At 42.7% G+C, this 70,106-nt stretch overlaps 5 protein-coding genes and 1 pseudogene across 5 annotated transcripts; 3 read left to right on the top strand and 3 right to left on the bottom strand.

Annotated features, from left to right (window-relative positions):
- The first annotated feature begins 4,518 nt into the window (after nucleotides 1–4,518).
- On the top strand, nucleotides 4,519–12,515 carry LOC115642739 (olfactory receptor 10A7-like). The gene is made up of 3 exons (XM_030546454.1): nucleotides 4,519–4,640; nucleotides 5,831–5,948; nucleotides 11,559–12,515. Exons 1-3 carry the CDS (start codon nucleotides 4,519–4,521, stop codon nucleotides 12,513–12,515), a joined length of 1,197 nt encoding a protein of 398 aa, XP_030402314.1.
- A 10,686-nt stretch (nucleotides 12,516–23,201) lies between these two features.
- LOC115642740 (olfactory receptor 11A1-like) lies at nucleotides 23,202–24,818 on the bottom strand. Its single transcript, XM_030546455.1, has 2 exons — nucleotides 24,784–24,818; nucleotides 23,202–24,114 (listed from the first exon to the last, which is right to left on the bottom strand). The coding sequence occupies exons 1-2, from the start codon at nucleotides 24,816–24,818 to the stop codon at nucleotides 23,202–23,204; spliced, it is 948 nt and encodes a 315-aa protein (XP_030402315.1).
- Nucleotides 24,819–36,261: 11,443 nt separating this feature from the next.
- LOC115642741 (olfactory receptor 10A2-like) lies at nucleotides 36,262–37,257 on the top strand. The gene has a single exon (XM_030546457.1). The coding sequence runs from the start codon at nucleotides 36,262–36,264 to the stop codon at nucleotides 37,255–37,257; it is 996 nt and encodes a 331-aa protein (XP_030402317.1).
- A 5,997-nt stretch (nucleotides 37,258–43,254) lies between these two features.
- LOC115642742 (olfactory receptor 10A7-like) lies at nucleotides 43,255–44,298 on the top strand. The gene has a single exon (XM_030546458.1). It carries the CDS (start codon nucleotides 43,255–43,257, stop codon nucleotides 44,296–44,298), a length of 1,044 nt encoding a protein of 347 aa, XP_030402318.1.
- Nucleotides 44,299–48,721: 4,423 nt separating this feature from the next.
- LOC115642743 lies at nucleotides 48,722–49,321 on the bottom strand (annotated as a pseudogene).
- Nucleotides 49,322–63,197: 13,876 nt separating this feature from the next.
- LOC115642744 (olfactory receptor 6F1-like) lies at nucleotides 63,198–64,169 on the bottom strand. The gene has a single exon (XM_030546459.1). The coding sequence runs from the start codon at nucleotides 64,167–64,169 to the stop codon at nucleotides 63,198–63,200; it is 972 nt and encodes a 323-aa protein (XP_030402319.1).
- Between the last annotated feature and the right edge of the window lie 5,937 nt (nucleotides 64,170–70,106).

The raw sequence follows: 70,106 nt of genomic DNA on the forward strand, positions 1-70,106 counted from the left end.
CTTCAACAGCCAGTGAAAGCTCTTGGTAACCATGGACCTGGTTCTGCTGCTGCTTCTTCTCTAGAAGTTACACAGCTGGCACGCAGCAGTTTCTCACCAAGACCTCTTGCAGTTTAGAATTCAGGCTCTCCAAACCCTGTCAGCAGTCTTTCTGAACCTTATAGTTTCTGGCTCAGAAGAGATGACCTTTGCTTTTAGCACATTGCTAACTATCTAAGACAATCATTTTTATAGTAGGTTTCCCTCAAAAGGAAGGAGCAACTAGTGGTAACCATTTGTTCTGATGTCATCACGTCACAATGTTTACAGATATGTATTTCCCAGAAACACAGCAAGAAGGCACTCAAGCGGGCCCCAAAGCAGTAGTGACGGAGGCAGCAATGCAGAACAAGTATGCCTGTGTTCTCAAACCCACATCACCTATTGAAGACTATGAAGGCAGCCAGTAACTCCACACTTGCTAAGCCTGCTCGAGAAGAAAGGAAGTCAGATGGACAACCAGCTAGTCTTCAGAACTCTACCTTCAGCTCCTATCCTTCTGTTAAGGTTGATAACTCCCAACCAGATCTGAGGAAGAAATCATTCCAGAAATCCGACAGACTCCATGCAAGGCAGCTAAAGAGGGCAATACACGCTGAAATTGATGTGGAAACACCTGACTCCATCTTAGTGAACCCAGATTTGCTGGCACTGATCAACAAGCATGCGTTCTCTGTCCTATCCACAGACTATCAGCAGCAGCTGCTACTGCTACTCCCCGAGGTGGATAGGCAAGTCGGGGCAGACAGTTTGATGAGGATAAGTGACTCAGCACTCAACAATGATTTCTTCACTTCAGCTGCCCAAGGCTGGAAAAAGAGGTTGTCAAAAGGTGAGTTCATTCCAGAAATGCAACTAAGAATACGGCAAGAGACTAAAAAGGAGAAGAAAGTGAAGCTATGGAAGAAATGATTCTTTAAGAGTAACTATGGTCAAAGTTCTGGAATGAGTCCTGAAAAGTCCAAGAAACTAACAACATACACCAGCATTCGTGACACACAGGTTGGAAATCCACCAGCTGAACAGATGAAATGCATGCTACTCTCCAAGACATCACCCAGTAAAGAAAAGAGAACTCCTCTGTCAAAATCTAAAGTACAGGATGACTCTAGGTATTGCCACTCTCCCTACTCTGTTTTTGTGCTCTTCCCCAGGGTAGGTTAGGATAGGTTAGGATTCAGGCCTTTTGAAATTTTGTTGGGACTACCATGGCTTATGAATGGAACTCTGGTACTGGCAAGGGAATAGATATTGGAAATAATTTGTTGTCTCAGTATATGTGCTCATTGTCTGCTGTTCTCTTTTCTCTTCACAGGTACATTAAAGACTTGCAGTCTCTTCCGCTGGATTCCCCTGTCCACTCCTTGCAGCCAGGTGACTCGGTCCTCGTTCGCGCCTGGAAGGACGAGCCCCTGCAGGAATGATGGAAGGGATCACAAACAGTCCTGCTGGTATCCCACACAGCAGCCAAGGCCAAGGAACATAAGAACTGGATACCCCACTCCTGACTTAAGGCAGTAAGGAGACCTCCATTATTAGGTCAATGGACTGTCCAGCCTATTGGAAACCCAGACGACAAGAACTTTGGACTACAGTTACTGTTCAAAAGACTTTGAGGTTTAAAAGGGAAACAGGTTACTTATCTTAAGTGTGTTGGGTTATATAAGTCTCTGTTTATTGTGGTTTTGGACCCTGGGTGTACAGTGTTTTGTTCCTTACTCCTCACCTCAGGGAAACATGATGAATCTCAGTATGCTTTGTTAACATTTTCTTTTGGTAAAGAACTTTTCATGCCCTTAGTTATGGTTTCCCTAATTACAGCCCAACTGTATGCTGGTTGAGGTTCCAATCCTCCCAATTTAATGATTAGTACATATAAGGTCCTAAAGATTGCTTTTGCCAGCAAATTTAATCTCTTAAACTGCTGGATATGCTCCCAAATCCCCTATCATACAGCAAAGCTGCCCTAAAGAGTAATTCTCTGAAACTGATCTAATCATTGCCAATAATGATTTGCTATTAAGGGAAAACAAGTCTTGTTATGCTGTAGGTCATAACTCCCGGTGTCCTTCTGGTTTTACCTCCCTTCAACAAAAAGCAACAGCCAATTACATCTGGTCTGCTAATGAGAGCACCTGCCAGTTCTATGTATTCCCCACTATCTTTAATAACTTAGGTCAGAACACAGAAAAGGGCTTGTGTACTTGTCTGCTAACAATTCTCTCATGAGTTAGAAGGAGGTAATGGAATGGTGGCAATTGACAATTTCTTTTGTATCTGAGGTAAATTTGTTTATAAGTGGCTGCCCCACAGATGGCATGGAAACTACTCTCTAATATTCCTTGTACCTTCTCTTTGTGTCACAGCCCAATTCCCACTAGCTCAAGCCCAGGCAGTGCAGGTATCTGCAAGCCACCTCAGAGCCCATTGGTAAGAAAGATAGACTGAGTATAATCCACCTCCATTTCTATAGGGCAAAACAGATAACCTAACTCCAATGTAGGCTCTTGGTGTTCATTACTACATGTGCCAATAAAAGGAGCCTCAGCTCTTAGCTCTACCAGCTTTGGCTCAGGGCTCTGCAAATTAAATAGACACTAAACTATATCCTACCCTCTCAAAGTAGGGTCTGTGTTCTCAGTTGTAATAAATGTTGTACATAAACAAGCCCTTAACCAGTGAAAAACTCAGAAACAGGTGATTTCCCTTTTTGACTCTCTTTAGTTGGTTACCTAACCTTGGTGAAATAGGTTCAAAATTAATTTGCTTTTTGGTAATAGGGGTAGTGTTATGTTTGCTTGTTCTACTGTTACTTACCTGTTGTAAGGTTATCATGGGGAAAGGTTTGTTCTACAACCTCTGTCACACTTATGCTGATGGCTGGCCACCTTCAGCATTCCCCAGACTCAGATTTAAACCAAGTGCTGTCATCATATTATGAGAAGACTCAAGCAGGAGATTTTTGAGTATTCTCAAAGGAGGGATTGTTGGGGACGCACTTGGCATAACCCAGGTAATTCGGGAGAATGGAAGGCCATGAGAGCCAATGAAGTTCTCTTGTTCTGAGCCATAGTGTACCAGCTCCCCCATTTTGAGTTTTACTCCTGCATGTTTGACCTCAGGTTGCTCTTGTTGGGAGGGGCTACTCCTACTCCTCTGTTGCTGGGTAGATTTAACCTTTAAGCTGGAAACTGAACTGTTACTAGGCAGACTTGGCCTTGGGTGGGGACTGTGTGAGTGATAGATCATGTTATAATGTGTATCAGTTTTGGTTCCAGTATAAATAGTTAGGTAAGCTGTTTGTTTGGCGCGCTTGATCTGAGTCCTGTGTGGCTCCAGGCATCTTATTTGAGCTCAAATAAAGTTGGTTACTTCTCCACCCTGGTGTGTTTAATTCGTTGCGAAGCACACCGGGCAATGGACCCAACCGTTGCCACCCTCGGGCACTTTGTGCCGGCAACAAGCCTAGGACCCCAGAGCTGTACTGCCCTGCCCTGGTTGAAACTCCAATCAGTATAAATTTATTATCTGGAAAGCAATATGCAACAAACTTGTGTTAAACAAGCTGAGATTTTTCCCCAGACACTTCACTTAAAGGCACACTGGTTTAGATGAAAACATAAAACAAGTTTATTAACTACAAAAAGATAGATTTTAAGTGATTATAAGGGATAGCAAACATATCAAAGCAGATTACCTAGTAAATAAACAAAAATGCAAACTGAGCGTTAGATACTAGAAAGCCTGGATATGAATTAGCTAGTTCTCACCCTGACTGATGATACAAGCAGACTTGCACGTTGTCAAGGCACAAGCTGCACTTGCTTTGCAGCTTGGGCTCCCCACCCCTATTCCAAGTCCTTTTCTTCTAGAGCTTCTCTCAGGTGCTGAGTTGTGGGGGAGTGAAGAACAGTCGATGAGATCACTCCCTGTCTTATATAGATTTTCCATGTAGCAGAAACCATTTGTTTCAAACTTCGGTCTCAGACCACTTTGTGGAAAAATACAGGTACCCAAAATGGAGGTTAGAGTCATCTGCCCTGGTCACATACCCTTGCAGAATGATAGCAGCCATTACTTATGGGCTGTCTGGAGCATTCTCAGAAAGGCTCACCAGATGGGAAATAAGCTTCTCCTAAGGCCTGTCGTTTTTCCTAATGACCCATTACCCTGAATAGGCCCTTCCCCACCAGCTACCTAGACTGGAAGCATCTTCCCGAGTGTTCTTCACTCCCCAGGTGTAACTACATTTGAAATACAGATACATAGTCAATAGTCATAAGTTTACACACAAAAATGATACGTGCAGTACCTACATGTAAGTACTTAACACCATATTGAGTGTTAAGTGATTATGTGAGCACTAGAGGGCAAAACACTTCCACTTCTGAAGGTAGGTTTTGCGAGTGGAGTCATTTCTACTGTGCAGGAGGACGTATCGGACTTGCTTGGAATGGTCTAGTTCATGGGTTCGGAAACATGAAGGAACCAGGCTGTCAGGTGGAGCTTTTGGAACTGGGGGTGAAGAATCCATCCGTTGGCCTGGGGAAGGAGATCTGGCCTGTTGGGGAGAGCCCATGGATGACGGGAGGACATGCTGAGTAGGTAAGGATACCACATCTGTCTTGGCCAAGCTGGGGCAATAAGGATGACCAGGGCCTTGTCCTCTATGATCTTCCAAAGAACCCTGTGTAACAGAGGGATTGGTATGCATGTTCCTTTTTGCTGAGAGGATTTTACCTCTGTTTGCTGTAACTTTGAACCTAAGGCCAGAGAGAGTGTCTCTGGGCTCTTTGAATCTGATTACCCTGTAAAGTTATTTTCCATCCTGATTTTACAGAGATGATTTTTACCTTTTCTTTCTTTAATTAAAAGCCTTCTTTTTAAGAATCTGATTGATTTTTCCCTGTTTTAAGATCCAAAGGGATTGGATCTGGACTCACCAGGAATTGGTGAGGGAAAGGAGGGGGGATGGTTAACTTCTCCTTGTGTTAAGATCCAAGGGGTTGGATCGGTGTTCACCAGGGACTCGGTGAAAAAGTCTCTCAAGACTATCCAGAAAAGAGAGCTAGTACTTGAGAGTGGTGGCAACGAGACCAGATAAAGCTGGTAGTTAAGCTTACAGGTGTTTGTGCAGGTCCCCACATCTGTATCCTAAACTTCAGAGTGGGGGAGGAACCTTGACAGATGCCTACCCTATACCCCGCATAGATGAACTAGTGGATCATCTGGGGAATGCACTGTACTTGACAACCTTAAATTTGAGAAAAGGATACTGGCAGATACCCCTAGCCAAAGGTGCAAAGGAAAAGACTGTGTTTTCTACACCAGAAGGTCTCTTCCAATATATGGTCCTTCCCTTTGGACTACATGGGGCTCCAGCTACCTTTCAGCATTTCATGGACAAGTTATTATGCCCTTATACTAGTTATGCTGCGGCCTACTTGGATGACGTGGTGATTCATACTCCAGACTGGGAAACCCATTTGGAAAAAGTGGGGACGGTCCTTGATACCTTCCGTCAAGCTGGCCTTACTGTGAACCCTGTTTAGTGCACTGTAGGGTTCACAGAGGCCAAATATCTTGGCTACATGGTAGGAAAAGGTCTGGTAAAACCTCAACTGAATAAGTTAGAGGCCATCCAAAACTGGCCTCGGCCAAGTCGTAAGAAGCAGGTCCGAGCATTCCTGGTGGTGGTGGTGGGGTATTACTGGCATTTCATCCCCCATTTTGCTACAAGGGCAAGTCCCCTAACGGACTTAGTGAAGGCCCATGGTCCTGATCCGGTCAGATGGTCCATTGCAGCAGAGAGGGCATTCGCGGACCTATGGACTACCCTCTGCAGTAACCCCGTACCGATAGCCCCAGATTTCACCAAGGACTTCATCCTACAGACAGATGTATCCAAGGTAGGGTTAGGGGTCGTCCTGTCGCAGATGGTTGGGGAGGAGGAACACCCAGTTCTCTACCTCAGTAGGAAACGCCTTCTGAGGGAACAAATATATGCAGTAGTAGAGAGTGCCTCGACGTAAAACGGGCCATGGAAATGTTGCGTTATTACCTGCTGGGGTGCAGATTTATCCTTGTGACTGACCATGCCCCTCTTAAATGGATATAACGGAACAAGGAAAAGAACACAAGGATAACCAGGTGGTTCTTATCTCTCCAACCTTTCCAGTTCTGGGTAGAGCAGGACAGTAGAACAGACTGCCTTGGGAAGTTGTGGAAGCTTCTTCACTGGAAGTTTTCAAAAGAAGGCTGGATAGCCATCTATCTTGGATGGTTTAGACACAACAAATCCTGCATCTTGGAAGGGGTTGTGGTCCCTTCTAACCCTATGGTTCTATGATTGGCTCCAATGGTACAACTCACATGACAAAAGTAAGGAGGAAGAAAGTACTAGGCTCCTAAGTAACAACACAAGAACATTGTGCTAAAGGTCTACCAAAAGTTGGACCCTGCAGGTGATGGATCTTTGCAAGCCAAATTTTGCAAAATATCACTAACTTTGGGTGCCTCAATTTAACACCAACCAATCTGGGCTTTCTCTCCAAAATTGCTGCACATCACAACCTCAGTAGAAATCCATGCAAGCTTAGAGTGCTCAGCAAATCGGAAAACCCAGGTCTCCATTCTCACAAACTGGGCACCAAAAAGTGGAGGCACCCCAGTTAGTGGACAGGCTGCACAATTTTGGCCATCGGGCTTGAATTATTTTTGGAAATTCTGAGAAGCTTCAGCTCCCGTTGGCTTTAGTATGATCTGGAGGTGGTCAGCAACGCTGGAATTTAGGCCCAAAGCTGTAAACCACTTTTGGAAATAATTGCCAAAGATTTTATTTGTTCTTGTTTTTTTAATAGATTAATAGATTTGATGGCCAGAAAGACCCATTAGATCAGCTAGCCTGACCTCTTGAATAGCAAAAGACGGATAATTTCACCCGGTTACACCTGTACTGATCCCAATAACTTATGTTTGAAAGGCAACCAGTCTGGACTGGAAGATTTTAAAAGACTGAAAAAGCCCTGTTTCCCAAGTGCTGGCACTCACAGCCCATGGGAACTTGACCACTTGGATACAAAAGTCATGCATGAATCACACAGTTTTCAAACTATTTAATGTGGCCCTTTGTGGGTGACAAATTGTCCCAGTGCAGAGCTCCAGATTACATTAATTCAGGGAGTAGTTTATGCATAGGCCCAACACAAGCTTTGTTCACCCATTCCTGAGAGGTGCTGAGCACACACAGTTCTTGTTGGCTTCACGACCAGGATTCAGCTCCAAATTCATTCTTTGTAACTGACCTGGGCCAAATTCTTCACACTTTGGGCCTGATCCTGCCACCCTTACATGAGTAACCATAACTCACTCTAGTGACCATGCTGGCTTTGCTATGAGCACGTGCATGAGTAACTACTAGCTCTGTGAGTAAGGGCTTCAGGAGGAGGCCACTTTTGCAAGCAAAACTCAATGGACGACTCAGTGGATTGAAGAAGACCCTTAGGGCTATGTCTACACTGTAGGTGGATGTGAGCCCCCCAGCCTGAGAAGACAGACTTGCACTAGCCACAAGTGAGCAAAAACTAGCCGTGTAGACATTACATCTCTGGCAGCAGATCTGGCTCTCAAACACAGGTCACACCCTGCATCTCTGCAATGTCCACACTGCTAGTTTTAGTGCCCTAGCTGGAACCAAGTTAGCTCCCATCTACGATATAGACATTCCCTTAAGGACCCAATCCTGCAACCCTTATTCTTTTGGGCAATGTGTGATCGTTGCTGAGGAGGACAGGAGAACTCTGGGACTAACTGCTAGAGGAGGAGTTAGTTACTCACTTGAGTGCTCAAACATTAGCTGGTTATGTTAAACTTCATGAATCCTTGCTATTCACACTGGTGTTCAAGGCAGACAATGCTCTGGGGAGACTGCAGTTGTTTGTGAAGATCAGTGAGATCACCCATAGGGACTTGTATTCCTAGACATGTTCTTTGGCTCACACTTATATCTGCCTGCTGAGCCACAGAAGAAATGGCCCTTTGTTCCCAAGGCAGGTGAGAATCGTTCTTGATTTTATTAGAGAACTAATAATGATATTGTCTCACGTTGTTCTTTAAGCTGTGTATTGAGAGTTAGGTGGGATGCACTGTGCTTTACAATGGAAGTAAAGACATGGTCTTTGTTCCTAAGAGCCTATTGACTCAGCTGATCATGGCAAGACAAAATACTAGGGGAGATAACAACAGGCAATGGATGGATGGAGTGGGATAGAACACACACAACTGGGCAATGAGCATTGCTTGGCTAGTAGCACAGGCATCTTTCTTTCTTTCTTTCTTTCTTTCTTTCTTTCTTTCTTTCTTTCTTTCCTTCAGGACTGGAAATATTATTGGAGACATTCTAGAATAAGGTGATGGTCCGAAGACTGAAATGAAGGTGGAGAGAGATGTTTTGTGCAGAACTGGTTCAGAGAAGGCAGCTCATGGCTTTGAGTACCATTTCCACTGAAGTGTAATGGGAATGAGGTGCCCAAACTGTCAGGCAGCTTTGAAAATCTCAGCCTGGCAGCCACGGAGAAGGTGCAAAGGTGCTAGTGAGAGAAGGGCATAAAAGGGGTCTGGAAAGAAGTGGAATTAATGGGGTAGGGATCTGACGAGGACTGTGTGGTGTGGCTGTGTAGACCTGGGTCCATCCAGGAGCTGGAAGAAAGGAATAGGAGAGATTGACAGGCTGGGAATATTTTATGTTTTCCCATAAAGCTAGTGTGTGTTAGCTGGTGAAAGACCTGGTGTATCTGGGAGGGGGTTGCAAAGGAAAAGGGTGAGGGAGATGCAGACCTCTTCCTTTCTTTACCCATTGTTACTGAACTTTTCTTGTCCCCCTGTTTCATCCTGCCCGTAAGTTCTCTGGAGCAGGTGCTGTCTTTATAATACATATGTGTGAAACACACAGCACAACTGGGAAATGATTGGTAATTGAGGCCTCTATATACAAAATTGGTACATTCTCTTTTTTTATTTACTTGAATCATCCTTTTTTGATGGAAAACTGTTATTCTGGAAAACTTTCACCCAACTCTAGTCAAAAGACTAGAGACTGCTGTGGTCATGATACATATAAACATCAATAACATGGCAAAAGTGAAAAGGAGGCATGGGAAGCTAAAGATACAGTGCTAGGAATTAGGGTTAAATATTTTATTAATAGCAGTAGCCTAAAGTATTGCAGTATGCTTATTATAGGCTGCCGTGTTTTGGATAATTACTGTAAAATTATTTAAAAGGATGAAAATTATAATATTTGTTGGTTTTTTATTATCAATACAAAAATGAGGAGAAAAAGCATGAAAAAGAAAATTTCCTAAGACATAATGTCTATCTAGCTGTCTAGTTAATCATTAATCATTAAATTAAACAAATGGGCAAACTCTATGTGTTTGATTGCTGTAATTGTTAATCTCTTACTATCAATTCAATAAAATCTTGGTATTTATTTTTAAATTTCTTTTATATATAAAGGTAAGATTTTCCATTGTTGATATTTGTCAAAGTTTTTAGTGGTAAATAAAGTTATCATTGTGAGCGTAGGGTGACCAGACAGCAAATGTGAAAAATTGGGATGGGGGTGGGGGATAATAGGAACCTATATAAGAAAAAGACCCCAAAATTGGGACTGTCCCTATAGAATCGAGATATCTGGTCACCCTATGTGAGGGAGATGTCTATATTATATTATGAATATTCTTTGTTCGTCTATTTGTTTGCTTGTATTGCTGTTGGTTGCTATATTGTTACAAAGAGGTTAACTCTCACACAAGTGGACCACAGGTAGGCAGGAAGATAGGTATAATTTTCAGATTGCACCATTCACCAATACTTATCAGGACAATTTAGGTGTCAATTCCTTTGATGTTTACCTGTGACTGAGTCCAAACCTCCAGCTTGATATGGGGGTGGGGGGAGAGATTCAAGCGGGAAAACTGAATCAAACAACTTTGCAGTCGATGAAAACCAGAGCCTCGGAGCTTGGCAGAGACAGACACGGAAGAAAGGGAAAGTAGACTGAACTCCAATCCTAGAAGCATGAGTTGTTTGGTTAAACTTTAAGTAAGACAGGTACATGTAGGCCTTCTGTTGTTTAATTGTTATGCTTTGATTCCTGCTGTTGAGATTAAATGAAACTTTGTTTTGAAAGGGCTGTTTTGTGGTCACTGGATTCACCACTAGTCCCAGATCCCAAAGGGAAGCCTTGCAGGGCAGCCAAATCCAGCTGGGCCTGTGGAGCAAACACAGTTGGTACCCAATGGGCTGTACCTTTGTCTGATATTGGGAGAACAGTCGGATTCCACCCCAGAGAGGTGAAGGCAAGAGGCCTGTCACCAGAACAGATTGCATTCAGGGAGGCGCTGAGAGAGGTCAGAGGTGCTGCTAGCCCTGAACTGTGACAATCATTATTAACTGGTCATTTGTTCCGTGATGATTTCCATCAATCAAAGCATCTAACTGAAGCTGTAACCCTGCTTCTGAAACAAGATTCATGCAGATGTTCCCTTATGCCCATGCAGAATAACATCCTTCTTAGTAGTAGTTACCATGTTCATTATGCTACTTCTAGGGGCCAACCAAGCGTGGGCCCTCTAGGGCTAGGTACTGGATCAACATAGAATAAAAGAAAGTCTCTGTTCCAAAGAACTTTTAACCTAAATAGAGAAGTCAGCTATAACATAGGAGAAAGGGAGAAAATATTGATTTCCGTTATCTCCACATGGTCTACAGGTTAATCCACATGAATCTGATTATAAAATCAGGGCCTGAGAAATGGAGTGTGAAGACATTCTGTGTGAAATCTTTATGACTTTCTAGTATTAAATTCAAGAAAATTATAATCCCAATTTAATGGGATTTTTGTCTCAAGTAATATTGATTGCACAGATCAACATTCTTATATATGTTGAGTTAGTATCTCACTGCTTGAATGGTCATATTGAAATCAGCAGTGAGACTGGAATTTTCAAGTGCACAAAGGAATGAGGTGCCCAAATCTCATTGAAATTAAGAAGCATAAATTTTTTAGGTTCCTTTGAAAATCCCAGCCTGAGAGAAAGGGTAACAGAATTTCTCTTTTGAAATTAGGGGCATGCATTGGTGACTAAGGTATTATTGACCAAAGAGGTAGAGTCTGATGCATAGTCTTTTATTTCCTTTTCATTCAAGCCCACTTGTAATGACTGCGATTCATAATAAATACTTTGGCCAGCTCTAGTTATAAGTTGAGTTGAGGGAGAAAAGTGATTCTGTTTCATGAAAAATTTCAATGTTTTGAAACTGGGTTTCATTCTAAATGGAAACCACCATTTTTGACATTTTCTGTGGAAAGGAATAGAACCCCATTTTCAGGACTCTGTGGCTGCTGGGCTTCTCTAGAGCCACAGACTTTTGAAGAAAGGCATCCAATCCTGGTTGATAGAAGGCCTGGAGATGGTGAATACACCATGTAATACCTGTCTCTGTTTGTCTTCCAGTTGAACGCTTATGAAAAAATGATGAACTTGAATCGAACAGTGGTGACTGAGTTTCTTCTTCTGGGATTTTCTACCTCTCCAGAGAGGCAGGTTTTACTCTTTGTGGCACTGTTAGCCATTTATCTGGTCACTGTGGTGGGAAACCTCCTCATTATCCTTGTAACTTTGGTGGATCCTGTCCTTCACACCTCCATGTACTTTTTCCTCTCTAATTTGTCTGCCTTAGAGGTCGGTTACACCTCGGTCACTGTTCCCAAAATGCTGGTGAGCCTCATCTCGGGGGATAAACACATCTCCTTTGCTGGCTGTGCCATGCAAATGGGCTTCTTCCTTTGCTTCGGGAGCACGGAATCCTCCTTTCTGGCCACCATGGCATATGATCGCTACGTGGCAATATGCAACCCCCTGTGTTATACCATGATTATGAACAAGAAGGTGTGTGTCCTTCTGGCAGCCACTTCCTGGACTATCGGCATCCCAGCCCAGGTAGTGCAGACCGGTTTGGTGTTCACCTTACCCTTCTGTAGCTCCAGAGAGATCAACCATTTCTTCTGTGACCCAGCCCCTCTGCTGTTGCTGGCCTGTGCTGACACCTCCATGAATGAAACCTTGACTTACATCATGGTCACTTTCTTTGGAATGGTGCCCTTTGCCCTGATCCTGTTGTCCTACATCCGAATCATCACCACCATCCTCATGATGCCATCAGCTGAGGGCAAGAAGAGAACATTCTCCACCTGCTCCTCCCACCTCATTGTTGTGGCTTTATTCTATGGTTCTGGCATCCTCCTTTATTTACAACCCAGATCCAGTGAATTTCCAGATGGCGCTAAACTTCTCTCCCTGTTTTACACTGTTTTGCCTGCTATGTTGAACCCTTTTATCTACAGCCTGAGGAACAGGGATATCCAAATGGCCCTGAAGAGAAATATGTGGAAAAAAATGTTTCCTCACTAGCGCTGAGTGGGAAACAGATTTTCCAGCCTGTTCTTCCTTAGGATGAATCTAAGGCCTACTAAAATTTTTGACAAAGAACAAGAGCAAGACCCACCCACCCCAAAACAGCCGGGTCATTAAAGCCATGGGCAGCAGGTAAAATAGGCCAGGGAAGACTAATCCCAGGCTGTGGTCCCACCCACACTCTGCTGCAAGGCTCCACTCTCTCCCCCAAAGCCAGCAGGGGCTCAGCTCTGGGTTTCCTGGTTCAAAACAGGGAAAGCAGGGATTCGAATTCAGCTCACCCACGTCCCTTGAAGCACCGAGCTATAGCCTCCAGTTCTGTAGAGCTTTAAATATGGAATTATTTATAGAAAGAGAACAGCTCCCACCAGCACAATTGATAGACTAACCCCAGACTCCTCAGATCAGTGTCCTAACCCCAGTATACCCTTGGAGTGGGCTCTCTTCTTTAGTTCAGATCCCGTTCTAGACCAATGAAACATTCGTCAAAACCAAAACTTTCCCTCCAGAATTTCCATTTCAACAAATTGAAATTTTCCACTGAGAAAAAAAAAACAACAACTTAAATTGAAAAATCCCCAGTGACCTCTAGTCCTCAGAGAATGTGACTTGTCTAATAAGCACACTATTGGGGTCCCAACTGGCAGAAGTCTATTGGTTTTGGCTTGGTTTGAGACTCCTTGGGCATGATTTCTGAGGTGGGCTGGGCTCTCCCAGTGACCTCTGCTGCTGTTGTGAGCACTCAAACCTTCTGAAAATCGCACTGCAGGCCTGTCAATTGGTGGCTGCCCACAAAAGTCCTGATGGAAGTGACTCTCCAAACATTGCTTCAGAAATCTGTAGCAGAAGCAGGGCTAGAAGCCACTTTTCCTTGGCCTGAGGCCCCTAGACCATCCCTTCTCTTCTGTTAGGCCTGTGCGCCATTGGCTACACACTTTCTAGCTTCTGCAATGAACAAGAGCAGGGTGTAGAGCTGCCTGGAAAACAGAATTTCCTTCCTGTGGGTGTTGGAACAAATTTTAATCCCAAGTCAACAGCCCAGGAACAAAAAGTTAAACCTTGAAAATAATTCGCAGGCTCATGGGGCTACTTGACTTTCTGGGATGCCCAGGGAGATGGGAAGTGGCCTATCCAGTGAGCTAGCTGCTGAGGCATTGGTTGTTCCAGGGGTTGAGGTTACGGCTGCCCAGGGAGTCAGCTGCTCAGGGAGTTGGGGAATGTCTGCCCAGGAAGTGCGCTACAGCGGAGCCAGTAACGCTGAGTGACCAGCAGGCTGCCTGGGACCTGTGCAGCCCTGGTCACCTGGCAGCTGACCTTCCAATTGCTAGGCTGGCTGAATGGTGGGCAAGTTAGGCAGTTTGCTTTCTGGCCTGGTTACATCAAAAGCTGGGACAGAATCCACCTGTTCCCAGGGAGCACGTCAGATCTGTTGAATCAGCAACACGGGTCTGTCAGGAAATTTTCAGCCTGCTTTAGCAAGGTCTCCTCATCCCTATCCACTACAGATCTCCATCCCAGTCACTGTCCATTCTGGGTCCTCTGGACAAAATCGCCACATGCTGTAAATCAGTGCGGTTCCATTCACTTCTGAAAAAGGTCACTTGTGAAATGGAGTGGCTGATACTTGTCACTCTTCAGGGACAGAGATCTGAGATCTTGCTTGCTAATAAGGTGTTTGGAGTGCACAGATTTCCTAATAGCAGTCATTCAGAAGAATAGGATCCTGGCTCCCAATCCAGTGCACCTTCCCCTAGGCCAAAGAGTAACCTGGTGAGGGAAAAGGTGCTGATGGATATCTGTTTTATCTTCTGGGTACAGTTCTGTGTGTCTGCTTCAGAACAATTCAGGAAGATCAATGGGGCCTAGGACAGTGGTTCCCAAACTTTTCAGGGTCATCCTTCCCCTTACTCCTGTCTGGATCACTCCTCCAGGAACCAGGGCTGTAGCTCCTGGGGTGGGGAGGGAGTGCGGATGGGGTAATGGGGCTGAGGCTGGGGCTGCAGTTAGGAACAGGTCTGGGGCCAGAGCCAGGGATGCGGCTGGAAGTGGAGCCGTGACTGGGCCATGTTGAAGGCTGGCAACCGGGGCCATGGCCAGGGGTGGGGCTGAGGTTGGGGTCCAAGGCAGTGGGCAGAGGTGGGCACAAGGCCAGGAACTAGGACCATGGCTGGAGGTGGGGCTGGAGCAGAGTTGGGTGCTGTCCCCTTCCCGTGCCTCATGAGGGCTGGCCTGGGCCCCTCCAAGGCCCCCAAACATTCCTCCACACATGCCCCACAGTTTAGATACCACTGGCCGAGGAGCATGGTTGGGAGTTGATATTTTCAAAGGGTGGAGCATATTTTACTCTCTTAGCTTCCTCTGATAAACCACAGCTGGAATGTTAAGGACAGTAAGTCACAAATGTTGAATGAAATTGATTGAACTAGTATAAATGGTGATTTTCCATGACTTAGAACTCAGCCAAATCAAGACACACTTTTATGGCCACCTCTGAGTTCTAGACCATCTCAAATTTCAATTTCCTACTTGCATCCTTTGAAGTATTAGAGCTGTACAAATGTCGGTCCCAGGTAATTCTCAAAGGTGGCGAATTTCCACCCATTTGTCACCACCCTGCTTCTTGGAAACGGCTGAAAAATAGAGCCAAGGCAGAGGCCAAGTCGCTACTGCAGAAATTTACAGCCCACATATTTAGTGGAGCATAAAAACTCTGCCCTGACAATCATTTTCAGATTTAGTTTGAAGTGCTGATTTTTAGGGGTGAACCTAAAATATTACAGTTAATTTAAAAAAAAATATGGGACAACTGACTCACAATTCCCCATCCGTAGCACTGAATTTCAAAACAGGAGTATGCCAAACTAAAATAAAAATCTCTGTTTTATGAATTCTTCAAATTGTTATGAAATACAGAAAAATATATATTAAAAACAAACTGTAGAGCAATGGCATTTTTATTTGAATTCTTTTTTGTGTGTGTGTTTTAAGGTTTTCAAAGGTTCAGTGACTTTGGATAGCCATCCTTTAGTACATGAAGTTAAAATCAAATGTATGACCACTACTACTAAATTAATTTATAAATAAATAATTCAACATTGGTCATTACATTCTGAACGAGCAGAGTAGCAGGTTGGAGGTCTAGGTTGGCTATTAGGAAAAACTATTTCACTAGGAGGGTGGTGAAGCACTGGAATGGGTTACCTAGGGAGGTGGTGGAATCTCCATCCTTTGAGATTTTTAAGATCCTCTTGACAAAGCCCTGGCTGGGATGATTTAGTTGGTCCTGCTTTGAGCAGGGGATTGGACTGAGGTCACTTCCAACCCTAATCTTCTATGATTCTATGATCAACACACAGGCCTGGTCTACACTACGAGTTTATTTCGAATTTAGCAGCATTAAACTGAATTGACGCTGCACCCGTCCACACAATGAAGCCCTTTATTTCGATATAAAGGGCTCATAATATCGATATCTGTACTTCTCCCCAGCGAAGGGAGTAGCGCTGAAATCGGTATTGCCATTTTGAATTAGGTTTAGTGTGGTCACAATAGGACTCACTACAGTGCCGCATGAAAGTTAAGGAGCTCAGACAAGCCTATCAGAAAACCAAAGAAGCAAATGGAAGGTCCGGGGCAGAGCCGCAGACATGCTGCTTATACGCTGAGCTGCATGCAATTCTAGGGGGGGCCGTCACCACTACTCCACCCCTGACCATGGATTCCAAGGAGGGGTTACTCTCAGCCATGCCTGACGATTCTGCGGATGGGAAAGATGATGATGAGGAGGAGGACGAGCTTGCGGAGAGCACACAGCACTCCATTCTCCCCAACAGCCAGGATCTTTTTCTCAGCCTGACTGAAGTAGCCTCCCAACCCTCCCAAGGCATTACCCCAGACCATGAAGCCATGGAAGAGACATCTGGTGAGTGTACCTTTGTAATATAAAACATGGTTTTAAAGCGAGCATTTTTTAATGATTAATTTGCCCTGAGGAATTGGGATGCATTCACGGCCAGTACAGCTACTAGAAAAGTTTGTTAATGTGTCTGGGGATGGAGCGGAAATCCTCCAGGGATATCTCCATGAAGCTCTCCTGGAGGTACTCCAAAAGCCTTTGCAGAAGGTTTCTGGGCAGTGCAGCCTTATTCCATCCTCCATGGTAGGACACCTGACCTTGCCATGCTAGTAGCAAGTAATCTGGTATTATTGCATGACAAAGCCTGGCAGCATATGGTCCCGGGGTTTGCTGGCATTCAAGCAACATCTGTTCTTTTTCTCTCTGTGTTATCTTCAGGAAAGTGATATCGTTCATGGTAACCTGGTTGAAATACGGGAATTTAATTAAGAGGACAGAGGTGGCCATTCCTACTGGGCTGTTTGCCTGTGACTGAAAAGAAATCCTTCCCTGCAGTTAGCCAAGAGGGGGAGAGGGGGGAATTGGGGGTGAGTTTTTTCATGTTTGGCTAGCGGGGATCTTCCCTGATACCAGCCGTGCAGTGGGGGGAGGGGTAAATCGATCATTGCAGAGAATTGGAGGGGGGGGGCTAGTTTGGTTTCTGCTGCTGCACATTAACAGGAAAGCCGCAGCACTCAACGGGCTTTGCTTGGTATGTGGGAAAGGAGGGCGCTGGTTTTATGAAGCCTGCAGAAGCTGAAAGACAATGACTTACCATGGCCGCATGCAAGCCGAATTCTGTTGCCCGGACCTGCATTGGTGATCTATAACCCCAAAGCCGCAAGCACTCAATATTAAGATGCAAAATGCTACCTTGTACTGAAATCAATGTGCTATGTAATGTGAATAGTGTTGTTCACCGTGAAAGAGTATAAGCATTGTTCTGTTAAATGTATCTTTTAAAATACTTCTCTCCCTTTTTTCTCTCCCTCCCTCCCACAACTGCAAATTTTTCAAACCTTTCTCCTCTGTCCCGAAGGCTATCTCAGATAAGGTGGCGGAAAAAAAGAATGCGAGACGAAATGTTCTCTGAAATCATGGAATCAATCTGCAATGAAAGAGCTCATCTGAATCAGTGGAAGGACACCGCATCAAAGTACAGGAAAGATGCCAGTGAACGTGAGGACAGGAGGGATGGTCGAGATGAGATGTGTCGGCAGGAGGATCAGCGGTGGCAGGATGCAACGCTGGGGCTGCTGCGTGATCAAACTGACATGCTCCGGCATCTAGTGGAGCTTCAGGAACGGTAGCAGGATCACAGAGTGCTACTACAGACCTTGAATAACTGCCCTCTCACCTCCCCAAATTCCATAGCCTCCTCACCCAGATGTGTAAGAATGCGGGGGGGGAGGCTCCATGCACCTGCCCACTCCAACCCTGTGGACAGCCCAAGCAAAAGGCTGTCATTATTTTCCTTTTCTATCCTCCTCCCAAACCCCACCCAGACTACCTTGTCAGTTCTATCCCTCTTTTTATAATCAGTTAATAAAGAATACATGATTTTAAAATGATAGTGACTTATTTCCTTAGAAAGCAAGCTGTGATTGAAGGGTAGGGTGGGTTGTTTAGAGGGAATGAGTCAATCAAGGGGACAGGTTTTCATCAAGGAGAAACAAACAAAACTTTCACACCATAGCCTGGCCAGTCATGAAACTGGTTTTCAAAACTACCTTGGAGCGCAGGGTCTCTCCTCTGCCCCACATGGAGAGACTGAGCCCTCATTGCTCAGTGTATAACAGGGGGGGTCGCCTGGCCTCCTGTACACCACGAACAAGACCCTTGTGTCCAGCAAGTATAAATGGGAGTGATTCCCCCCGGGCTTTGTCTGTGGGTCCGGAAGCCGGGAAGGGCACCGGCCCTCACTCCCAGGCTGGGGTGGCCGCATGGCCAGAGTGAGACTGCTGCCTAGCCCCATCCCCATAGGGGACAGGACAGAGTGGGGAGGCACGGGAGCACACAACAAAGCTCCTCACCTGTGATACAGGAGCACAAGTCACATGGACTTTCAACAAACACCTTATTATTTTCAACTTTTCCTTTTATATATATGTAAGCCGAGTCAGGATGAGCTCTACCCTGACATCTGGTGGTGAATTACGGCGAGTGTGGAAAAGAATTTCAGGAGCTGATCTCGTTTGCACAGGCACACCCACCTGCCTAGCATGAGCCCATGGCAGCCCAAAATGGTCACTTTGGCAGCTGTGGAATCCCTAGTTTCTTTGTTATTGGAGCAGGAGGAATAAAGTGTTGTTACCTTGAATATGTGAATCAAGGACAATGAAATTGTTTTATGACCGCATTGTTTCCCTCCTTTATTAAAAGACTTTTGCTACACTCAGACTCCGTGCTTGCGAGAGGGGAAGTATTGCCTCCTAGAGGCACCCAGGGGGTGGTATGTAAGTGTCCCAGATCACTGGGTGGGGCCTCAAGCTGGTTTTGCATTGTGTTATTGAAACAGAACCCCTAGAGACTGAACCTGGCCCTTGTTGCTGCAATTCAGAGGGGCAGAAGGATATATATATATATATATATATATATATATATATATATATATATATATATATATATATATATATATATATATATATATATATATAATATTTTAGAGTGATATTGATTTTTTAAGCATTTTTCAAATCTGTATTGGCTTTAAATGTTCACATTTGCACAAAACTATGGGTTTTAAGCATTCTTTATTTCTGTTTATTGATTTTTAATGTTCACAGTGGGAAGAAATAAGAGAGAGGTTGTGATGACAATCATTTTATGACGGTGGATGTTAAGATTCAAAAATTTTAAAGCTTTGTATTTGTTAACACACCCAAACTGTCAACACCACACATCTAAATTTACAGAGGAAATATCCTTAACTCAAATTCATAAGTTCTCTCAAGCAGCATTTTTCTTTGCCTACCTGGAAATTTGGATTATTGATGGCATTTTCCTCCCTGCAGTTTTGCATGTGTATGATGAAATCATTCACTGATTAAAATCTAATCCTTACAAGCCTCTGTATATTTATGCTTTGTCTAGCAAATCCAGCATGGCTCCCACTTTGGCCAGTCTCACCCAGCCAGGCCCCTCGCTTCCAGTCTCCTTCCATTATCTTCTCCCCCACTCTGGTCATCCCCTAAAGCCAACCCTTTGCCCCACTGATCCAGGCAGTTCCTTCAATAGGCTCCCTACCCCTCTAGCCAGACTCTTCACCCCACCACTCCAGCCAGACAGTCCTCCTCGCATCCAGCTAGGAAGAGGGAATTGGACTGCCTGGGCAAGGAGACTGGGACTGAGATGACAAGCCTTAAGCAGTGGAGACCTGGACTGAGTAGGCAAGTAGAGTGGGACTGGGATAAGGAGCCAGGGGTGGGTTTTCTGGTCTGTTCATAGAATCACAGAACATCAGGGTTGGAAGGGACCTCAGGAGGTCATCTAGTCCAACCCCCAGCTCAAAGCAGGACCAATCCCCAACTACATCATCCCAGCTGGGCCTTAAAAACCTCTAAGGATGGAGATTCCACCATGTCCCTAGGTAACCCATTCCAGGGCTTCACCACTCTCCTAGTGAAATAGTTTTTCCTAATATCCAACCTAAACCTCCCCACTGAAACTTGAGATCATTACTACTTGTTCTGTCATCAGGTACCACTGAGAACAGCTGAGCTCCATCTTCTTTGGATACCCCTTTCAGGTAGTTGAAAGCAGCTATCAAATCCCCCGTCATTCTTCTCTTCTGCAGACTAAACAATCCCAGTTCCCTCAGCCACTCCTTGTAGGTCATGTGCTCCAGCCCACTAATCATTTCTGTTGCCCTCCATTGGACTCTTTCCAATTTTTCCACATCCTTCTTGTAGTGTGGGGCCCAAAACTGGACACAGTGCTACAGATGAGGCCTCACCAATGTCGAATAGAAGGGAATGGTCACATCCCTCGTTCTGCTGGCAATGCCCCTACTTATACAGGCCAAAATGCCGTTAGCCTTCTTGGCAACAAGGGCACACTGTTGACTCATATCCAGCTTCTTGTCCACTGTAAACCCCAGGTCCTTTTCTGCAGAACTGCTTCCTAGCCACTCAGTCCCTAGTCTGTAAGAGTGAATGGGATTCTTCCATCCTAAGTGCAGGAATCTGCACTTGTCCTTGTTGAACCTCATCAGGGTTCTTTTGACCCAGTCCTCTAATTTGTCTAGGTCCCTCTGTATCCTTTCCCTACTCTTCAGTGTATCTACCACTCCTCCAAGTTTAGTGTCATCTGCAAAATTGCTGTGAGTGCAGTCCATGCCATCCTCCAGATCATTAATGAAGATATTGAACAAAACCTGCCCCAAGACTGACCCTTGGGGCACTCCACTTGCAAGCGGCTGCCGTTGATCACTACCCGTTGAGCCCAACAATCTAATCAACTTTCTATCCACCTTATAGTCCAATCATCCAGCCCATACTTCTTTAACTTGCTGGCAAAAATACTGTGGGAGACCATATCAAAAGCTTTGCTAAAGTCAAGGAATAACACACTCGCTGCTTTCCCCTCATCCACAGACCCAATTATCTCCTCATGGAAGGCAATTAGGTTAGTCAGACATGACTTGCCCTTGTTTATCTCCCAATTTTTAAGTGCTCAGCCATTTAGACTTTCAGAATTACACCCAAGTCACAGCATGTGCTTTCAGCTACATTCAACCCAGGAGTCCTAGATTGTTGTGATATCAGAGGTATTTCAATCAATCCCCTTATCCCTACAGCTAATTTGCATGCAGCAATGTCATTGGCTGTACAGAGGGTGAATTATTTGACTCAGATGCCTCAGTTCATGGCATCATGGGCTCTCAGTTGCCTGTAAGTATATCTGCAGTTACTCGGTGCAACACTTCCATTGTAGTATTAGTAATTGTAACAAATGGGGGTCCTGGGGAGTGCAAGAAGTTCAAATGACTGTATTGAAATGTGCTAGACTGGCATGGACTTTCGGGACAATATAAGCTCTAAGTGGGTTCCTGGGGAATTCCTGGGGGTGGGTTAATGAAAATTGAACAATCTCAGCTATGCCCTTGATGAAGAGAGGGTAATTGGCTGGTAATTACCTGATCCAAGGGGCTTGGAGATCAAAGGCCATAGCTGCATAAAGAAACAGATGAACTGTCCAGTTGGGGTCTGATTCCTGGTTTAAAAACTGACTTGTACTTGTAATGATGGGGACAAAACCAGTTGTGGGGGTTTAAAAACTGACACCACAGCCTAGGCTGGAGCGTAGGGGGGTGACCTCTGGTAAACTTTTGGCATGGATATAGATCAGTGGTTCTCAACCTATTTAGCATTATGGGATGCATGGGGGCCACAATGTATCATCTGGGTCTCAGGTTGAGAACCACAGCATATCCTCCCCAGGTCTGTCCACCCAGAGGCTCCCTATGCACAGTGCCTCCCAAAGTAGGGCCAGGAGTGCAAGCACTATGGATCCATCTGTGCAGGGCACGGTGGCAGCCCCGGCACTGCGCTTGGCCACATGGAGCCAGTGCAGCCAGGCGGCAGCCCGCATACTGACCCCATGGGTTGGCAGACAGCCTCAATGCTGACCCTGGACCCTCTGCCAGGCAGCAGTTCCAGAATTCACCATTTGGCACTGGCAAGGCAGTAGCCCTGGACCCTGCCATGTGGGGCCGGCTGGTGACCCTGACCCCTAGCCCTGCTCAGCTGGGCATACCAGACCCTGCGGCAGTGGGCAGCAAGGCAGCTGGTAACTTGGCCCCATGCAGCCCTGCAGCCTTTAGCACACAGCTAGGCCGCAGGTGTGTGCTAATTAGGCCGCATGCAGTCTGTGGGCAGTGGGTTGAGAACTGCTTATATAGATTCTTTTATTGTTTTTTGCCATGTTTTCTCTGTATGCTTTTGCTCTAAGAATAAATATATTTTGCTTTTTGAAAGCTGGCTAGCAACTGCTATACACCGTTATCACCATTGCAGAAGGGGGAGGGATAGCTCAGTCATTTGAGCATTGGCCTACTAAACCCAGGGTTGTGAGCTCAGTCCTTGAGAGGGCCACTTAGGGATCTGGGCCAAAATCAGTACTTGGTGCTGGTAGTAAAGGCAGGGGGCTGGACTCAAGGTCCCTCCTGGTTCTAGGAGACTGGTATATCTCCAATAATAAAAATTGTTAACCACTGGTACTAGACACCAGTTAGACCTATTGAGATTCAGGGGACTGCAAGCTTTAAACCCCTCAGTTTAAATAAGTGATAGCTTGGAAGCCTAAAACCTTAAGTGGATGCCTTCACGGAAGGCTGGAGGTATGGGAGAAGAGGGCCAATGTTGCATTTAATCCTGAAACTGTGACAACAACAACAATGATATTAATACATAATATCCTCTCTATGAAGTCTAATACATAAGGATTTTAAAGCTATACATTACAGAGATTAATAACAATACATTTTACACATAAGGAAACTGAGGCACTGAGAAAAGAAGTGACTTGCAAAATGAGACTGCCAGCAGAGTCAGGACCAGCACCAAAATCTCTTAACTGTCAGTCCTCTGTTTTAGCTACAGGGCCATTCTTAATTTACGATCAACTTCCCCAGCATTTCTATCATTTCCAAGGGTTATAGGTAGCTCCAGAAATCCTTCATCATAAGTTACTCACCAAATCCCCTAACTGTCAGGGTTTTCAAGGTCATTGCAATGTTTGTGACTGATTTCAAGAGGGCTTAAAAAAGAAGGATGATCACATAGACATCATGGTGTAGGGTGTATTGGATAGATAGATAGATAGACAGATAGATAGATTAGATAAATGCTCCTATTCTTATTTGCATACTGTGATTTTGAATTTGCCACCCCTAAAACCATTGCCCTTAGGAGGTTCTTCACACCCTCTCTAACTTCCTGATTTCTGAGGCTGTATATGATGGGATTAAACATAGGGGTCACTGTGGTGTACAGCAGGGAGAAGACCTTGTTAAGAGCTGGCGAGTCGTTTGCTGAGGGGGCCACGTACATGACAATCAGGGTCCCATAGAAAGTGGTGATCACAATGAGGTGGGAGGAGCAGGTGGAGAAGGCCTTTTTCCTCCCGGTAGTGGAAGGAATTCTCAGGATGGCCCTGAGGATGTGAGTGTAGGACACCAGGATTAAGAGAAATGGGACCAAGGTTACAATCAAGGACAAGATGCTAACAGTGGTTTTGACTGAGTAGGAGTCCATGTAGGAGAGTTTTACGAGAGGTTTGAAATCGCATAAAAAATGGTTGATTTCATTGGGACCACAGAATGTCAGATGGGACACCACAGATACTGTTATCATGGGTATCAGAAAACCACATGCCCAGGAACCAGCTACTAACTGGGTGCAGGCCCTGCCAGTCATGACAGCTGCATAGTGCAGTGGATAGCATATAGCCAGGTACCGATCATAAGCCATCATACCAAGGAGCAAGCACTCCATGGTTCCCAATGAAGCAAAGAGGTAGAACTGTATCATGCAGACAGGGAATAATATTATACTCTTCTTCAACAGGAAACCAAGTAGCATCCTGGGGATGATATTTGTGGTGTAGCAGATTTCCAGGAAGGACAATATGCTGAGGAACCAGTACATGGGGGTTTGAAGGCGATGCTGAACAGAACTGTTACCACAATCAAGACATTTCCTGTGATCGTTGCAATGTAAATAATGAGAAAAGACAGAAAGAGCAGCACCTGAGACTTGCAGAGATCGGAGAATCCTAAGAGGATGAATCCATCGATGGCTGTTTGATTTAGCCTGAGTAGTTTGCCATGTTTGGTTTAAGAGAGGTGTCCTTGAGCCTTTGAACCTCAGTCCTGGGAGACACTGCAAGACACACTTGTGTGATCACTCTTTCATGATCAAATAATGTTATAATCATAGAATTATAGAACTAGAAGAGACCTCGAGAAGTCATCTAGTCCAGTCCCCTGCACTCATGGCAGGACTACGTATTATCTAGACCATTCCTGACAGGTGATTGTCTAACCTGCTTTTAAAAATCCTCAATGATGGAGATTCCACAACCTCCCTAAGTAATTTATTCCAGTGCTTAACCTCCCTGATAGTTAGGAAGTTTTTCCCTATGTCCAATCTAAACCTCCCTTGATCAATTTAAGTCCATTGTTTCTTGTCCTAGAGGTTAAGAAGAGCAATTTTCCTCCCTTTCCTTGTAATAACATTTTATGTACTTGAAAACGGTTAACACGTCCTCTCTCAGTCTTCTTTTCTTCAGAATAAAGAAACCCAGGTTTTTTTTCAATCTTCCCTCACAGATCATGTTTTCTAGACCTTTAATCATTTTTGGTTTTGCCACATCTCATCAGTTAGTAGCTCCTCAACCGGCATCCTCATTCTCTCTAATTCAGCATTGTTCTTCTAACTCCCTTATCTCTTTGTCCCTCTTTAGCTACTTCTTCATTTTCCTCTTCTTCTTTTTCCTCTGTATCAGTTTCCATCTCATGCAGATTAAGATGTTAACCCAAAAGTGTTATCTAACACTGCAATAGGATGACTCTAGAGCTAGTCAGAAAAGCCTTACATTGAGATTTTCAATGGAACCTCAGTTAGGTGCTCCACTCCCATTGAAATTAAGCAGAATTCCCATTGAATTCCTATGGTCGGATTTTCCAGTCAGCAAGACAAATTAGGCATCAAACTGCCCTCAAGTTCCTTTGAAAATTCCAGCTTGAATATTTCAAAATTTTGATTAAAATTAGGATAAATCCACTTTTGTTTTTACTTTTGTAAAAAAAAAAAATCACTACAAAAATGGAGCAGAGAAGGAAATTTATGTGGTTTTTTTTGACCAGCTCTCAGTTTTTCTTTTTCTTTTCCATATGAAATATTGACAAAATTTTGGGAACAATATTAATATTAAAGTCTAAACTTTTCCAACCACTGTTGTTCATTCCTATTGATTGAAGTTTTTGAGGCTACCTGAGTACTTATGTATTGTTGTGGTATCCCTCACCCCTGCATGCACATAACACGCTTAGTCTGAGCAGGGGTGGTGAAAACTTTTCCAATAGAATTTTTTTTAAAGGAAAATTAGATTGTCCCATTACTTTGATTTTCAGCCCAAAATTTCCAGTTTTCAGTTTGGGGATGAAAAGGACAAATTTTCTTCTGAAAATGTTGATGAAATTCCCGCCCCCCCCGATTTTTTTTGCAGATAAAATAAGCCATTTTTGGACAGCTTTAACCAACCTGAATAAGACCCAAATAAAGACCCCTTGGGTTTGACCCTACACATTTTCTTTCTAAGCAAAAAATTCAGTCATATTCACCTCTCATACTGCTTTAGAACATCTTACACTTTTCTTGGGTATTTGCTGATCACCCACTGGTATCTTCAGTTCCCCTTTTCTTGCTTTTTCTTGTGATGCCTTCAATCTCTTCCCAGAATCATGTATTGTCTGCTTTCTGCCACCAAGAATTTAGGCAGATAATATTTTCCAAGGTTTTGGGTCTTTTATAGGTTCTGATGCATTTTCTTGTACAAGCCTCACATTCTAATTTGCTTCCCCAAAGACTTCATTAAAATGTTTCTTTTTCTTGCATGTGCAAGTTACCTTTTAATGCTGGTCCCTCTTCAGACAATGGAGGCCAGATACATAGATGGGATAAATTGGCATACATCCATTTACATCAGCTGGGGATCTGATCCATTGACCCAATGAAGCTATGGCTGATTTACCCTATCTGAAAAAAGATGGGGGTATGTGATGGAGAGCTAAAAGCTCTGCTGTCTATTTTGAAAGGTAGTTAAATACCTAGTGGGATTTTCAGAAATATCTAGGCACTTAACTCCCATTGATGTCAATGAAAACTAGGTTCGACGGGGACAGGTGAGCAAACCCCACAGGTAAGTGGGGAACAAGACCTGGGAGATGGGTTGGAAACAGGAGGGAGCATGGGCTATAATGGCAGAGAGAAAGGAGGGTCAGGGCAAAGCTGGGAGGCAAGATCAAACCAGTATCTTAGATGCCTATATACAAATGCAAGAAGTATGGGTAATAAGCAGGAAGAACTGGAAGTGCTAATAAATAAATACAACTATGACATTGTTGGCATTACTGAAACTTGGTGGGATAATACACACGACTGGAATGTTGGTGTGGATGGGTATAGTTTGCTCAGGAAGGATAGACAGGGGAAAAAGGGAGGAGGTGTTGCCTTATATATTAAAAATGTACACACTTGGACTGAGGTGGAGATGGACATAGGAGATGGAAGTGTTGAGAGTCTCTGGGTTAGGCTAAAATGGGTAAAAAACACGGGTGATGTCGTGCTGGGAGTCTACTTCAGGCCACCTAATCAGGTGGAAGAGGTGGATGAGGCTTTTTTCAAACAACTAACAAAATCATCCAAAGCCCAAGATTTGGTGGTGATGGGGGACTTCAACTATCCAGATATATGTTGGGAAAATAACACCGCGGGGCACAGACCATCCAATAAGTTCCTGGACTGCATTGCAGACAACTTTTTATTTCAGAAAGTTGAAAAAGCTACTAGGGGGGAAGCTGTTCTAAACTTGATTTTAACAAATAGGGAGGAACTTGTTGAGAATTTGAAAGTAGAAGGAAGCTTGGGTGAAAGTGATCATGAAATCATAGAGTTTGCAATTCTAAGGAAGGGTAGAAGGGGGTACAGCAAAATAGAGACAATGGATTTCAGGTAGGCGGATTTTGGTAAGCTCAGAGAGCTGATAGGTAAGGTCCCATGGGAATCAAGACTGAGGGGAAAAACAACTGAGGAGAGTTGGCAGTTTTTCAAAGGGACGCTATTAAGGGCCCAAAAGCAAGCTATTCCGATGGTTAGGAAAGATAGAAAATGTGGCAAAAGACCACCTTGGCTTAACCACGAGATCTTGCGTGACCTACAAAATAAAAAAGCGTCATATAAAAAATGGAAACTAGGTCAGATCACAAAGGACGAATATAGGCGAATAACACAGGAATGCAGAGGCAAGATTAGAAAGGCAAAGGCACAAAATGAGCTCAAACTAGCTATGGAAATAAAGGGAAACAAGAAGACTTTTTATCAATACATTAGAAGCAAGAGGAAGACCAAGGACAGGGTAGGCCCACTGCTCAGTGAGGAGGGGGAAACAGTAACAGGAGACTTGGAAATGGCAGAGATGCTTAATGACTTCTTTGTTTCGGTCTTCACTGAGAAGTCTGAAGGAATGTCTAGTATAGTGAATGCTTACGGGAATAGGGTAGGTTTAGAAGATAAAATAAAAAAAGAGCAAGTAAAAAATCACTTAGAAAAGTTAGATGCCTGCAAGTCACCAGGGCCTGATGAAATGCATCCTAGAATACTCAAGGAGTTAATAGAGGAGGTATCTGAGCCTCTAGCTATTATCTTTGGGAAATCATGGGAGACGGGGGAGATTCCAGAAGACTGGAAGGGAGCAAATATAGTGCCCATCTATAAAAAGGGAAATAAAAACAACCCCGGAAACTACAGACCAGTTAGTTTAACTTCTGTGCCAGGGAAGATAATGAAGCAGGTAATTAAAGAAATCATCTGCAAACACTTGGAAGGTGGTAAGGTGATAGGGAATAGCCAGCATGGATTTGTAAAGAACAAATCATGTCAAACTAATCTGATAGCATTCTTTGATAGGATAACGAGCCTTGTGGATAAGGGAGAAGCGCTGGATGTGATATACCTAGACTTTAGTAAGGCATTTGATACAGTCTCGCATGATATCCTTATCGATAAACTAGGCAAATACAATTTAGATGGGGCTACTATAAGGTGGGTGCATAACTGGCTAGATAACCGTACTCAGAGAGTAGTTATTAATGGCTCCCAATCCTGCCGGAAAGGTATAACAAGTGGGGTTCCGCAGGGGTCTGTTTTGGGACCGGCTCTGTTCAATATCTTCATCAACGATTTAGATGTTGGCATAGAAATTACGCTTATTAAGTTTGCGGACGATACCAAACTGGGAGGGATTGCAACTGCTTTGGAGGACAAGGTCAAAATTCAAAATGATCTGGACAAATTGGAGAAATGGTCTGAGATAAATAGGATGAAGTTCAATAAAGATAAATGCAAAGTGCTCCACTTAGGAAGGAACAATCAGTTTCACACATACAGAATGGGAAGAGACTGTCTAGGAAGGAGTATGGCAGAAAGAGATCTAGGGGTCATAGTAGACCACAAGCTTAATATGAGTCAACAATGTGATACTATTGCAAAAAAAGCAAACGTGATTCTGAGATGCATTAACAGGTGTGTTGTAAACAAGACACAAGAAGTCATTCTTCCGCTTTACTCTGCGCTGGTTAGGCCTCAACTGGAGTATTGTGTCCAGTTCTGGGCACTGCATTTCAAGAAAGATGTGGAGAAATTGGAAAGGGTCCAGAGAAGAGCAACAAGAATGATTAAAGGTCTTGAGAACATGACCTATGAAGGAAGGCTGAAGGAATTGGGTTTGTTTAGTTTGGAAAAGAGAAGACTGAGAGGGGACATGATAGCAGTTTTCAGGTATCTAAAAGGGTGTCATCAGGAGGAGGGAGAAAACTTGTTCACCTTAGCCTCCAATGATAGAACAAGAAGCAATGGGCTTAAACTGCAGCAAGGGAGATTTAGGTTGGACATTAGGAAAAAGTTCCTAACTGTCAGGGTAGTTAAACACTGGAATAGATTGCCTAGCGAAGTTGTGGAATCTCCATCTCTAGAGATATTTAAGAGTAGATTAGATAAATGTCTAGTAGGGATGGTCTAGACAGTATTTGGTCCTGCCATGAGGGCAGGGGACTGGTCTCGATGACCTCTTGAGGTCCCTTCCAGTCCTAGAGTCTATTAGTCTATGAGTCTATGAGTTTTGGGCAGATAGATGCTTTTGAAAATCCCACTGGGTTCCAAAATACCTTTCAAAAACTGGCCCCTCATCTGTTGATGTGCTTTTAAAGAATGTGTTAGGTACTTGTTTGCATCTTCAGAAGCCTGAATACCTTTGAAAGTCTGACTCTTAGCTGCTTAAGGATAATTGGAAATGAATGGGGCTTAGGTTCCTAAATCTCATAGGTAAGTTTGCAAAAATTTGCTCTAACGGGATTGTCTAAGGGTATGTAAGGAACTAGTTGAAGCAATCTCAGAACCGTTAGCGGTTACTGCGTTTTCTGTAGTATTTTCATTAAGTCTCTGTTTGCCTCTGTTTCTCTCATACTTTGTGTTGCTATACATTGGGTGCAAAAGGGTTACATCTGCTCTTGGGGCAGCAAAGGAAGTATGAGGCGTTTGTGTTGTCTTGCTTTTTGGAGTAGACTGAATGGGTCATTAAAGGGCTGGCCCAGGCTAACCCCTACCAGTGGAAAATCCATGAAAACAGTGAAACTCCCAATAGCCAGAACAAAGATGCCTAGCAACCAATAACCAGGTTTTCTCCCACTTCTCGATAGGGAAGTGTCATAAACAGATAGTTAAGGGTTAATAGAACAGAAGTACTTCATGTCTCTTTTGCCTGTAAAGGGTTAACAAGTTCAGTGAACCTGGCTGTCACCTGATCAGAGGACCAATCAGGGGACAGGATACTTTCAAATCTTGAGAGAGGGAAGTTTTTGTGTATGTGCTGTTAGTTTTTGGTTGTTGTTCTCTCTGGGTTCTGAGAGTGACCAGACGTGTAACCAGGTTTCTTTCCAATTTCTCTGATACAATCTCTTATATATCCAGAATAGTAAGTACTAGGTAGATAAGGCGAGTTAGGCTTATGTTTGTTTTCTTTATTTGCAAATGTATATTTGGCTGGAAGGAGTTCAAATGTGTATTTGGCTGGAAGGAGTTCAAATTTATATTTTGCTGAAAGGATTTTAATTTGTACTTGTATACTTAGACTGGGAGGGTATTCCCAGTGTCTATAGCTGGAAGACCCTGTAACATATTCCATCTTAAATTTACAAAGATAATTTTTACTGTTTTTTCTTTCTTTAATTAAAAGCTTTTCTTGTTTAAGAACCTGATTGTTTTTTTATTCTGGTGAGACCCCAGGGGACTGGGTCTGGATCCACCAGGGAATTGGTGGGGAGAAAGGAGGGAAGGGGGAGAGAAAGGTTAATTTTCTCTCTATGTTAGGATTACTTTCTCTCTCAGAGAGAGTCTGGGAGGGGGAGAGAGAAGGAGGGGGGAAGATGGATTTTCCTCTCTGTTTTAAGATTCAAGGAGTTTGAATCACAGTGATCTTCCAGGGTAACCCAGAGAGGGGAAGCCTGGGAGAGGCAACGGTGAGGGAAAGGGTTTACTTTCCTTATGTTAATATCCAGAGGGACTGGGTCTTGGGGGTCCCAGGCCAGGTTTTGGGGGGACCAGAGTGTACCAGGCACTGGAATTCCTGGTTGGTGGCAGCGCTACAAGTACTAAGCTGGTAATTGAGCTTAGAGGAATTCATGCTGGTACCCCATCTTTTGGACGCTAAGGTTCAGAGTGGGGAATTATGTCATGACAGGAAGTCAAGGAGAGGCCCAGCCTGAGAATAGAGAGGTAGCGGAAGGGAGAGCAGTTGGTTTTGGGAGTGGGAAAGGGACTGAGAGAGAGAGACAGCAATTGGAATGAGTCCATAGTAGATTGGCTCGGTGGTGGCACTGGCTAGGCCAGCATGGAATATGTCTTAACCTTTCTTTCCCTATGATAACCTATGGACTTTCTGAGTCTGTATACCAGAGGACTAATACATGGTTACCTTGTTTTGGAAGAACTGCCTGCTATCACTGCAAATACTCACTGAGAGCATTGCGCCCTGAAGGGATACAGTGTAAGCCACTGCAGGAGTCTGGCTAGGCTGGATTCACTGAGGGGAGTCATGGACAGAGAAGGGGGTTGTTGGTCTCAAAGGCCCAGCCTTACTTGGGGGACACAGGCCTCAATGTGGAAGCTTGGAGACTGGCACAGTCTGGGGCATAGACCAGACCCTGTGTATCTGTGACACTAGGGTACTTAAGGAACTAGCTGAAGCAATCATGAAACCATTAGAAATTATCTTCTAGAACTCATGGAGGACCGATGAGGTCCCTCAGGACTGGAGAAGGGCAAACATGCTACTTATTTCTAAAAGGGGGAAGAGGACCCAGGCAATTATAGACTAATAAGCCTTTGATACCTGGAAAGATTCCGGTATAAATGATTAAACGTTCAATTTGTATGCACCTCGGGGATAACAGGCTTATAAGCAAGAGTCAGCATGGATTTGTCATTAACAAATCATGCCAAACTGACCTAATTTCCTTCTTTGACAGGATTACTGCCCTAGGGATTGGTGAGGAATCAGTAGAAATGTTATATCTTGCTCGACTCAGTCCCACATGACATTCTCGTAAGCAAACTAGGGAAATGTGGTCTAGATAAAATCACTATAAAGTTGGTGCACAACTGGTTGACAGATAGTACTCATAGAGTAGTTATCAATGGTTCACTTTCCAAGTGGGAGAGTGTATCTAGTAGAGTCCCACAGGGGTCACTCCTGGGTCTGTTAAATATTTTTGTTATTGACTTGCATAATTGAGTGGAGAGCCTGCTTATAAGATTTTAAATTGAGACCAAGCTAGTAGGGGTTGCAAGCACTTTGGGGAACAGGATTAGAATTCAAAAGAATCTGGGCAAATTAGAGAATTTGTCTGAAACCGACAGGATGAAATTCAATAAAGACAAATGGAAAGGCAATAAAATTCAATAAATTCAATAAAGAAAAATGCATTTAGGAATGAAAAATCCAATCCAAGATTACAAAATGGGGAATAACAGGCTAGGCGGTAGCACTGCTGAAAAGGATCTGGAGGTTATAGTGGATCACAAATTGAATATGAGTCAAAAACGTGATGCAGTTGTGAAAGAGGCTACTGTCATTCTGGGATTTAACAGGAGTGTCATATGTAAGACACAGGAGGTAATTGTCCCGCAGTACTCACCACTGGTCAGGACTCATTTCATGTATTGTGTCCAGTTCTGAATGCCACACTTTAGGGAAAATGTGGACAAACAGGAGAGAGTCCAGAGGAGAGCAGCAAAAGTGATAAAAGGTTTAGAAAACCTGACCTATTGAGGAAAGATTAAATAAACTGAGCATGTTTAGTCTTGAAAAAAGAAGACTGAGGAGGGACCAGATAACCATCGCCAAATATGTTAAGGACTGTTATAAAGAGGACAGTGATCAATTGTTCTCCGTGTCCACCGAGGATAGGTCAATAAGAAATGGGCTTAATCTGCAGCAAGGGAGACTTAGGTTAGATATTAGGAAAAAGTTTCCAACGATGAGGGTAGTTGAGTTCTGGAATTGGCTTCCAAGAGAGGGTTGTGGAATCTCTGTCATTGGAGGTTTATAAAAACAGATTGGATGGTCAGGGATGGTCTAGGTCAACTTGTTCCTGCCTCAGCACAAAGGGCTGGACTTGTTTATCTTCTCAAAGTCCCTTCCAGCCTCATGTTACTGTGTTCTGTAACGTGTGAACTACAAAGGACTCACATTGACTCTCAGATCCCCCGTGAACCTGCAAGGGTAGCATTTTGGGGGTGGGGTGGGGTGGGGAACTGGAAATCTAACCCAAAGCTCATTGAAGTCAGTGGAGGACTTTCTGCTGATTATGTTGCATTTTGGATAAGGGCCTGCCTTTGTGAACTGAGCCCATTTGATCTAGAATCTGAGCTACACAAAAAGACTCAGCTCCATGGTGCCATTATTCTGAAGTCCTTCTTCGAGTCACTGCAGATTTGAGGTATCCTGGCTGGATACATAGTCTAAGGGAGTTAGATGCTCCCAACTTCTATTTAATTTTGCTGTGAATTAAGTGCCTAACTCTCACATACCTTGGCTGCTTTGAAAATCCCAGCCTGTGATCTTTATTTTTCTCTGGGGTTGTGATTCTGCTGAGCAGAGGAAAGATGGTCCAAGTGGCTAGGGTGTTAGTTTAGGACTTGAAAGACCAGGCTTCAGGTTCTCTGTGTGAACTTAGGCAAATCACTTTAGGTGGGACTGAGAGAGGTACTTAGGTGCGTAAATCCCCATTTTCATCTCCACTATGATTCACAAAACTCCCAATGAGCCCTATAGGTACCGAAACTCACCCAACGCCCAAGGATTCTTAGTACCAGTTCCCTTAGCACATAAGTTTCTCACTCTAGTCATGTGCATTTCTGCCTTACCTCCCACATAAGTTCCAGAAGGGATCCATGAACTGGGGGAAGATAGGTATTTATCTGCCCAACTTGCGTACTAGACCCAATCCATCTCAAAGACCACTTATCAGATTGGATCCCAATCAAAAGATGTCTGCTGCTGTTTCCCTAATAGCTTTTCCTCAGTGGTTAGAGCATTCACTGGGGATGTGGGAGGTTCAATTCTCCCTCATCCAAGATGGCTGTATTTTAAAGAAGCCTTTTTGAAGGCACAGGAACAAATCATCCTGATGTGCAGAAAGAATAGCAAATATGGCAGGTGAACAGCTTGGCTTAACAGAGAAGTCTTAGGTGAGCTTAAATACAAAAAGGAAGCTTATTAGAAGTGGAAACTTGGACAGATGACTATGGAGGACTATAAAAATGTTGCTCAAGCATGCAGGGGTATAATCAGGAAGACCCTCACATCCCACAGCAGTGTTCTAACCACTGGGCTAAAAGTTATAAGGTGAGTGGAGGCTCCAACCTCCTGCTTCAGACATTTTGTGGGTAGCGAGGCAGGCACCTAGCTCAATGTCACAAGAAACAACTGAGATCCCCAAGCTGCCTGTTACGAGGAGAGGGGCTCCTGGCTGTGAATCTCAAGCAGAGAGAGGCACCTCCACACAGCCTGACTCAGGCAGCTATCTCCAGGAGACTAAGGGCAGAGCTAAGGAGGCTCCCACCACTTAGCTTAGGTATCTTCCCGCCTAGCGTATGTGCTTTTTGTAGATCATGCTGTAAGGTGTCTATCTCTCTCCATACATTGTATAGACAGCCCAGGCACCTAGCTTAGACTTTGTAGATCACAGAGTTGTTCCTGTGATTTTCTAGGTGCCTGGAAGTTAGGTGTTGTGAGCATCACAACGCCTCTATCCCTTTGTGAAGATTGTGAGTGGCTTAGATACTACCAGGATGGAGACTATCATAAAGAGGCTTCAATTAAGTCAGTTTGCTGTTCTTCTTAGGGTATTTAATACTCAGTTCATTAATATTTATACATTACATAATCAGGATCACCAACCCTAACAATTCAAGAATCATGAGACAGGCCCCCAAAATCACGAGATTTTCAAAAATAATGATTGTTAGGTGTGTATTATTTCCCTTCCAGTGTCAGAGTCATTAGGAATTACTTTTTCAAGCTTTTTCTACAACCATGAAGGCTACAAATGTTTTGTTGTTTGTTTTTATTGAAAGCTTGGATTGTCACCTAATCATGTGCCTCCAGGAGCCGGGGCTTTATGTAAATAGCATGAGACTCATGATAAAATTGCAAGAGTTGGCGACAAGGCCTAACTCTAACTCAACAGTCTCCAAGGTATAGTGGTATCTGCAACCTACAGCTTCCTGCAGTCCGGAACCAACTTTCCAAAATAGCCAATGAGCTGTTATCTCATTAACCCACCAATGACTGTAGGAGCTGCTCCACATAACCATGTGGTGAATTGGGAAGAAGCTTGGTGTGGAATTGGTGTGAGGGATTTCAGATGAGGTCTTGAAGAATTCTTCTTTTCACTATAATGTGGCAGAACTTTTCTTTTCAGCCTCTGGGGAATGCATCCCAGGGGCCATGTGAAAAAAAAAATACCTGGAGGAATATATAAATCAGATGGCACAGCTAGCTCTGTTTAGACATGGATAATAATGCTCCTTGCGGAATGAATGAAGAAGGCAAATGAAGCAAATTGAGGAGGAGAGCTTATAAAGATCTAGGAAGCCAAACCAAACCAGAATAGCATTGTGTAGGGCAAGCTTTCAGGGGGGTTGTGAGGATAAAATCCATGAATAATTGTGAGGTGTTTGACTACTCCAATAATGGGGGACACATAGGATAGTGAGATACACTGATGTAGCCAACAATCAGTTTAATTGAATATATACACACATTACAGGAACATGTACACACATTAAGAAGTGAAATGCCTTCTTCAACCATCTGAGATGGAAAATCTGAATGCACAGAGATTCCTGATCAGCCAGTTATAAAGGTAATCTATCTATCTATCTATCTATCTATCTATCTATCTATCATGTTACATGTAGAAACAAAAACAACGAGGAGTCCAGTGGCACCTTAAAGACTAACAGATTTATTTGGGCATAAGCTTTCAGAGTTAAAAAACCCACTTCTTTAGATGCAAGGTTTTTCACTCATGAAAGCTTATGCCCAAATAAATGTGTTAGTCTTTAAAGTGCCACTGGACTCCTTGTTGTTTTTGTGGATACAGTCTAACACGGCTACCCCTTGATACTGTAGTATTGGAGGGAGACAAGGCGAGTGAGGTAATATCTTTTATTGGACCAACTTCTGTTGGTGAGAGAGAGAAGTTTTCAGCTTACACAGTGCTACCAAAGGTATCTATCAGTCACACACTCTCTCTCTCTCCAATGCTTCCTCTTGTTTGCCGTCAGAGATATCTAACACACTATATAAAACATCCCCTGTATAATTTATATATTATTTAATTATAACTTGTAAATTAAAGGAGGACACACAGAAATTTTGTATGATTGCACTTTTATTATTTACAAATCCAAATAAAGGGCAATAAATAAAAAGCTTTAGTTGGGTTACATTTATAACTTCTGTTATTACTATTATTTCTTTATTTGCATCTAGAAATAAATAATGGAGGACCCTGGAATTGAAAATGAAACCATTGTGGGCACATTGATACTCCTGGGCTTTGACGATTTCCATGATCTGCAGATTTTCCTCTTTCCCCTCTTCTTCATGGTGTATCTAGCGACCACGGCGGGGAATATCCTTATTATAATCACAATAGCAGCTGATCGCAGTCTTCACACTCCTATGTACTTCTTCCTGGGTAACCTCTCCTTCCTGGAGATCCTGTACACCTCTAACATTGCCCCTAGGATGCTTGTGGACTTACTGAGACAGGACAAATGTATTTCCTTTACCAGCTGTATCACACAGTTATACGTCTTCTGTGCATTAGGGACTGTTGAGTGTTTTCTCCTGATGCTCATGTCTTATGATCGGTACCTGGCCATTTGTCAGCCTCTGCACTATGCAGACTCAATGAACTGGAATCTTTGTATTAAGCTGGCTGCTGGCACATGGGTTTGGGGATTTCTGTTGGCTGCTGTGTTGCAATTGCTTCTGGAAAAATCTTTAACTCTTTGTGGCCCTAATGAAATTGACCATTTCTTTTGTGACTTGACGCCATTGCTGAAATTGTCCTGTTCTGACACCTACATGGTGAAGGTAGCGATTTTTGTCTCATGTTGCATTGTATCACTGATCCCCTTCCTTCTGACCATCACATCTTACATTCATATCCTCCTGGCTGTCCTCAAAATCCCATCAAAGCGTGGGAAGCAGAGGACGTTCTCCACCTGTAGTTCTCACCTCATAGTAGTCACCACTTTCTATGGGACGCTGACCGTTACATACATTGTGTCCACGGGATCTCAGTCCATTCATCTCAACAAAATCCTTTCCCTGCTCTATGTCGTTGTGACTCCACTGTTCAATCCCATTGTGTATAGTCTGAGGAACAAGGAGGTTAAAGAAGCATTGAGGAAACTCATAAGCAAGGTCATCCCTTTCCCTGACTGGTCAAATATTCCTCACCAATTCTTCTTTACAAGAAAAGCCTGAATTTTTTTTCAGTGAAAGTGGATAGTTTTTAGGAACATGTCAATTTTGACAAATGCATAATTTTCACTCCGGAAAGCCTTTCAACTGAACATTTTCAACAAGTTCCATTCATTAAGACTCACATCCACCAAAGGACTAAGGCACTAGCGTGACAGATATTAAACCCCATTTCTTTGGAGACCGTATTAAATTAAGTTTATGGATACTCAAAGATTGAAGCTAGTTCCAGGGGAAAGGTTGCCACAGCTTCTCCAAGAACCAAAAACAGAGAGTGAGAGAGAGATTAAGGTGTCATCTCAGGTTGTAAACAACCCCAGACAGACTCTTGCATATACTGGTTCAGACTGGGTTTTCTAGAGACCAACATACCAAGAAAGGCCTTTTAGTATAAAAAGACTGAGTTTAAACTGACTCAACTTGGTCTTTTGATTCAGAAATCAGACAGGACCCTCTTTCAAAGAGGCCCCCAACCCTTTCAGAAGAGTTGGATGAACTTTGTCCTATTAGGAACCCGTAAGTTTGATGGGTGACCTCTGGTAAGCTTTGAGCATATGTAACTCACACACCACCTGAGTGTGTTGCTCTGTCTCATACGGTGGCACCGAGACCACTTAGAGAGAGATTAATGAGTCTGCTACAGCTTTAGCTAAGGGCCATGTGGCTTTTAGCTTGTGCAGTAGAGGGTCATGTGTTTAGCTCCGGAGACCCCAGGTTCGATCCTACCTGCTGAACATATAACATATGAATTTTTATTGTTTTTTTTAATGTTGTCTCTGTGATGCTTTACCCCAATAATAAATGCATTTTGCTTCATGAAGGCTGATTGGTGCCTGGGATACACTGTTGTAGTCTCTGGGTAAAGGCTGATCGCAGGAGCTTGACCCTGATCAGTCCTGCTGGGGAAAGCCCAGTGAGGTGTAGAGGGACTGCAGGCCTAAACCCCGGGTCTGGAGGGAGACAAACATGAGACCCCACTGCAGAGAGGGCAACTGGGAGCGTGAAACTTTAAGGAGGTGCCTGTGAAGAAGACCAGGTGTGAAGTGGAGTCAAAAGTGCAGTTAACTCTGAAAGTGACACCTCGCTTCCCACCTTAGGTACCTAAGTCTAACATTTAGGTGCCACTGAGGTCCTCCAAAACCCTGCTAAGGTGCTGCCTGACCCTGCAGGCCCAAAATACCCCTTGTCACCTACATTTGGCAGTTAAAGTCCCTGAGGGAGCTTAAATTTTTGTCATTGGGCATGCACCCTGCTGCCTCTCTCACACCTAAGCCCCACTGGGCTCCTCAAACCAGGTGAAACTAGATGTTGCACTGCCCATCTCACCTGATCTGGTAGGTGTTCTCCACCTCACCCCTAACTCCACATAACATGTCTGTGGGGGAGGAGAAGAGGCGTAGGCAATTTCCCTTATGGAACTCATGTGGGATATGGGCAACCCCCAGTTCAATCCCTTTCTCTATTTGATGAAGAGTGGGGATTTGAATAGGCAACCCACCTCAAAGGAAAGTGCTTAACCGCTGGACGGACACAGAGCCATTCTCATTCTCCTTTTGGCCCAAAGCATATTTATTTATGCATAGTGAAACCATTTCACCAGGAAGGACCCACTTCATACTATTTCATAGTCCAGTGGTTACAGCACTCATCTAAGAGGTGGAAGTGCTCTAACTTCAAATTCCTTAACCACATCAGGCAAGGAAGGGAACTGAACTGGTGTCTCTCACATCCCTATGTTTGTTCCTTAACCACTAGATTAGCGGCTATAAAGGGGCAGGACTTCTCATTCATATCTGTCCCCCATCCCCAGTCATTTTGCTTGGGGTTAAATATGGGCTGAAGCCTTTCTCATAAGAAACAGCTTTGTCACCTGACTCCAGGACATGGTTCCCAGCTGGGGATCCCAAGCAGAAACAGATGCCTCCCTCTAACTTGGACTTAGGTGCCTAACTCCCCAAAGGGATGCAGTTTATGACATATCAGCATCTGTTATTGGCTAGTTTAGGGAGCGTGCTGCTCAGTGTGCTGATTTTTGTGGATAGCATTGCTAGGTGTCTCTCTTTCCTCATGCATTGCATAGGTAGCCAGGCACCTTAGCCACAGTTTGTGAATTCACCGGGTAGCTAGGTGCAACACCAAAGTGCCTTTGAGGATCCGGGCCTAACCCTTCTTTCTCCTCTTGCTTTGCATTGGGTACATGAAATCCTTGTCAGGGATCTACATAATGTACTTTAATAACCTCTAGAAATGATAGAGGAGAGTCAACATCTGAGGAGGTGCATATGGAAAGACCAGAAGGAGGATATAGGTGCAAGCAACCTCGTAACTCTGACTCCAAACTGAACTGTTTTTCCAACAAAAAATTAGGTTTGGGACTAAATGAAAATGTTGTGCAAACTGTATGCTTTCATCAAAAACATTTAAATTTTAGTTGGAAAATAGAATGCCAGGCAGCTTTTATGGAAGCTTTTGAACAAAACTGTTTTTCTTTTCTAAAATTTTTTTTGTATATTAAGTTTTTCGCCAAAAAAATTGTGTTTATATAAGAAAAATAGGTTGATGTTCTGTTTTTTGTTTTTTTGATGCAAAGTTAAAATTTTCTGCAGAACAAACAGCATTTTCGGAGCAGCATTAATTTCAAATCAATATTTTTTAACATTTTTGTTTCAGAATCAAATTGAGATTAATTATCTAATATTTTAATGTACCCAAAAATATGTAAGAATAATGATGGTTATCTTAGGATGGGGAAAAAAAGAAAATTTGGAAGATGCAGTCAATTTTTCTGCTAAAAGTTAAGTTTCAGAATAAAATGGGATTTTTTGTTATAAAAACATTGTGTGAAAAAATCATCTATTTCATTCTGTTGTACTCTATTCTACTGATTCATTTAAATGTCATTTTGTTTTCAGAGATGGAGATTTTCAAAGACACGAATGGCAACTAGTCACCTAGAAGCGTTTGACTTTTCCTGGGAGTCTGGTGCTTAACTACCATTTGTGCTTTTGAAAAATCTACTGAGCAATCATACACATTATGCTCTGTCTCTATCTCTCGTGTGAAGACATTGCTTTCACTTTTTTCCCCTTTAATTGAAACTGAAAGCCATTTTGAACAGAAGGTGCTTGGCTTGCTTTTTGTGTATGATAAGACACCTGACTCTAGGAGAGTGCTTATGGTTGTGGGTGCTAAGCAGAAATAGGTGCCAACTTCCCGAAGAGGGACGGAGCCTGAGACACCCTCCTCTCATCAGCATCTGGCTTAGTGTGGGAACCACCCAGGTTGCTGGGTTTTTGGATCCCATTTTTAGGTGCCCATCTGTCTCTGTGCATTACATAGGCAGCCTCGACACCTAACTCAGATTTTTCTATTGTCTAGGTGCCTAAAGATTAGACATCATAATGCTCAGCAGTCTGATTCCTAATATATCCCCTAGTGGGTGTGGAAAATGTGGGGAATTCCCGTATGGCTTCTGTACCAGCCCCCTTGGCGTCACTACCCCTTCGGGGAAAGAAATGATGTTCTCCCTGGGACATGAGAGAGCAGGCTACATGTCGGCGACGTAGAGCCACTAGAACTGTCTGGGCTGTAATCGATAAATATCAGTGGAGAATCTGGAAAGACAATGGGAAGCCTTAATTGCTGAAAGCTAGGTACTCTCCCCCTCGCAAGGAAGCAAAGTAAAAACCCTGAGATGGGGAGTAAAGGGAGAAGGTGTCAGATGTCTGTGTTAAGAACTGGGCTCACTGAAACTCAGCCGCTCAGTGGGGACTGAGAGACGAAGGGGATGGGGAGAGGTTGAGCCAAAATACACCTTCCAACAGTATGGCTCAGAGGAGCCCTGACTCTGGCCAGTGTGAACTCTCTCTTAGCCTTTGCTTCATAATGCTAACCTAAGGGCTTTCAGATGCTGTAGGCTACATGAATGGTCACCGTATTCTGAAAGGGCTGTCTGTTGTCATCGCGGATACTGAGAGCGTTGTGCTCTGAAGGGGCCGGGCAAGTCTGGCTTGGCTGCACTCACTCAGGGAGCCACACAGAGAGATGGATATTTCTGATGACTACAGGCTCAGTTTCAGAGTGGTGGAGGCCAGAGGATTTCCCCAGTGAGCCAATGTGTGTCCTTAGGGTCCAGTACCCTAAAGGGGCACTCCCAGGAGACTGGTTAAAGGTTAGAACATAGACCAGACCTTGTTAATCTGTGACAGTGAGATTTTTCATAGCACCTCAGCAGGGCAGGTGCCTACCCTCATTTGTTATGTACCCAGCAGGATCTTGAAGCAGGTAAATATCATAAAAAATCTGGTCCTAAGTCACTTAGGGGTTTTAAAATTGTACCTAAATCTAATTGAACGACAGTGAGAGTTGGGTGTATAAACCCCTCAGATCTCTTAGGAAATCAAGTCCCTACATTGACGTTAGTGGAGTTGTGTCAATGGAGAAACAGTGTGAATGAGAGGAAAATTAGGTCCAGTTTGTTGCAAAACCACCTACTTCCTTCCTCAATGTTCCTCATTGCTCTGAGGTGTGGATAACGAGGAGGAATTTAGATAGATAGATAGATAGATAGATAGATAGATAGATAGATAGATAGATGCAAAATTGATGCAGGCACTTTACTATTTTTAAGGACTTTCCAACATCCCTGAAGGAATGAAAGACATGGAGCTCATCTTTATTGACATCTAAGCATCCCAATCCATGTTGTAATACAGTGGGTTGGGGGAATGTAATCACCTTAATTCCCTTCTCATAGCCCATTGTTAGGGTGCTAGCCATCTGCGCAGAGGTGAATCTGGCCTTCTGTGAGAAAGATAGCTAGATTAAGCCAAAAGGGGCATAATTTTCACCTTTTAACTGCAACAGCTTAGTGTCTGATCCAGTGGGAACCATTCCATTGAGCTCAAAGGGCTTTGGACCAGGCCCTGAGATATGGTGGCTGAGAGGAGAATATCCCCACAAGACCTACTAATCTGGTTTAAATAACAGTACTGATCACACTCTATAAATAGTGTAATTAGTCCCTTTTGGGTTATCAGATGAGACAATATGTCTTTATATATTTCTGAGTTGGGACTGCTAATACACAATTCACTGTTTGAAGGTCAAAAATGGGGATGATGTATATTTTCATGTAACTTTTATTTACTTTAGAGGACAACATGCTGTGGGAAGAGGGAACCAGAGAAACAAGATTCTGATTGCTGGAGAGGTGAAAGCAAGGGTTACAATTACATATAAAGGCCACAGCCAAAAGGTAAAAGTGGCTTCAGTTGTTAATCAGGATAAATATAATCAGTCTTTTCTGGCATTTGTGAACAACAAGCAACTGAACCATAATACAAAATATACAGTAAAACTTTTGGGTTTGATTCTTTCCAATTTTGTATTCTGTATTGTCATTTACACCTGTTCAAAGCAAATGCATCAGTAGTGTAAAGTGCCATCAGGGGTGTAAATGGGTGGAGAATTCAGATTTGGTAGCATTTTATACCTATTTTGTATTAATTTCTGCGTTTCTGCATGGGGATAACTACCATAATAGTCTATATCATATTTAATACTATAGTCTATATTTATTATTCAGTTTCTAATTCATCGTACTTATTGTAGGTATGATAGATAGATAGATAGATAGATAGATAGATAGATAGATAGATAGATAGATAGATAGATAGATCTTTTGGATCTCTTCTTAAGCACTATTGAAGTAGACAAACAATCCTTCTAAATTTCGCCCATATTTTCTGATGATATTGAATGTGTGTATGGGGTATGTCGACATTCTTTCTCTTTAATTTTTTTTATTTCTAGGATTTGAGCTGGGAGTTTGGTTCAGATGAAGCATATTCTTGTCACCTGTACTACCTTTAAGGTGATTGTAATTGACGAGGTTCCATTAAATAATACCATTTATGAGATACTCTCTTGTTCAAAATGAATTATTTCAGTGATGTTCTCTGACCTGTGTTAAACAAGAGGTCAGAATATATAATCATAATGGTCTTTTCTGACCTTGAAATCTATGAATTACTTAATTTTCCATTGTGTCCATTTTCTTTTCTTCAGATGGAACATGTGGGTGTAACTGAAAAAGAGAATCAAACAGCCATCACAGAATTCATTCTTCTGGGGTTTGGAGACTTCCGTGAAATGCAGCCCTTACTCTTTGTGATATTTTTATTCATCTACACCATAACCATGTCCGGCAACATTGTAATTGTTCTGGTGATAGCAGCTGATCGCAATCTACATACCCCCATGTACTTCTTCCTGGGTAACTTATCTTTCCTGGAGATCTGCTACACCACCACCATTGTCCCCAAGATGCTAAGAAGTTTCCTTACAGTGAGGGAAGTGATTTTATTCATGGGTTGTGTAGCCCAGTTGTACATTTTTGGATCTTTGGCAGTCTCTGAGTGCCTCCTTTTATCAGTCATGTCCTACGATCAGTATTTAACTATATGCCATCCGTTGTCTTATGCATCCGTTATGAACTTTAAAGTTTGCCTTCAGCTAGCAGCTGGTTGTTGGATAACTGGCTTCCTGACTCCTATAGCAATGATGGTCTTGACTTTTATGTTGCCTTTCTGTGCTTCCAAGGAGGTTGGCCATTTCTTTTGTCATTTCATGCCTCTGTTAAAACTTTCCTGTACTGACACCCATTTGGTTGAATTTCTGTCTTTCACAGTGTCTGCCTGTGTGACCCTGGTCCCATTTTTACTAATCTTGACTTCCTACTATAAGATCATCTTGACCATCCAGAGGATTCCTTCCACCACTGGGAAGCAAAAAGCCTCCTTCACCTGCTCCTCACACCTCCCAGTTGTTTCGATTTTCTATGGCACTGTCATTATTGTTTATGTAGCTCCTGCAGGTAACCAGTCACCAGCTTTAAACGAGGCCTACTCCCTGCTCTATACAGTCATCTCTCCCATGTTCAACCCCCTCATCTACAGCCTGAGGAACAAGGAGGTCAAAGGTGCCCTGCAAAAGGTTGGAAGCAAAGTGTTCACTTTCCTAAAGAAGAGCAACATCCCGTAAGGTGACCCAAGTGACTGAAGTCAGAGAGCAGATAGCATTTCAGGTGTTCTGGAGGTTCAGTGGAGAGGAAGTCAAGAAGCCCTGAAAAAGTCTGCAGGTATAAGGAATGCTTTCAGAAATTTGATGTCTCTAAAGCAAAATTAGCAATGGATGTTAGCAATCAAGTGTGAATTTAAAAAAAAAGTCAAAATGACCAGCTCATGAAAGAACAACCCATAGGCAAAAGAGATTGACCATCCAATTTATTTGGCAAAACATTACAATAAATCAACATAAGTTCACAAATAACTCAGTCGAGGAAAACAAGAACTCCATTAAAAATTATCATTGCATTGGCTCTAATGAACAGCTGCGACAAGTCTACATGTCTTTTTCAAGAGATCAGAAACTATCCTATGCATCTCTGAACATTTCCTTCCATGAATAGTACTAATATATTTTTCTTTTTGAAGCTTTTTATTATGGCAAAGTTGCAATAAAACATTAACTTATTATATTATACATTACTTATTCAGGGTCAGGTTAATATTCAAAGAATCTGGCTCAAGATTCTGGCTTGCTGATTGGGGACCCTTTCTTCTCACAGAATCATAGAGCCATAGAGTTAGAAAGGACCACAAGGGTCATCTAGTCTAACCCTGACTAGCCTCTCTTTGGTACTTCACTTGTGTATGTACTTGGTGTGAAAGCCTTTCAATTACAAGGACAATCCATTTTTGACAATATCCCAGTTCCATAGGAGGAGACATCATATTTTTCCAATATTGTGCAATATAGAGTATTACTGCTATCAATTAAATAAAAGAAATTAACATGTTGTTCTGTTTAAAATGTAAAGCCTTTACTGGAGCATTAAGTAAGGAGTCCAGGGGATCTCTGGGAAACTGGCATTTTGTCATAAAGTGAATCTCTTTAATTACTTCCTCCCAAAATTGGCTAATTCCTATACACAATCACAACATGTGCAAGTATGTTCCCCTTTCCCTGCAACCTGTCCAACAGTGTACCTTCCTAGTAGCAAAAATGTGGTGGATGATAACTGGAGTCAAATGCCATATGCACATTAATTCATAAGCATTTTATTTATGAGCTACACAGATTGAAGATGTATATCTTCTTTCCTGTGTACCGACCCACTCATCCAGGTCAATTTCCACTCAATCCAGGTCCATATCCCTCTCCCATCATTTTATCTGGATTGTTTTCTTATTAACATCCTTTTCAAACAAAATTGCATGTATCTTACAAATTAAACATTTTGTTCCAGCTTGCTCCTGATTCAGCTCCTCAAATGTGGTTAAAAGGCTAAATAGACACGGATTACCCAGTAAAATGTTTGACTTGTAAATGTTGAAAATACAGGATATTTATGTTATTTACATTTTTACATAACTTTTGGTTTGATTTCAAACCAGGATTCAGGAACAGCTGTCTGAATTGAGTAATCTCAACTCTTACACACAATGACTGGATTAGATAACCTCTAGATCTTTGATTCTATGAATGCTCACTTTGATATATTCTAGAGATAAATTCCTGATTATTAATGAAAGCCATTAGGGGAGGGCTTCAGCATTGGCAACAGAAATTTAAAACAAAGTTGGAATTTCTCCAAAGCTGCTAACATAGTCTAGATGTATGGGTGATTTTTAAAAATTTTTGATGACCTACGTTTCTTTTTAACCCAACAATTTCTATAAATAGCTATATTTCTGCACTAGCCTTGTTTGATTTTAACCTGGTATTTCAATGGTCTATTGTTAGGCCAGATTATCACGTCTTTTAATTGTGATGCGTAATAATAATAAACCAGATTAGGAAAGGTAATCCACCCCTCTTTGTAGATTTACACAGAACTTTAGAACTCCCCCTTTGTCTTTTATGTTTCCATATGAATTTTAATAGCGCACCATGCCATCTTTTTAATGTCATTTCAGGCATACCAACAGGGATGTACTGAAACAAAAATAATAATTTATGCGGGCAGGTGGGGGGGACATTCTTCATTACTGAAGCTGTCCTGCCTAGCCAAAAAAAAATCATATTTGTTCAATTCCTCCAAATCTTTTATTATTGTATACCATAGAGGAGGGTAATTTGCCTTAAACAGATTTTTATGTTTCTTCTCAATTATTTATTCCTAAATTCTTTAAAGACACCTTTACCCATTTAAATGTATGTAGCTGACAATAGTTGGTTTTGACCCTTTCAGGAATATTCATTCCTAAATTTTCAGAGTTCTCAGAGTTTATTTTAAAGCCTGATCTTTGACCAATTTCCAAAGTCATCTTTAACAAGGCTTCTGGATCATCCTGCAAATGTAAGACTTCGGCAGCATACAGAGCTATTTTGTGTTCTATACCAGAAGATGCTTTGATATCTGTTACCATGGGGCTATTTCTCTCATCTATTGCAAATGGCACTATTGCCAATGGGAACAGTACAGGGGTAAGAGGCAATCTGGTCTTGCACCCATAACCAATTGAAAGGTGAAGACTGGTGACCATTAACCAAATCAGATGCTCCAGGTTGAATTTACAGGAATAATATGCCCTTAGAAAACTGATTTCTAAAACCAGAGCTTACCAAAATATGTCCGAGATACTCCCACTCCAGACCGTCAAAGTATTTCTCGGCAATTCTTCTTTTCTTTTACCTCTCCCCCTGACTTTCCTGACATCTGGAAACTTTATTTCTGTTGATTTTATGTTTTCTTCTAGGTCATTGATAAAAATTTTAAATAGGAAGTGATTGTTCTGGGGACCCCATGAGAAACACAGCCACTAGATGACAATTCCCCATTTACAGGTTCACTTTGATACCCTACCTATCAGTCAATTTTCAATCCATTCTGTGTCAGGTTAATTTTATATTATTCTATTTTTTTAATCAAAATTTCTTGCTGTACCAAGTCAAACTCTTTAGAAAAGTCTAATTATATTACATCAACAATATTACTTTTATTAACCAAACACTTTATACACACACAAAAGATCAAGTTAGCTTGACTGTATCTATTTGCCATAAAACCATGTAAATTAGCATTTGAATATATTACCCTCCTTTAAGTCTTTATTAACTGAATCTCATTTCAACCACTTCATTATCTTGCCTGAGACTGGTCATGCTGATTGGTCTATAATTACCCGGGACATCTTGTTTACCCATTTAAAATTTGGCACAACTTTAGCTTTATTCTAATCTTCTAGCACTCACCCAGTGCTCTGAGATTTACTGAAAATAAATATTAAGAGTCCTAGGAGTACCTCAGCCAGCTCTTTTATAACTTCTGGATGCAAGTTATCAGGACCTGCTGATTAAAAGGTCTAACTTTAGTAGCTGCTGTTTAACATCCTCCTGAAATACCAGTGGAAGAGAAAGAGTTTTTTCATGGCCATATGAAAAGACTATATAATGTGTTTTCCCCAAACAGAGAACAAAAATATTTATTGAACACTTTGGCACTTTCTGCATTATTTATTATAATTATAGCTTTTCTAGCTAGAAAGAGACAATATCTTTTTGTTCCTTATAACAAACAAACAAACAAACAAACAAACAAACAAACAAACAAACAAACAAACAAACAAACAAACAAACAAACTAATATTGTCCTAAACTCGACTGACCAAAGGTTTCTCATTGTGTCCCTTATCTTCCCATATTAATTTTATACAATTCCTTACTTCTGATTTATGCCCATTGCTATCAAATTCTCCTTTCTTTTGTTTGTTATATATTATTTTTACTTTTAACTTTTTATAACTCCCTTCACTTGCCCTGTAAACCAGGTCAGTTTTTAACTGGTATGGCCTTCTTCCTTGAAGTTCCATGACATCATTTAAGTTCCCACTACTGCAAAACAAGGCTTATACGGTAAACATAAGAAGGGGAGCTCGAGTGTGAAAGATGGAATTTAAAGCAGCTAAGAAAGTTAGAAACCTAACTTCTATTGAAATTCAGTAAGTTCTGGGCAATTAATTCACATGGGCTGCTTTGAAAATGGCAGTTTGATCTAACTCTAACAACCAATGAGAGTTGGGAACATAATTCCTTTGGGCATAATTCAATTAACAATGGGAGCATACACAGAGATCCTGCTAAGTGACACTGAAATCTAGCATCTTGGAATTTTCAGCATAAAACAAATTGCCTCCTCCCACTTGAGCTCATCTGTGAGTGAATAGCCGGTTGTTATAGTAATTCAGGAAAGCTGTAAAACAAAGCCACAGTGACGTACAGTATAAGGAAATGTTACATTTGGGTTTGAGATATGATGCAGGTGTCCACCTTCAATTGAAAGAGAAAAGGAGTAGACTGTCCTCTGAAAATCTATAACTTGATCCTTTTGCCTCATATTCAATTATATCAATGACCATCAGTCATTTTATTTAAATTTTTGGTCTTTTGGATTATAATTCTACTAAATCCATGCTGTTTCAAAACCACTTAGCATTCTTCTTAATGTCTTTCCCATTGCTTCCTTCACCTCTTTGTTTCTTAGAGTGTAAATGAAAGGGTTTAATAGAGGGGTTACGAAAGTGTTAAAGATGTTGATTGTTTTGTTCAAATCCAATGAGTTCTGTGCAGAAGGCTTGACATACAGAAAAATGGTGGAGCTGTATCAAATAGTCACAACGGTGAGGTGGGCAGAGCAAGTGGAAAAGGCCTTTTGCCAGCCTTGAGATGATGATATTCTCAAGATGGTGGAGATGATGTGAATGTAGGAGACCAGGGTTATCACACATGAGATCACAACAACGATTGAGACAATGAACATTGCAAGCTCAACAAAGCGTGTGTCTGTGCAGGAGAGTGCTATCAAGGCATCAATGTCACAAAGGAAATGATTGATGACTTTAGGGCCGCAGAAGGACAATCTGGATATTAGAGTTGTCAGCACAGAGATAGCCAGGAACCCACACAGCCTAGAGAGGAGGGTCAGATGAACAGAGAAAGTTCTGTTCATGAGGGAGCTGTAGCGCAATGGGTTGCATATGGCCAGATAGCGGTCATAGACCATGACAGCCAGGAGGAAAAATTCTGTGGAGCCCATGGAGAGGAGAAAAAACAATTGCAGGAGGCAGACAGTGAATGAAATGGTTTGGCTTGTGACCAGCATGATGCCAATGGCCTTGGGGACACATGCTGTGGTGTACCAGATCTCCAGGAAGGAGAGATTGCAGAGGAAGAAATACATGGGAGTGTGCAGGCATGGGTGGGTCCTCAACTAGGGTTATGATAGACATATTCCCTATGATGGTTAGGAAGTACATAACTGAAAACACCACAATAAGGAACATCTGAAAATACCAAGTGCCATGAAAGCCCAGGAGGATGAACTCCTGCACGATGGTTTGGTTTCTTATTTCTGTCCCAGCTATGACGTCCATCTGTAAAGACATGAGAGATCATAAGACATTTAAACATGTTGAATACTTGTTTGGATGTGCTAAAGTGAAGACTCAGAAATCTGGGACTAAAACTAATAGAAGATAAGGGAAAATGGGTGCTACTGAAGATCATTCTTTCTTGTGCAACATTCCACCTCCATAATAGAGATGAGAGCTCCACTCAACAGTCCTCTAAGGCCCACGAGGATGCAGTGGGTGGCTGACAATATGGTATCTTTTCTGTCTTGATGATTTAGCCCATCCACCTTTCTCCACTTACCCCTGAGAAAGCCTCAGGATTTGGCACATTCTCTTCATGCCTCACCTTGACAATAATTTTGCTCTCTGCTCAGGACAGAGTAGGCATTTTTTTTCATAAGTCCCATTGACAGTTCTAGAATTTCTACTCCTAAGTCACGTACACTCTTCTGACTTTTGGTGGGTCTTACATCACTTAGACCTAGAGCTTGTCAATTTTTTTTTTTTTTTTGCAAAACTGTTTCCCATTGAAAAATTCCAATCTGTAGCCCAATATCCTGTCTTCCGACAGTGGCCAATGCCATGTGCCCCAGAGGGGATGAACAGAATAGGCAATCATCAAGTGATCCATCCTCTGCTGCCCACTCCCAGCCTCTCGTAACCAGAAGCTAGGGACACCATCCCTAACCCATGTTGGCTAATAGTCATTGATGGACCTATCCTCCATGAATTTATCTAGTTCTTTTTTTAATCCTGTTATAGCGTTGGCCTTCACAACATTCTCTGGCAAGCATATCAAGGAAACATATTGGGTTTAGCTGAAAATTTCATCAGGATGGTTTCTCAGTTCCAGCATGGAATTTCTGATCAAAATGAAAACCTGAAAAAGAAATTAGCTCTCTAGCCTAGTGGTTAGGGCACTTGTCTGGGATATAGATGTTATATTGTCTGGATTGGCTCACTAACATGAGGGCCAAACTCAGGGCAGACTATGACCAACAAGGACACAAACCCCCCAACTGGTTGTGTGTTCTATACTTAGATCTCTCCAACTAATTATCAAACATGAGTGCCTCAAGCACTATTACAGCCTTACCATGGAGTCACAGACAGTCTCCTTGCACACTCCAGTCTTTCTTGCCACCCAGGTCAGCTTGCCTTACACCAAAAATCACAATAATATTCAGGTAACTCCCAGTCCCAAAAGATCAGTCACTTACACAAGGTCAATTGCACCTTAGATCTCACACCAAAGACAACACTTTTAGCCAATCCTATAATAAATTAACTATATATGTATTAACTAGGAAAAAGAAATAAGAGAACTATTTAAAAGGTTAAGGCAGATAAACATACACTCCGAATGAGTTACAGTCCTAGGTTTCAAAAGGAGATAGAAGCTGCTGTAATATGTCAGCTTTCTACATCCTTTAGAGCAGTGGTTTTCAAAGCCGGTCCGCTGTTTGTTCAGGGAAAGCCCCTGGCGGTCCGAGTCGGTTTGTTTGCCTGCCGTGTCTGCAGGTTCAGCAGATCGCAGCTCCCACGGGCCACGGTTCACTGCTCCAGGCCAATGGGGGTGGCAGGAAGGATGGCCAGCACATCCCTCAGCCCGCACTGCTTCCTGCCGCCCCCATTGGCCTGAAGCGGCGAACCGCAGCCAGTGGGAGCCGCGATCAGCCGAACCTGCAGACACAGCAGGTAAACAAGCTGGCCCGGCCTGCCAGGGGCTTTCCCTGAACAAGCAGAGGACCAACTTTGAGAACCACTGCTTCAGGGCCAACCCAAGGTAAGCAGTTTGGGGATCCCTTGCTTATGTTTAGAAATATCATCCTCTCCAAATGACATGCAACATAATGATCCAGTCCCTTCTGGTCAGGGATTTTTATTCCCTTACTCCAAAGTTCAAACTGTGAGGGAATGAGGCTTTGTGCACATCCCTTCTTCATGGTTGTGGAGAGAGCAATCAACAAAGTCTTTTCCCCACTGATGTTACACAATGGTTCATCTGGTGTCTACAGGCCTTCTTTTATTGGGGCAGGAAATGACACCTCTTGTAGTAAACTTGTAGTTCACACTTGGTAATGCTCCTCTCCTGACTGTGGGGTTTACAGATTAATTGCAAACACTTTCATAGTTGCAAAGCAAAGGCTTAAATCCTTGTAAAATGGGATTCAGATATTATAGGTGATATTGAAGCATGCAGCAACTCACCAGCATTTCATAAAATCCAAACGCTAAATACATTCTTATAAACTTAACATCTATTTGAACATGTTAACACCCAGGTGAGCAGACTGGTTTCCAGCTGTGCATTTATCAGTGTTTAGTGAGGCCTAGGGGCCTAGGCAAAAGACAGCATCTGGTCCGCCACTGGCACAGTAGGGGACCAAGTTTGATTCTCATTTTTGTTATATATTGCAATGAAAATGAAGTGTGAAACTGTGCCATTTTTGACAAAAGTGATTCTTGTTTTCTGGTCAGCTCTGCTTAGTCCTTTCTGAGACCTTCACCCCAAATTCTCAGCAATAAGGAACAACATTAGAAACCAGCAATTTTGTTTATTATTGATTATGTGTCTTCTGGTTGAATTTTATAATCCCTCTTTCAGCTCTTAACCACAGTGGGTAGTATTTTCGAGGTCTGCTAAACCAGTTCTCTGCGCAGAGCTGGAACAGCACCCCGAAAGAGCACACGCACACAAGCCAACTAACAACATATATATTCTTCTCTATTTGCCACAGCTAAATTATTGACCCAGTAACTTTCAAGAGGTTAATTCATTAGTGATCCTTGAAACATTTCCATATCCATTTCAATATTTTTGGATGGAAACTTGTCTTTTTGATGACATGGAGACTTCAGCAAAAAAAGGATTTCCATGAAGCAATTTTGTTTTTTCTTAATAAACTGAAAAGTTTCATTTCTGGTAACTGAATCATAGAAATGTAGGGTGGGAGGGGACCTCACAAAGTTCAGCTGATACAGCCCCCTGCACTGTTGAATGGAGAAATAAACCAGCCCTGACAGTTGTTTGTCCAACATGTTTTTAAAAACCTCCAATAAAGGGGATTCCATAATTACCCTTGGAAGCCTATTCCAGAGCTAAACTCCCCTTAGAGTTAGAAAGTTTTTCCTAATACCTAAACTAAATCTTCCTTGCTGGCACTTTCAGTGGACATGCAGAAAATTGAACACCATCTTCTTTATAGAATCATAGAATATCAGGTTTGGAAGGGACTTCAGGAGGTCATCTAGTCCAACCCCTTGCTCAACGCAGGACCAATTCCCAACTAAATCATCCCAGCCAGGGCTTTATCAAGCCTGACCTTAAAAACCTCTAAGGAAGGAGATTCCACAACCTCCCTAGATAACCGATTCCAGTGCTTCACCACTCTCTGAGTGAAAAAGTTTTTCTTAATATCCAACCTAAACCTCCCCCACTGCAACTTGAGACCATTACTTCTTGTTCTGTCATCAGGTACCACTGAGAACAGTCTAGATCCATCCTCTTTGGAACCCCCCTTCAGGTAGTTGAAAGCAGCTGTCAAATCTCACCTTATTCTTCTCTTCTGCAGACTCAACAATCCTGGTTCCCTCAGCCTTTCCTCATAAGTCATGTGCTCTAGTCCCCTAATCATTTCTGTTGCCCTCCGCTGGACTCTTTCCAATTTTTCCACATTCTTCTTGTAGTGTGGGGCCCAAAACTGGACACAGTACTCCAGATGAGGCCTCACCAATGTCGAATAGAGAGGAATGACCACATCCCTCGATCTACTGACAATGCCCCTACTTATACAGCCCAAAATGCTGGTAGCCTTCTTGGCAATAAGGGCACATTGTTGACTCATATCCAGCTTTTTGTCCACTGCAACCCCTAGGACTCCTTTTCTGCAGAACTGTTTCCTAGCCATTTGGTCCCTAGTCTGTAGCCGTGAATGGGATTCTTCCGTCTTAAGTGCAGGACTCTGCACTTGTCCTTGTTGAACCTCATCAGGTTTCTTTTCACCTAGCCCTCTAAAAGTCCTCTAAAAGTCCCTCTGTATCCTATCCCTACCCTCCAGCTTATCTGCCACTCCTCCAAGTTTAGTGTCATCTGCAAACTTGCTGAGAGTGCAGTCCACACCATCTTCCAGATCATTTATGAAGATATTGAACAAAACCAGCACCAGGACTGACCCTTGGAGCACTCCACTTGATATCAACTGCCAACTAGATATGGAGCCGTTGATCACTACCGTTTTGAACCCGACGATCTAGCCAGCTTTCTATCCAACTTATAGTCCAATCATCCAGCCCATACTTCTTTAACTTGCTGGCAAGAATACTGTGGGAGACCGTATCAAAAGCTTTGCTAAACTCGAGGAATAACACATCCGCTTCTTTCCCCTCATCCACAGACCCAGTTATCTCCTCATAGAAGGCAATTAGGTTAGTCAGGCATGACTTGCCCTTGGTGAATCCATGCTGACTGTTCCTAATCACTTTTCTCTCCTCTAAGTGCTTCAGAATTGATTCCTTGAGGACCTGCTCCATGATTTTTCCAGGGACCGAGGTGAGGCCGACTGGCCTGTTGTTCCCCGGATCCTCCTTCTTCCCTTTTTTAAAGATGGGCACTACATTAGCCTTTTTCCAGTCATCTGAGACTGTCCCCGATCGCCATGAGTTTTCAAAAGATAAAGGCCAATGGCTCTGCAATCACATCCACCAACTCCTTTAGCACTCTTGGATGCAGCGCATCCGGCCCCATGGACTTGTGCTTGTCCAGTTTTTCTAAATAGTCCCAAACCACTTTGGGACTATTAGCAGCTCTTAACACCTTTGAAGATTCTTAGGATGTTCCCCTTCATTCTTCTTTTCTCAAACTTAAACATGCCCATTTTTTTTAACCTTTCCTCATTGGTCAAGTTTTCTAAATCTTTTATCATTTGTGTTGCTCTCCTCTGGACTGTCTCCTATTTGTCCACATCTTTCCTAATGTGTGCCACCCAGAGCTAGACACAGTACTCCAGCTAACTCCTCAGGTAGAGTGAGACAATGACCTGTTATGTCTTAAGCAGCAAAGAGTGGGAGACGATGGAAAATCAGGGGATCTCTGCTTTTTGCAGAGATTACACAGAAGCAAAGGCTAAGGGATGCAAATGGTGTTACTATACTATAATAAAACATGACTAGGATACAGCAGAGAGTAGAAGTGGGGAAGGAGCGGCTATACATTATAATCAGAGGGGTAGCCGTGTTAGGCCATGTCTACATCTAAAATTTTGCAGCGCTGGTTGTTACAGCTGTATTAGTACAGCTGTATAGGGCCAGCGCTGCAGAGTGGCCACACTTACAGCAACCAGCGCTGCAAGTGGTGTTAGATATGGCCACACTGCAGCGCTGTTGGGCGGCTTCAAGGGGGGTTCCGGGAACGCGAGAGCAAACCGGGAAAGGAGACCAGCTTCGCCGCGGTTTGCTCTCGCGTTCCTGGAGCCACCCAGCAAACCGCAGGGAAGGAGACCTGCTTGCTCGGGGTTCCGGGAACGAGAGCGCAAACCGGGAAAGGAGACCAGCTTCGCCGCGGTTTGCTCTCGCGTTCCCGGAGCCACCCAGCAAACCGCAGGGAAGGAGACCTGCTTGCTCGGGGTTCCGGGAACGAGAGAGCAAACCGGGAAAGGAGACCAGCTTCGCCGCGGTTTGCTCTCGCGTTCCCGGAGCCACCCAGCAAACCGCAGGGAAGGAGACCTGCTTGCTCGGGGTTCCGGGAACGCGAGAGCAAACCGGGAAAGGAGACCAGCTTCGCCGCGGTTTGCTCTCGCGTTCCCGGAGCCACCCAGCAAACCGCAGGGAAGGAGACCTGCTTGCTCGGGGTTCCGGGAACGAGAGAGCAAACCGGGAAAGGAGACCAGCTTGATTACCAGAGGCTTCCTCCTTCCACGGAGGTCAAGAAAAGCGCTGGTAAGTGTCTACATTGGATTACCAGCGCTGGATCACCAGCGCTGGATCCTCTACACCCGAGACAAAACGGGAGTACGGCCAGCGCTGCAAACAGGGAGTTGCAGCGCTGGTGGTGCCCTGCAGATGTGTACACCTTCAAAGTTGCAGCGCTGTAACTCCCTCACCAGCGCTGCAACTTTCTGATGTAGACAAGCCCTTAGTCTGGATCTGTAAAAGCAGCAAAGAGTCCTGTGGCACCTTATAGACTAACAGAGGTATTGGAACATGAGCTTTCGTGGGTGAATACCCACTTTGTCGGATGCATGTCACAGGACTCTTTGCTGCTTTTACAGATCCAGACTAACACGGCTACCCCTCTGCTGCTATGTCTTGAATACCACACTCCTGTTTATATACCCTAGAATGACATTAGCCTTTTCTGCCACTACATCACATTGTTGACTCATATTAAATTTGTGATCCACTATAACCCCCAGACCTTTTTCAGCCATGCTACCACCTAGCCACTTAACTCACGTTTTGTAGGTGTGCATTCAATTTTTCCTTCCTAAGCAAAGTAATTTGCACTTGTCTTTCTTGAATTTCATCCTGCTAAGTCTGGACCAATTCTCTAATTTGTCACGGTTATTTTGAATTTTAATCCTGCCCTACAAATTGCTTGAAACCCCGCCTAGCTTAGTGTCATCTGCAAATTTTATAGGCATACTCTCCACTCCATTGTCCAGGTCATTAGTAAAAACACTGAATACTACTGGACCCAAAACTGACCCTTGCAGAGCCCCACTAGATACATCCTCCTTGTTTGACAGAGAACGATTCATAACTGCTATTTCACTACAGTCTTTCAACCAGTTGGGCACCCACCTAATAGTAATTTCATCTAGACCACATTTCTCTAATTTGCCTATGAGAATGTCATGAGGAGCTGTGTCAAAGCATTACTTACATCAAGATATATGACATATACTGCTTCCCTCCACCCAGTAGGCCAACAACCCTGTCATAGAAATGTTTTGATCTAAAAATGAACATTTTTAGTTTAACAAAAATGTTTTTTTATGAAAACCCCCAAAATATACATGAAAAATTGTAATGAAAACTAAAATATTTTTATTTTTAGCCACATATTTGATGAAAAAAATCATTTGGCTCTATTAATTATTCAGAGTACAATGAACACTATTTCTTTTTGTTCTTCCTAGACTTTATAGTACATTAAACAAGAGGAGTAAGCTGTACCCATTCTACCAGTATGGGTCAGCTGACTCCTCAATGAGGAAAATTTTTGGAATGGCTGGAGGATTTCCAGCTAGCTCACATTACCAAGAAAGGCAAAGTTATTTCATAATACAGTTACTTTTAATTACAATTCCAGCTGAATCTGTCTAGCAGGTCTAACTTACCAGTTCTGTTGACGGAGCTCGTCAATATAAACTCCCTTTGTTCCCAATCTTTTTCTCTCAAGAGGACACACAACAGTCGTGGATCCTGAAAAATGGTTCATTGTATGGGGGTATATCTTGCTTTTCCAACACTAGATATATAACCGTTATAGGAAGATTTTTCACCTGATGCTCATTTCCATGAAGCATTCACCCACAAAAGCTTATGCTCCAGTACATATGTTACTCTTTAAGGTGCCACAGGACTCTTTGTTGCTTCTTCCATGAAGTTTACTCTACACCACTGTAGCAATGTCCAGGGGGCTTAAATTGTGTGCGATGAGTTTAAATCACTTCCACTTTTTACACTGTTGGAAAAGTGTGAGCTATTGTTATTATAAAGAGGAACCTAACACTCCAAAACCAAAAGACTCTGGTAAAGTCTAGACATCTCCATTGGTTAGAATCTCTTTCCATCACCACTCACCTGCTTTTAGCCCTACCTACCATATTAATGAACTGCAGCTCAAATTGGCTGCACGAGAGGGAATGTTTTGAACTCCTCCCTCACCTACCCATCACCCTAGGGATGTCTGATCAGAACAGAATTTCACAGAATTCCCTAGTAGGTAAAATACATTCTGCTACTTCCCGCTCATCTCCTGATTAAAGCACCAGTGCTAACAGCTAGGAAACAGGCACACTTTTCCAAATGCTTCCCACACTTCGTGAACATCAGTGTCTAACCTGAGGCCCTCCTTCAGCCTCATTTTCCCCATCTGTGAAATAACGAGAAATGCCATAATTTGGTTCATCCCACTTGCTGGGCACAAAGCGTTCTCAAAAACCCCACAACTATGAGTATGGAGCAAGGATTTCTGCTGCATATACTTGAGTGCAATCCACTAGCATCTGATTTCACCTGATAGTCACCATTTACAGATATACAGCTACAGAGCACTCCTGAAGCAGGGAAAAGCACCACTTCATAAATCCATAGATTTCAAAGCCAGAAGGGGCCATTGTGATCATCTAGTTTGATCTCCTGCATAACACGGGCCATACAATGTTCCCAAAATAATTCCTACAGCAAATCTTTTATTAAAAAATAATCCAATCTTCTTTTTAAAATAGATTGATGGAAAACTGGTGCCCTTAGTGAATTATTTCAATAATTAATTGAACTCATTGCAAAAATTAACACCTTATGTCCAGTCTGAATTTGTCTAAGCTTCAGCCTCCAGCCATTGGATCATGTTAGAACTATCTCTACCAAATTGAAGAGTCCATTATAAATATTTGTACCCTATCTGGGAACTTAAAGACTTTGATCAAGTTACCCCTTAACCTTCTCTTTGCTAAACTAACTAGAGTGAGCTCTTTGAGTCTATCACAATAAGGCAGGTTTTCTAATCCTTTCATTTTTCTTATGGCTCTTCTCTTAACCATTTCCAGTTTATCAACATCCTTCTAGAGTTGCAAACACCAGAACTGGACATAGTATTACAGCAGTGGTTGCACCCATGCCAAATACAGAGAAAAAATAATCTCTCTACTCCTTCTTGAGATTCCTCTGTTTACGCATCCAAGCATTGTTGGACCTTTACACCACAGCATCTCACTGGGAGCTTGTGTTCTGCTGGTTATCCATCATGCCCTGCAAAACTTTTTCTAAGTCATAGTTTCTCGGGATAGAGACCCTGTCCTGTAAGTATGGCCTGTTTTCTTTGTTCCGGTAGGTATACATTTAAATTTAACCACATTAAAACACATATCATTATTTGCTTACATCCAGTTTACCACACATCCATATTTCCCTATATCAGGGACCTCGCCTCTTCATTATTTACCACTCCCCCAATTTTTGCATCATCTGCAACTGTGTGATTATTTTATGCTTTAATCTGAATTGTTTATAAAAATGTTAAAAAGCACAATGTCAAGAACTAACGCCAGCAGGACCATAGTAAGCTATTAATCTTAATAGTTTAATAGTAAGCTGTTGAAAGCTTAAACTTTTATGTATGCAGTGCTGTTGTAGCTGTTTCAGTCCCAGGATAATAGAGTGACAATGTTACTGAGGTAACATCTTTTGTTGGATCAATTTTTGTCAGTGGGAAAGGCAAGATTTTGAGCTTACACATATCAATTTTCTAAAATTCCGAACTTCTCATAATCAGAGTATGCCCAGTGTGCCCAGCCAGATGAAGAGCCAGTAAACCACCATTGAAATCAGTCAATGGGCACTTGTCAAGGGTATGCAACAATACTCTGAAGTTGACTGCCTCTACAGTGCAGGTCATTACAGAAACTGATTTGAAGAGCTTGGCCACACAATTGCCCTGTCATATTCAAAACCAGTTCAGGGAAGACCACATATGCCTTGACTGATCAAAACCCAAAGAGCGGATTGTTGGGGTCAGTGACTAGAGCGTGATTAATAACTGTCTTCACTGACCACTCGTTACACCAAGCAGATTCTGTCATCATGTCCTGTTGTTGCATAAGTGACCAGAAAGGGTGTCTAAAAGACATATGAACTGGTTGAAGAGGTCTGAGTACAGAAGCAAGTGGATGTTCCCATGGATCTTGGCCAGGAGCATGTTGGAGGACCCCTCATGAAGAATATGGGGGCAGTGCTGTATTACTAAGTATTGGCCATTAATTCCTACAGGCTTCTTTGAAAATGCCACCATGAAACTGAATCTGACATCTGTTGTGAATGCTGTTGTGTGTATTTGCTTTTCTCCTGTGCTATGCCAGGAGCTCTGGTATTGGCTGCACCAGTGTAGCTTGCAGCTTTTTGACTCAGCAGACCTCAATGTTAATGATTAAAAAAAAAAGACTAACACTTATTGTCAACAGCAAATGGTACCACACACTAAGCTACAGTTTCACTTTCACTAACACATTTCCCTGTGACAAGATATTCACTCAGTCAACATAACGTTGTCCCCTGGGCAAATTCTATTATCCCTCCTTACACTCTTCCTTTCATACATTGACACAATCAAGTTACATATTACAGTAGGTTGTTACCAGCCTTGTACCTGGCAGTTCTAACAAAATATTCTCATCTATTGCCCTGTCATACTATCCTTCTCTTTACAAGGGGTCTGTGTGTTCCTCTACCACCTTGTTAGCAATGTATTTATGTAGTTACTTAAGAGTTCTGTGTGTTCCTGCAACATGTTCTCTGGTCTGGAATGTGTTTATTTGGTTGACTGATATTCCGACAAGGTCTACTCTGCTTAAGAACATAAGAACATTAGAACGGCCATACTGGGTCAGACCAATGACTCATCTAGTCCAGTATCCTATCTTCTGACAGTGGCTGATGCCAGGTGCTTTAGTGGGAATGTACAGAACAGGCAATTGAGTGATCCATCCTCTGTCTTTCACTCCCAGTTTCTCCAGGGAAGGAGGAAAGGATAGCTCAGTGGTTTGAACATTGGCCTGCTAAACCCACAGCTGTAAGCTCAGTCCTCAAAGGGGATGTTTACAGATCTGAGGCAAAAAAGTAGTTGGTGAGTGGTTCTGCTTTAAGCAAGGGGTTGGACTGGATGGCCTCCTGAGGTCTCTTCCAACCCTGATGTTCTATGATTCTGGCAGACAGGGACTATCAGAACATTGTGTTGCATCCCTGCTCATCCTGGCTAATAGCTATTGATGGACCTATCCTCCAAGAAAATATCTCTTTTTTTTTAACCCAGTTATAATTTTGGACTTTACAACATCCCCTGGCAAGGAGTTCCACAGGTTGACTGTAGATTGTGTGAAGAAGTACTTCCTTTTGTTTGTTTTAAACCTGCTGCTTATTAATTTCATTGGGTAATCCCTAGTTCTTGTGTTATGTGCAGGAGTACATAACATTTTCTTATTCACTTTCTTCACACCAGTCAGGATTTTATAGACCAGTAACCCACCATTGAAATCGATCAGTAGGCACTCCCTTTAGTTTTTCTCTTCCAAGTTGAAAAGTTCCAGTCTTTTAAACCTTTTCTCATATAGAAGTTGTTCCATAGCCTTAATAATTTTTGTTGCCTTTTTCTCTACCATTTCCAATTCTAATATATCTTTTTTGAGATGGGGCAATTGAAACTGCATACAGTATTCAGTGTGTTGCAGCACCACGGATTCAGATAGTGGCATTATAACATTTTCTGTCTTATTATCTGTCCCTTTCCTAATGATTCTTAACATTCTTTTTTGACAGCCTCTGCACATTGAATGGATGTTTTCAGAGAACTATCCACAATCATTCCAAGATCTCTTTCTTGAGTGGAAGCAGCTAATTTAGATCTAACCAGTTTGTATGTATAGTTGGGATTATGTTTTCCAATGTGCATTACTTTGCATTTTTCAACATTGAATTTCATCTGCCATTTTGTTGCCCCGTCCCCTAGTTTTGCGAGATTCCTTTTGTAACTCTTTGCAGTCAGCTTTGGACTTAACTATCTTGAGAAACTTTGTCTCATCTGCAAATTTTTCTATATCACTTTTTATGCCATTTTCCAGTTTATTTATGAATACGATGAATGGCACATGTCCCAATACAGATCCATGTGTGACCCTGCTATTAACATCTCTCCATTCTGAAAAATGAACATTTATTCCTACTCTTTGTTTCCTGTCTTTTAACCAGTTACCGATCCATAAGAGAACCTTCCCTCTTCCTTCCATGACCATTTAGTTTGCTTAAGAGATTTTGTGAAGGACCTATTCAAGAACTTTCTGAAAATCCAAGTACACTGTTTCCACTAGATCACCCTTATCCACATGTTCGTTAACCCCCTCAAGCAGGTCTAATAGATTGGTGAGGCATGAGCTGTGTTGGCTCTTCCCAAACAAATCCTGCTCATCCACCTGTCTGATAATTCTATTCTTTACTACAGTTTCAACCAAATTCCCTGGTACTGAAATTAGGCTTACCACTCTGTACTTGCCAGAATTTTCTCTGGATCCTTAAAAATTGGTGTCACATTAGCTATGTTCCAGTTATATGGTGCAGAACCTTATTAAATGATAGGTTACATACCACACTTAGTAGTTGGGCAATGTTCTATTTGGGATCCTTCAAAACTCTAGGTTGAATCCCATCTGAACCTGGAAACTTATGACTGCTCAATTTAGCAATGTGTTCAGCGTCTGTATTGACACTATAATCAGGGAAAGTTGCTCAGATTTATCACCTAAAAAGAATGGTTCAGGTGTGGAAACCTCCCTTACATCCTCTGCAGTGAAGATTGATGCAAAAAATTCATTTAGCTTCTCTGCAATGGCCTGAGATTACTTGAGTGCTCCTTTAGCATCTCAGTTGCGTAGTGACCCCACCAACTATTTGACAGGATTCCTGTCTGATGTACTTAAAAAACATTTGGTGTTAGTCTTTGAGACTTTAGCTAGATGCTCTTCAAATTCTTTTTTGGCCTCTCAAATTATACTTTTACAAATGACTTGCCAGAGTTGATTCTCTTTTTTTTCCTCAATAGGATTTAATTTCTTATTTTCCTGTTTCTTTTTGCCTCTAGCCACTTTTTTGACTTTGTTGTTTAGCCATGGTTATACTTTTGTGGTCCTCTTACTATGTTTTTTTTAATTTGGGTTACACGTTTAATTTGAACCTCTATTATGGTGTTTTTAAAAAGTCTCCATAGAGCTTGTTGGCCTTTCACTTTTGTGACTGTGCTTTTTAATTTCTGTTTAATTAACTTCCTCATTTTTGTGTAGTTTCCCTTTCTGAAATTAAATGCTACTGTGGTGGGTTGCTCTAGTGTCCCTCCCTCCCCCCCTCCCCACCACACACACATACAAATGTTAGCCTGCCTAGGGCCTCAGCAAGGCTTACATCATCCAATGGAAGTTGGAAACCTCCCTCCCTTGGCCCTCATGTAATTAACAATGGATCCATCCATACAGATTCTGCTGAGTGACATTCAAATCTAACATCTTGGAATCTTCAACACAAAAGAGTTTCCTCCACCCACTGGAGCTACTTTATCAAGGTTGTTATAGTAAATGAGGAAAGCTGTAAAACAAAGACACAACAACATGCACTAAGGAAATGTTACATTAGGATTTGGGGTAAGCTGCAGGTCTGACTGCAATTGCAAAAGAAAAGGAGTTGGCTGTCCTTTGAAAAATCCATGACTTAATCCTTTTGCTTCTTATATCAATTACCTTCAGGACATTACAATTAAAGTTTTGGTCATTTTGATGAAATTTCAACTTTTCTAAAACCACTTAATATTCCACTGACTGTCTTTCCCAAGGCTTCCTTCACCTTCTTGTTTCTCAGAGTGTAAATGAAAGAATTTAATAGTGGAGTTAGGATAGTGTTTAAGATGTTGACAATTTTGTTCAAATCCAGTGAGTTCTGTGCAGACGGCATGAGAAAAAGAAAAATGGCAGAGCCGTACCAGATAGTCACGACGGTAAGATGGGCTGAGCAAGTGGAAAAGGCCTTTTGCCAGACTTGGGCTGCAGGGATTCTCAAGATGGTGGAGATAATGAAAATGTAGGAGACCAGGGTTATTGCGCATGAGACCATGACAACAATGAATGAGTCGATGAATATTTCCAGCTCAACAAGGCGCATATCAGCACAGGAAAGGGCTATCCAGGAATCTATGTCACAAATAAAATGATTGATGACATTTGGGCCACAGAAAGGCAACCTGGATATAAGAGACATGAGCACAGAGATAGCCAGGAACTCACACAGCCAAGAGGCGAGGGCCAGCTGAGCAGAGAAAGTCCTGTTCATGAGGGAGCTGTAGCGCAATGGGTGGCATATGGCCAGATAGCGGTCATAGGCCATGACGGCAAGGAGGAAACATTCTGTGGAGCCCATGGAGAGGAGAAAAAACAATTGCAGGAGGCAGACAGTGAAAGAGATGGTTTGACTTGTGACCAGCATGATGCCAATGGCCTTGGGGACACATGCTGTGGTGTACCAGATCTCTAGGAAAGAGAGATTGCAGAGGAAGAAGTACATGGGAGTGTGGAGCCATGGGTGGGTCCTCACTAGGGCTATGATGGACACATTCCCTAGGATCGTTAGGATGTACATCACAGAAAACAGCACAGCAAGGGCCATCTGGAAATACCAAGTGCCGGGAAAGCCCAGTAAGATAAACTCCTGCACACTGGTTTGATTTCTTACTTCTGTCCCAGACATGACGTCCATCTGTCAAGACATGAGAGATCACAAGGCATTTAAATATGCTGAACACACATTTGGATGTGCAGTAGTGCAGGCCCCACAATCTGTTAATACAGCTAAGATAAGAGAAGGGAAAGGGGTGCTACTCAACACCGTCCTGCCTTGTGCATCTTTCCACAATGAAGATGAGATCTCAATTTATCATTCTTATAAGGCCCATGAGGATGCATGTTCATCATATGGTATCTTTCATGTCTTAATGGTCTTGCCCATCAACTCAATTCAGCTCACCCCTGAGAAAGTTTCAGGATTTGACCCATTCTTTTCATCACTAACCTTGGAAGATAACATTGCTCTGTACTCAGGACAGAGTTGGAGTTTTTGCACAAGTCGCATTGAAGGTTGACAAGATTTCTACTCCTAAATTCTTTACACTAAGAACATAAGAACATAAGAAACGGCAGTACCAGGTCAGACCAAAGGTCCATCTAGGCCAGTATCTGTCTACCGACAGTGGCCAACGCCAGGTGCCCCAGAGGGAGTGAAGCTAACAGGCAATGATCAAGTGATCTCTCTCATGCCATCCATCTCCATCCTCTGATGAAAAGAGGCTAGGGACACCATTCTTTATCCTTCCTGGCTAATAGCCACTTATGGACTTAGCCACTATGAATTTATCCAGTTCCCTTTTAAACATTCAAGTATCAGAAGGTAGCCGTGTTAGTCTGGATCTGTAAAAGCAGCAAAGAATCCTGTGGCACCTTATAGACTAACAGACGTTTTGGAGCTTCACCCACGAAAGCTCATGCTCCAAAACGTCTGTTAGTCTATAAGGTGCCACAGGATTCTTTGCTGCTTTTAAACATTGTTATAGTCCCAGCCTTCACAGCCTCCTCAGGTAAGGAGTTCCACAAGTTGACTGTGCGCTGTGTGAAGAAGAACTGCCTTTTATGTGTTTTAAACCTGCTACCTATTAATTTCATTTGGTGACCCCTAGTACTTAAATTATGGGAATAAGTGAATAACTTTTCCTTATCCACTTTCTCTACATCATTCATGATTTTATATACCTCTATCATATCCCCCCTTAGTCTCCTCTTTTCCAAGATGAAGAGGCCTAGCCTCTTCAATTTTTCCTCACATGGGACCCTCTCCAACCCCCTAATCATTTTAGTTGCCCTTTTCTGAACCTTTTCTAGTGCTAGAATATCTTTTTTGAGGTGAGGAGACCACATTTGTACACAGTATTTGAGATGTGGGCATACCATGGTTTTATATAAGGGCAATACGATATTCTCTGTCTTATTCTCTATCCCTTTTTTAATGATTCCTAATATCCTGTTCGCTTTTTTGACCGCCTCTGCGCACTGCATGGACATCTTCAGAGAACTATCCATGATGACGACAAGATCTTTTTCCTGACTCCTTGTAGCTAAATTAGCCCTCATCATACTGTATGTATAGTTGGGGTTATTTTTTCCAATGTGCATTACTTTACATTTATCCACATTAAATTTCATTTGCCATTTTGTTGCCCAATCACTTAGTTTTGTGAGATCTTTTTGAAGTTCTTCACAATCTGGTTTGGTCTTAACTATCTTGAGTAGTTTAGTGTCATCTGCAAACTTTGCCACCTCACTGTTTACCCCTTTCTCCAGATCATTTACTAATAAATTGAATAGGATTGGTCCTAGGACTGACCCCTGGGGAACACCACTACTTACCCCTCTCCATTCAGAGAATTTACCATTAATTCCTACCCTTTGTTCCATGTCTTTTAACCAGTTCTCAATCCATGAAAGGACCTTCCCTTTTATCCCATGCCAGCTTAATTTATGTGAGAGCCTTTGGTGAGGGACTTTGTCAAAGGCTTTCTGGAAATCTAAGAACACTATATCCGCTGGATCCCCCTTGTCCACATGTTTGTTGACTCCTTCAAAGAACTCTAATAGATTAGTAAGACACAATTTCCCTTTACAGAAACCATGTTAACTATTGCTCAATAGTTTATGTTTTTCTATGTATCTGACAATTTTATCCTTAACTATTATTTTGACTAATTTGCCTGGTACCGACGTTAGACTTACCGGTCTGTAATTGCTGGGATCACCTCTAGAACCCTTTTTAAATATTGGCATTACATTAGCTAACTTCCAGTCATTGGGTATCGAAGCCAATTTAAAGGACAGGTTACAAACTGTAGTTATTAGTTCCTCAACTTCACATTTGAGTTCTTTCAGAACTCTTGGGTGAATGCCATCTGGTCCCGTGACTTGTTAATGTTGAGTTTATCAATTAATTCCAAAACCTCCTCTAGTGACACTTCAATCTGTGACAGTTCCTCAGATTTGTCACCTACAAAAGCTGGCTCAGGTTTGGGAATCTCTCTAACATCCTCAGCCGTGAAGACTGAAGCAAAGAATCCATTTAGTTTTTCCTCAATGACTTTATCATTTTTAAGCACTCCTTTTGTATTTTGATCATCAAGGGGCCCCACTGGTTGTTTAACTGGCTTCCTGCTTCTGATGGACTTAAAAAACATTTTGTTATTACCTTTGGAGTTTTTGGCTAGCCGTTCTTCAAACTCCTCTTTGGCTTTTCTTATTACACTCTTGCACTTAAGCTGGCAGTGTTTGTGCTCCTTTCTATTTGCCTCACTAGGATTTGACTTCCACTTTTTAAAGGAAGTCTTTTTATCTCTCACTGCTTCTTTTACATGGTTGTTAAGCCATGGTGGCTCTTTTTTAGTCCTTTTACTGTGTTTCCTAATGTGGGGTATACATTGAAGTTGGCCTCTATTATGGTGTCTTTAAAAAGGGCCCATGCAACTTGCAGGGATTTCACTTTAGTCACTGTACCTTTCAACTTTTGATTAACTAACCTCTTCATTTTTGTATAGTTCCCTCTTTTGAAATTAAATGCCACAGTGTTGGGCTGTTGAGGTGTTCTTCCCCCGCAGGGATATTGAATGCTGTTGTATTATGGTCACTATTTCCAAACGGTTCTGCTATAGTTACCTCTTGAACCAGCTCCTGTGCTCCACTCAGGATTAAATCTAGAGTTGCCTCTCCCCTTGTGGGTTCCCGTACCAGTTGCTCCATGAAGCAGTCATTTAAAGTATCGAGAAATTGTATCTGTGCATTTCATCCTGAAGTGAAATGTTCCCAGTCAATATGAGGATAATTGAAATCCCCCACTATTATTGGGTTCTTAATTTAGATAGCCTCTCTAATTTCCCTTAGCATTTCATCATCACTATTACTGTCCTGGTCAGGTGGTCGATAATAGATCCCCAATGTTATATTTTTATTAGAGCATGACATTTCTATCCATAGCGATTCTATGGAATATGTGGATTCTCTTAAGATTTTTCTTCATTTGAATCTACATTTTCTTTCACATATAGTGCCACTCCTCCCCCTGCACAACCAGTTCTGTCCTTCCCATATATTTTGTACCCCGGAATGATTGTGTCCCATTGATTGTCCTCAGTCCACCAGGTTTCTGTGATGCCTATTATATCAATATCCTCCTTTATCACAAGGCACTCTAGTTCACCCATGTTATTATTTAGACTTCTAGCATTTGTGTACAAGCACTTTAAAAACTTGTCCCTGTTTATTTGCCTGCCCTTATCTAATGTGCCAGATTCTTTTTTATGTGACGATTCATCATCTGATCCGGCCCTTACATTATCCTCTTCCATCCTCTGTTCCTGACTATAACCTGGAGATTCCCTGTCATCAGACTCTCCCATAAGAGAAGTCTGTGTCCGATCCATATGCTCCTCTGCAGCAGTCGGCTTTCCCCCGTCTCCTAGTTTAAAAACTGCTCTACAACCTTCTTAATGTTTAGTGCCAGCAGTCTGGTTCCACTTTGGTTAAGGTGGAGCCCATCTCTCCTGTATAGGGTCCCCCATCCCAAAAGTTTCCCCAGTTCCTAATGAACATAAACCCCTCCTCTCTACACCATCCTCTCATCCACGCATTGAGATTCTGAAGCTCTGCCTGCCTACCTGGCCCTGCGCATGGAACTGGGCGCATTTCTGAGAATGCCACCATAGAGGTCCTGGATTTCAGTCTCTTCCCTGGCAACCTAAATTTGGCTTCCAGGACATCTCTTCTACCCTTCCCTATGTCATTGGTACCTATAGGTACCACGACCACCGGCTCCTCTCCAGCACTACACATAAATCTGTCTAGATGCCTCGAGAGATCCACAACCTTTGCACCAGGCAGGCAAGGCACCATACGATTCTCCTGGTCATCACAAACCCAGCTATCTATGTTTCTAATGATCGAATCTCCCATTACTAACCCCTGCCTTTTCCTAGCAACTGGAGTTCCCTCCCCCGGAGAGGTAACCTCAGTGCGAGAGGCAACCCCAGCACCATCTGGAAGGAGGGTCCCAACTATGGGATGGTTTCCCTCTGCTCCAATTGACTGCTCTGCTTCCCTGGGCCTTTCTTCCTTCTCAACAGCACAGAGGCTGTCTGAGTGGAGGTGGAACAATTCTACAGTGTCCTGGAAAGCCTCATCAACATACCTCTCTGCCTCTCTTAGCTCCTCCAGTTCCACCACCCTGGCCTCCAAACCCCGTACGTGGTCTCTGAGGGCCAGGAGCTCCTTGCACCGAATGCACATATACGCCACCCGCCCACAGGGCAGGTAATCATACATGCTACACTCAGTGCAATAAACTGGATAGCCCCTACTCTGCTGCTGGGCTTCTTCCTGCATTGTCTCCTAGTTCATGAAAGGGTGGTTTAAAGAAAGGCGTTTTGGAATATGGTTCGGATTATAGGTTTTAAGGGGACTACAGGGGAACAGGTAGGACCGACAAGGAACCCCCACTCCCTTCCCACTCCCCTTCCCAACTCCCTTGAGAAACTCCCTGTTAGCAGCCCCTGTTCACAAACTCCCTGGTTGTTTGTGCATGGTTTTATAAAGCCCTGGCCTGAGTGAAGGCCCAGCCCACTGATTAAGGCTCAGCCAATTACCAGAGGCTTTGAGCTTTCAAACCTTCCTTTGAAGCTCACGGCCTCCAACAGCCAGCCACAGCACATGGTCCTTCAAACAACTAACCAAACAAACAGACTGACAAACACAAGCTCAGCACACAGCTAGTAACCCCCAAACACAAACACACACACTACAGACAGTCACTTACCCTACATATGCTGTATTTGCTGCTCCTTCACCTGGAGAACTCCCTTGCAAAACTCCCTGTTAGCAGCCCCTGTTCGCCTGACCTTCAACCAGGCTTGTGTTACTTGCGCCTAGAGTGGTTAAAAAAAAATCTAGAAAACTGTATCCTTTTTGAAAAATGCCATTTTGTTGAAACTAGAATAGTTCATGAAAACACACTAAGTTTGACTGAAAATCTCATCAAGGTGGTGTCTCAGGTACAGAGTGAAATTTCTAAATAAAAAAAATAAAACCTGGAAAAAATTAGCTTTCTATCCCATTATTGAGGGCACTTATTTGGAATGCAGGGGACCCAGTTTGAGTCTCATTTTTGTTCCATATTGCAATGAAAACAAAGTGCAAAACTGCCATTTTTCACAAAATGGAATTCTTGTTTCCATTTTTCTTAATGTCTTTTGAAATCTCCAAATCAAATGCTCAGTAACAAGGAAAAAAAATAGAAAATAGCAGTTATGTTTATTATTTCTTGTTGTCTTCTGGTAGAATCTTAAGGTCCCACCTGTAGTTGGAGGCCCATTGTGCTAGGCACTGCATAAACATTCAATAGAAGCCACCTCTACTCTAAGAAGCTTGCAATCTAAAAGACAAGAGACACAATCCAGTAGAAATCAACACCAAAGATGCACCTTCCAAGATTTACAGTCCAATAGCTTCCCCATTTCGTTTTCACATAACAGCCCTCGTCTTCTACTCAACGCCTCTGAAAATCATCTCCACTCAAACCTTACGGTCTGGGATAGACCAG

Source organism: Gopherus evgoodei, unplaced genomic scaffold (assembly GCF_007399415.2).
Source record: "Gopherus evgoodei ecotype Sinaloan lineage unplaced genomic scaffold, rGopEvg1_v1.p scaffold_45_arrow_ctg1, whole genome shotgun sequence".
NCBI lineage: Eukaryota > Metazoa > Chordata > Testudines > Testudinidae > Gopherus > Gopherus evgoodei.

What these genes read in the sequence shown, in the direction of transcription:
- LOC115642742 (XM_030546458.1), top strand. Translation starts at nt 43,255, where the DNA reads ATGGTCTTTTCTGACCTTGAAATCTATGAATTACTTAATTTTCCATTG.
- LOC115642739 (XM_030546454.1), top strand. Translation starts at nt 4,519, where the DNA reads ATGAAGGAACCAGGCTGTCAGGTGGAGCTTTTGGAACTGGGGGTGAAG. An exon ending in ATGACGGGAGGACATGCTGA is followed by an intron (nt 4,641 to 5,830) that starts GTAGGTAAGGAT and finishes TGATCCGGTCAG; the next exon opens with ATGGTCCATTGCAGCAGAGA. An exon ending in TACAGACAGATGTATCCAAG is followed by an intron (nt 5,949 to 11,558) that starts GTAGGGTTAGGG and finishes TTTGTCTTCCAG; the next exon opens with TTGAACGCTTATGAAAAAAT.
- LOC115642741 (XM_030546457.1), top strand. Translation starts at nt 36,262, where the DNA reads ATGGAGGACCCTGGAATTGAAAATGAAACCATTGTGGGCACATTGATA.
- LOC115642744 (XM_030546459.1), bottom strand. Translation starts at nt 64,169, where the DNA reads ATGTCTGGGACAGAAGTAAGAAATCAAACCAGTGTGCAGGAGTTTATC.
- LOC115642740 (XM_030546455.1), bottom strand. Translation starts at nt 24,818, where the DNA reads ATGCCGGTTGAGGAGCTACTAACTGATGAGATGTG. An exon ending in CTACTAACTGATGAGATGTG is followed by an intron (nt 24,115 to 24,783) that starts GCAAAACCAAAA and finishes CAACGATCACAG; the next exon opens with GAAATGTCTTGATTGTGGTA.